The following is a 72,089-nucleotide window of genomic DNA, read 5'->3' on the forward strand; positions in this document are numbered from 1 at the left end:
AAACACTGGAGCATGAAGGCCCTCATTTGCACTAAACTGGAAGTGGTGTGGTGGCCTGGCTCCTGCTCATCATCCAGGATAATGTCGTCCTCCTTGTTCTCCTCCCCCCATCCACCGACAACAACAGGGATCCCAGAAAGGTTTAAAGTATGCTCTTCTTGCTCCTCCTCATCCTCCCCAGCACCATCCTCCTCTGACTCCTCTTCAGACTCCTGTCGTTGACTTGTCTCAGATAGAGTAGCCCCCCTGGGAATTCATCCAGCATTGCGACTTCCTCATCTTCCTGCTCCTCCACGGCTTGATCAATGACACAATGCAATGCATGCTCCATAAAGAAGGCATAAGGTACGATGTCACTGATGGCGCCATGGCTGCGACTGACCAGTTTAGTGATCTCATCAAATGGCCGCAGAAGTCTGCATGCGTCGTGCATGAGCAGCCACTGACACAGTGAAAAAAAACCAAGCTCCCAGAACCTGTTCTGCCGCAGAGTTCGTACAGGTAGTCGTTAACTGCACGTTTCTGCTGGAGCAGCCTATCAAGCATATAGAAGGTTGAGTTCCATCGCGTCGGGCAATCGTAAATAAGACGTCTGACCGGCAGATTGTGTCGCCGCTGAATGTCAGCAAGGCGAGCCATGGCCGTGTAAGATCTTCTGAAATGGGCCGAGATTTTCCTTGCCTGCCGCAAGATGTCCTGGACCCCAGGGTATTTGACAACAAATCGCTGCATGACCAAGTTTAAGACTTGTGCCATGCATGGCACATGTGTAATTTTGCCCTGTTTCAATGCGCTAAGCAGATTGGCACTGTTGTCACACACCACTTTACCAACTGTCAAATTGAGCGGTGTTAGCCACTGATCTGCCTGTGAATGCAAAGCTGAAAGGAGTGCAGGGCCAGTGTGGCTCTTGGCTTCCAGGCACAACAGATGCAGCACAGCATGGCAACGTCTCACCTGGCATGTCGAATAGGTTCTGGGGATCTTGGGCAGCGCAGCGGAAGAGACGCTAGCAGTGGAAAAGGAGGAGTCAGCCGAGGAGGAGAGGGAGGATGGAGTAGGAGGAGGAGAAGAAGAGGCAGGCCTGCATGCAATCCGTGGCGGTAAAACCAAATTTACACGGGTACCACGGGTTACATGCTTGATGGCCGTCAGAAGGTTCACCCAGTGGGCAATAAAAGTTATATACCTTCCCTGCCTGTATTTTCTAGACCACGTGTCTGTGGTCAGATGTATCTTGGCACCGACACTGTGTGCCAGAGATACATTCACTTGCCGCTGAACATGGCCATATAGCTCTAGGATGCCCTTCTGTGAGAAATACATCCTTCCTGGGACCTTCCATTGTGGTGTTCCAATAGCCACAAATTTTCGAAAGGCCTCCGAGTCCACCAGTTTATATGGTAGTAGTTGGCGGGCTATCAGTTCTGACAAGTCAGCGGCCAACCGTTGGGCAAGAGGGTTATCCAGTGTCATCATTTTTTTACGCTCAAACATTTGGCCCACGGAAGCCTGCCTTTTCCCAGAAAAACGTGAGGACGGCATGATGGAAGGTGGAGTGGAGGACAATTCTGAGGAGAGAGGAGAAGGAGAAGTAGAAGAGGCTGGACGGTGAGAGCCTGGAGTGTGACTTTGTGGGTTCCGTTGCTCCCACTGGGCTAGGTGATGGCAGCTCATGTGCCTTCTTAAGGCGGTCGTCCCTAGGTAAGTGTTGGGCTTACCTTGTCTTATGCGTTGACTGTAAAGGCTGCAGATGGCAACACTATTGTCAGCAGCGGACACATTAAAAAAAGCCCACACTGCGGAGCCATGTGCCGGCGTCCTGGGAGCGCCATATGTGACTGTACATGGTTGATGCCTCGCTCCTGATACATTAGCAGTCTGCTTTGTCCCTCCTGTGCAATCTAAGTTCTGCCTACTTCTCCTCCCTATCTGCTGGTCCATATCTCCCTCTGAACTCCCCTCCTCTTCCTCTCTTGTGGGCACCCACGTGACATCCCTAGATATGTCATCATCGACATCACCTTCCCCACCACTATAATTAGAGATCTCAGAGTAGGCAGCATGGACCAACCTCCTTGGGCTGATCTGGGTACTGTCGTCAGACTGTTGAGTGGCGGTTGTTGCTACCTCCTCTTCCTGATCCAATGCCAAGAGTGGCTGCGCATCGGAAATGTCTTGTGATGGATCGGAAAATAATTCCTGTGACTTAAGCGGAGGGTATATGGTGGTGGTGGTGTTGGTGGTAGTGACTTTGGGGTTGCACACAGCAGAGAGTGAAGAGGGTGCAGATCGAGAGGATGAGGAGGGTGCAGAATAGTAAGGCTGAGTGAGCCACTCAATCAAGTCTGGTGCATCCTTTGACGTAATCGCACACACCTTCTGCAATTTCCTACTTTGGCTCAAGCCTGTTGCTCCTGCCCTACCCCTACCACCCCTGCGGAAGGGCCTGCCTCTTCCTCTGCCTGTCATTTTCTAAAAAATGTTTCTAGAGAAGTGCAGTATATGTGGAAGAAGGTATATAACACCCTACTTCAATCTGTCGTTTTGGGGGGCCACTGGTCTTTCACACCAGTTATAATACTTTTTTCTAATTGTGTTTGTCACTCTTTGTAGTATTGTTGCAGAACCGCTCAGCAGTCCCAATGCTGCACAGTGGAAACGCACTATACTATGCCTTCTATATTTGAAAGAAAGTATATTATAAGTGTATTACTTACTGACGTTTGTGGACCTAATAGTAGCTAGCTAGTAGCTAGTGAATTACAAACTGTCCCTGCTCCAAAGAGCAAACTCTATCCCTACACTTAGAAAAGACAGCTGCAGAATCGGTCACCTCAGCACTGCAGTGCACTATAATATGCTTTCTATATTTGAAAGAAAGTATATTATAAATGGCACCAACCTCTTGGTTTGTTGGTGTTGTTTTTGGAGCGACATTCGGGTAAATACTCTGTCCCCTTTCTTATTCAACCCTCACATTTTTGTTCATGGGTAATTTCATCATTCCCCCCCTGTCTATCATGATACACACACACCACATTCTTACTTATTTTACTCACCTCAATCTATGCACTTACACTTCCATGCATACACGCATGCTATTCCCTTTAATTAGTGCATCATACAAAATGACATTTTTATCCACACAAGTATAACACAGCACTATTTGATTTATTTGCTCATCCCTTTTTGGGTTTCATTGGGGTTTATTATTTATTTTTAAAAAAAATTTCATTATTATATTACTCTAGTGAATATACCTATATTCCACACCTTGTCCCTAGATTTATTGGGTTCAACTATCATTACACCTTTTATTTTTATTTTTAGACACACTCTTTTATGCTGGTGCTTTCCTTGTTTTGTCCGAAGTCGCATCCATCTTTCAGCCGCCTCAGTTCCCAGGGAGGGAGTATGTGCCTAGCCCACGCAGCATCCACCGGCACACACAGCGCTTGCCGTCTGGACTGGTGAGTTTGCTTTGGCCAAACCATCTACGTGTATCAAATCCTCATTATTATGGTTGGTACATTATTTTTATATATTTTTTATCTTACGCCACAGGAACTCTGTAATAACATCAGCTCCTGATGAATGGGGAGACACCCACGAAACGCGTCGAGCTTTATTGATTAGATGTCCCAGTTATATTTTATATGGAATCATGTTTATTGTGTTATGAATTGATGACTTAACTATATATCAATTGTTCTTAGTGGATGCTTATTTACCATGTGGGTACACCTATCGATGCCGGGCTTGCTGTCATAGGCATCACTATGCCACTTAATTTATTTAATGTAATTACCATTGTCAAGTACTATTATGTGGATACTATATATTGTGTTTTAATGTATTGATGCCTATATATATTATGAATTTGTTCTATTATTATAATTTATGGTTTTCCACTGAACAATCAATAAACATCCAATTATCGTTAAAACTCACCTCCACTATCCAAGTGCTTCATTTAAAGTCCCAAACCTCCCTTTCTATACGTATATTATAAATGTATTACAACCCTATATACTGTACACCTATACCAGTACTTAAAAGGATGTTTGTGGACCTAATAGTAGTTAGCTAGTAGCTAGTGAATTAAAGTCTGTCCCTGCTCCAAACACCAAACTGTCCCTACACTGAGAAAAGACAGCTGCAGAATCGGTCAGCACTGCAGTGCACTATAATATGCTTTCTATATTTGAAAGAAAGTATATTATACGTGTATTACAACCCTATATACTGTACAACTATACTAGTTCTTAAAAGGACCTTTGTGGACCCAATAGTAGCTACCTAGTAGCTAGTGAATTACAGACTGCCCCTGCTCCAAACACCAAACTGTCCCTACACTGAGAAAAGACAGCTGCAGAATCGGTCAGCACTGCAGTGCACTATAATATGTTTTCTATATTTGAAAGAAAGTATATTATAAGTGTATTACAACCCTATATACTGTACACCTATACCAGTCCTTAAAAGGACTTTTGTGGTCCTAATAGTAATAGCTAGTGATTACAGACTGACTGTCCCTGCTCCACATAGCGTCCTTTCCCTACACTGACAAAAGACAGAATGTAAAATGGCCACCAGATGAGGTCTATTTAAAAGGTAGGGGGTATGTCCATGTGCTGAAATGTCTCAATTGGCTGTCCTGTACCCCATGATGGATGTGTCATGGGTCAAAGTTCTTCACAATGTAAACAAATATGTCCACCTCGATCAGCGCCAGAAGTCCGCCGGTTTGGCGAATCACAAACGAGCTAGGTCCATCTCTAGTAAAGACTTTAATCCCTTTTTAAATATAGGCACCACATTCGCCCTGCGCCAATCTAGTGGTACTATTTCCATTAATGAGTTCCTAAAAATTAGATACAATGGCTCTGAAATTACAGAGCTCAATTCTTTTAGGATCCGTGGGTGAATGCCATCAGGTCCAGGTGCTTTATCCACCTTTACTCTGTCCAAAAATTTCTGGACCATATCACTTTTGTGGATCATTTGGGGCTGTTTTATATACACAGAGCTGAAGAAAGTATTTAATAAATTAAAATTAGCCTTATCTTTGTCCCCAGTCACCCACTCTAGATTATTTTGTAAAGGACCTACATGCTCAGACCTGACCTGACCTTTTTACTATTAATATATTTGAAGATTTTTTTGGGGTTTGTCCTACTATCTTTTGCAATCTGTCGTTCATTTTGAATCATTGCATCCTTTTTGTCTATAGATTACATGAAAAATAAAAATTGTTACACTGTATTACTCAGGAGCAACAGAGTTTTGACAGCAACTGCATCCTCTTCAGAGTCCTTTTATACCTGACCACCCATAGATCTAACAAGGGTCCATCCATATCCGCTGGGCAGAAACTGAGCAGGTATGAATGTGACATCCGTCCCATTTGGCTCTGATCAGCAAGGGAGCTGCTTACAGCTCCCATGCTGGTCAGAGTGGGCTCAGCTCATATGAAAGGAGCCTTATAGTGGTTGTAAACCCTTGCATTGTATACCCAGGGAAATGACTGGCCTCAGATGATGTACAGAGCACAGCTTCACACCTGCACAGCTGTAAAAATGGCATGAGCGGCTGTGAGTCGCTGAGTCCTCATAGCCATGAATGGGTTTTCTGCACGCAGCACCTGGCAGCTAAAGCCACAAAAGGCACCCATTTATAGACCTTGGGTGTCAGCAGCTGTTTGAATGAGGTCTTTGACAGACACCTAGGAGTTCTGTGTTATGATGCCCAGTTTATAAAAATGTTTCTCTCCTTACAGGGAAGGTTTGATTTCTGCTGTCTGATCATGAATGGGTACAGCTCCTGGTGAAATGGTTCATCATTACAAGCATAGAGTCATACCCTGACATAGCTCCTCAACCATCAGGTAGTCCATCACTAGTATATCCAGAAGGAAAAGTATAGTTTATACTGGAGCTTGCTGTTCTCCTGGTTTCACAAAGGCACGCTCCCTACAGTGATAAAATATGGTTCACACACTCTCCATCAGTCAAGGGCAGTAGTAATATCTTTGGACCGACTTCCAAGTCTGCTTGAAAATTCCCCACACATTTATGCTGAGGATCCAGTAACAGCTGAGCTTGTTCCCCTGGGACCCAACTTGCCAGTGGGGCTGTAGTGACCCAGCAGAGAATATCTTGCAATAGAGGATACCTTGACACATGCCTTGCTGCATCTGCTCTCTCACTAGATAATTGTAGTGGTCTTTTTTTTTTGCCACAGCACACCAAAACTGCTGCATGAAGGACCTTTGGTGCACTTTCAGAAAGTTCACCAAAACCATAATAGAAGTCAATGGGAAAGGGCATCGATGTGCCGATTGTCATTGTTGCCGAAGTCTGGATCGCCAGTGTCATGCTGGGGTCAGAAATCCTGCTATTAGGGGAGACTGCTGGGACTTGCAGTTCTTGAAGAAACATCCTATGAACCCTACAAAATGTGGACTTTCTTCATGTACAGGTATGCTGGGGCAGCCACATTCTTGAAATTAGGGACTAGGGAAGTTAGGGAAAAGACTGCACTTTATGTTGTTCTGTTACCTGTAAATGTCATCATACAAAATTATTTAAGTAAAATGTTTGAAACTTTGCCTTTGCCTGGTCTGAAGTTACTGTCACATATACAGCTAGGGTTACTACACACATTGGGGTATGAAGATACCTGTCATGAAAATCTCACGAAGAGATTGTCCTCCAGGTCTTCTGATGTACGATCGTCGCGGGTACGCACGATCGTACGAACGCCCTTACGTTCATACACAGGTGCGCGTGCGTGCGTCCGTATTGGCGCCAAACGGCCTATTTAAACCAGCCTCTTGCCAACAGTCTTTGCTGTCTGCTCAACAGCGTTATACCTGTGAGACCTGATCTGTGTTGTTTGTTCCTGTTTGACCCGGCCTGCCTGTGACCCATCTGCTATCCGCCTGCACCCGACCTCGGCTTGTTGTGACTATTCTCCTGCCTGTTCCCTTGTACTTCGTTCCTGCCTGGTATCCGATTCGGCTTGCTCTGACCATCCGTCTGCTAGAAGGGTAACCTGCTTATATACTGAACTGTTCATCTGCTATAAGTGCCTGCTCATATTGAACTACCTATCTGCTGCAATAACCTTCTATACTGGACTGTTCATCTGCTATAAGTGCCTGCTCATATTGAACTACCTATCTGCTGCAATAACCTGCTATACTGGACTGTTCATCTGCTATAAGTGCCTGCTCATATTGAACTACCTATCTGCTGCAATAACCTTCTATACTGAACTGTTCATCTGCTATAAGTGCCTGCTCATATTGAACTACCTATCTGCTGCAAATAATCTGCTTATACGGAACTGTTCATCTGCTATAAGTACTTGCTCATATTGAACTACCTGTCTGCTGCAAGTCACCTGCTTATACTGGATTGTATTATCTGCTACAAGTGATCTGCTAGTATTACACTATCCATCTGCTTCTAGTACCTGCTTATATTGACTGTTATCTGCTGCAAGCACTTGTGTATATTACCCTATTCACCTGCTACTAGTGACCTGCTTCCCTGCACTGTTTATCTCCAAGTTACCTGCTCCATTGAACTGTGTATCTGCTATAAACTACCCGCTGGTCCCTTCACTGTGATCACCTGCTCCACTGATCCTCGCCTACCCATCCTACCCATCTGTTGATCCTGCCAGGCACCTGTACCCCTCCTTACTCCTGTGTTCCCTGTTGTATTGCCAGGAAACCGGTAGTGGGAGTCGTAAAGGAGGCCTCTCTCCGCAATCCGGGCTCGCTACTAGAAGGTACGTGACAGTAGCAGACAGCCAATGTCTGAGCCCGAGCGGGGAGCCTCCGCCATGGAAGAACTTTGTCAACACCTGGCAGGACTGTCTGAGGCAGTTAAGGGCCTTCAACAAGGCTACACTCGGCTGGAGGAACGGGTAATTGCTCTTTCCAACCCCTCCGGATCCTTGGGGGCCCCTCAACCATCAGTTTCTTCAACTGAAGCAGTTCCAACACCTACAGTTGTGATGCTACCACCAGAACCTAAAGTTCCCATACCCGAGCGATTTTCTGGGAATCGCAGTGGCTTCAGGGCCTTCCGCAACTCCTGCGAATTATATTTTGCCCTCCAACCACGGACCTTCTCTTTAGAGGCTACCAAGGTGGGTTTTGTGGTGTCTCTACTCTCTGGAGACCCCCAGACCTGGGCCCACCGCCTGTTAGAAAACCAGGACGCAGCGTTGACTAATCTTTCTACTTTTTTTGATGCTATGGCTCAATTGTATGAAGATCCTCAACTTTCAGCAACTGCAGAAACCGCTTTGCGGACCCTCCAGCAGGGACGAAGGGCGGTGGAAGATTATGTGGCCGAGTTCAGGCGATGGGGTGCGGATACGAACTGGAATGATGCTGCCCTTCGCCATCAGTTCCGCTTGGGACTCTCTGATTCTTTGAAGGATGAGCTTGCTAGAGTCGGTATCCCACAGACATTAAACGCACTAATTGACTTGGCGATACAGATCGATCGTCGTCTGAGAGAGAGGAGAGCTGAGAGGGCCACTGGTTTCTCTCGTCCTACCTGGATGCTTCCAAAGGCCCCAAGCCATTTACATCCAGCACCTGCCACCCGATCCACGTCTGACACACCTGAGCCAATGCAACTTGGAGTCTTGCGGCCATCTCTTACCCCCGAAGAACGTCAACGCCGGCGGAATAATAACTTATGCCTCTATTGCGGGGAATCTGGACATTACGTCAGGAACTGTCCAATAAAACTTCGTAAGTGTCCATCCGTGCCTCCTGATCTCCCAGACTCTCTAATAAAGTTTCCATCTCACCTTATCATTTCTGTCTCCTTTCAGTTCCCAGGAAAGACTTTACAGACACCCGCCATTATTGATTCCGGGGCATGCAGCTGTTTTATGGATTCATCCTTTGCTGCCCAACATCAGATTCCTCTCCTACCTAAGACCCGTGGACTCTCTATTCATTTGGCCGATGGCTCCGCTATTAAATCTGGTCCTGTAACTCGAGAAACTGCACCTCTATCTACTGTTATCTCTGGTTCTCATCGAGAACTTCTCCGGATGGACATTATCACCTCCCCTCTTTTTCCTGTAATCCTTGGGATGCCCTGGCTACAGGCTCACAATCCAACCATAAATTGGACTACAGGAGAAATTACCTTTTCTTCACCGTATTGCCAGAAGTTCTGTGGTTCATCCGGTTCTCTGAGACCAGCAACTTTATTATCTATTGACTCAGAGATCGATTTACGTCAAGCCATTCCCGAAGTCTACCATGAATTTTTGGACGTGTTCAGTAAACAAAAGGCAGAGGTGCTCCCGCCCCACCGGGCTTATGACTGCCCCATTGAGTTACTTCCTGGAGCCAAGATTCCGTTTGGAAGGGTTTTTCCCTTAACAGAAGTAGAGCAGGAGAAACTCAAAGAATACCTCGAAGAAAATTTAAAGAAGGGGTTCATTCGCCCTTCTACGTCCCCAGCAGGTGCAGGTATTTTCTTTGTTGAGAAAAAGGACCACACTCTCCGACCCTGCGTAGACTACCGTGAATTAAACAACATCACTATAAAGAACCGGTACCCTCTCCCTCTTTTTCCAGAGTTATTCCAAAGACTGGGAATTGCCACGGTGTTCACTAAACTCGATCTCCGTGGGGCTTACAACTTGATCCGTATCAAGGCCGGAGATGAGTGGAAGACTGCTTTCCGTACCCGATTCGGACACTACGAGTATTTGGTGATGCCCTTCGGTTTGTGTAATGCCCCCGCCACCTTCCAATATTTTATCAATGATGTGCTCCGGGACTTTCTGGACTTATTTGCTGTCGATGATATTTTGATTTTTTCTTCCTCCCTTGAAGCCCATCGCAAGCACGTCAAAAGCGTGTTGGGTCGGCTCCGCCAACATGGACTATATGCAAAAGCAGGCAAGTGTTTGTTCGAACAGGAAAGTATACCATTCCTGGGGTTGATCATCTCTAGTAAGGGTATAAAAATGGACCCCCAGAAGATTGCTGCGATTTTGGACTGGCCGACTCCTGTAGACAGGAAAGGAATCCAACGTTTTATTGGATTCGCCAACTTCTACCGCAAATTTATTAAAGGTTTCTCAGCAGAGGCGTAACTAGAAACCTCAGGGCCCCGATGCAAGAAATCAGGAAGGGCCCCCCCCCCCGAAAAGCATGATTTTGATACTATATTTTTTTCCACTGTAGAACAAAATAAAACATTTCTGTGCAGCCTGTGTCCCGAGTGAAACCTGTGTCACCAGTGCAGTGGTGGTACTGGAGGGGGGTGGCAGTGGTACTGGAGGGGGATGGTGGTCCTGGAGGTGGGTGGCGGTGGTGGTCCTGGAGAGGGGTGGCAGTGGTACTGGAGGTGGTGGCAGTGGTACTGGAGGTGGGTGGTGGTGGTGGTACTGGAGGGGGGCTGATGGTGGTACTGGAGGTGGGTGGCGGTGGTACTGGAGGTGGGTGGCGGTGGTGGTACTGAAGGTGGTAGCGGTCCTGGAGAGGGGTGGCGGTGGTACCGGAGGTGGGTGGCGGTGGTACTGGAGGCTGGGTGGTGGTACTGGAGGAGGGTGGTGATGGTACTGGAGAGGCATGATGGTCCTGGAGAGGGGTGGCGGTGGTACTGGAGGTGGGTGGCATGGTGGTGGTACTGGAGAGGGGGTGGCGGTGGTACTGGAGGTGGGTGGCGGTGGTGGTACTGAAGGGGGGTGGCGGTCCTGGAGAGGGGTGGCGGTGGTACCGGAGGGTGGGTGGTGGTACTGGAGGAGGGTGGCGATGGTACTGGAGAGGCATGGTTGTCCTGGAGGCGGGTGGCGGTGGTACTGGAGGTGGGTGGCATGGTGGTGGTACTGGAGAGGGGGTGGCGGTGGTACTGGAGTGGGTGGTGGTGGCACAGTCTGGAGGGGTGGTGGCAGTCTGGAGGGAGGGTGGTGGGCTGGTGGTACTGGAGGGGGGGTGGTGGCACTGGAGAGGGGATGGTGGCATTGGAGGGAGGGGTGGCACTGGAGGGCGGTGGTGGAACAGTCTGGAGGGGGGTGGTGGAACAGTCTGGGGGGGTGGTGGTGGTGGCACAGTCTGGAGGAGTGGTGGTGGTGGCACAGTCTGGAGGAGTGGTGGTGGTGGCACAGTCTGGAGGAGTGGTGGTGGTGGCACAGTCTGGAGGAGGGGGGGATGGTGGCATTGGAGGGAGGGGTGGCGGCAGTCTGGAGGGGTGGTGGTGGTGGCACAGTCTGGAGGGATGGTGGTGGTGGCACAGTCTGGAAGGGTGGTGGTGGTGGCACAGTCTGGAAGGGTGGTGGCACAGTCTGGAGGGGTCTGGAGGGGTGGTGGTGGCACTAGAGGGGTGGTGGTGGCACTAGAGGGGGCTAGTGGCAGTCTAGAGGGGTGGTGGAGGCACTAGAGGGGGGGTGGTGGTGGCACAGTCTGGAGGGGTGGTGTTGGCAGTCTGGAGGGGGGGTGGTGGGCTGGTGGTACTGGAGGGGGGGTGGTGGCACTGGAGGGGGGATGGTGGCATTGGAGGGAGGGGTGGCACTGGAGGGCGGTGGTGGCAGTCTGGAGGGGGGGTGGAGGAACAGTCTGGAGGGGTGGTGGTGGTGTCACAGTCTGGAGGGGGGGTGGTGGTGTCACAGTCTGGAGGGGGGGTGGTGGTGGCACAGTCTGGAGGGGGGGTGGTGGTGGCACAGTCTGGAGGGGGGGTGGAGGGCTGGTGGCACTGGAGGGCGGGTGGTGGCACTGGAGGGGTGGTGGCACAGTCTGGAGGGGTGGTGGCACTGGAAGGGGGTGGTGGGCTAGTGGCACTCGAGGGGTGGTGGTGGCACAGTCTGGAGGGGGGGTGGTGGCACTGGAGGGAGGTGGGGTAGCGGCACTGGAGGGGGGTGGTGGTGGCACTGGAGGGGGGTGGCACAGTCTGGAGGGGTGGTGGTGGCACAGGAGGGGGGGGGTGGTGGGCTGGTGGCACTATGGTAGCACTGGAGGGGTGGTGGTGGCATTGGAGGGAGGGGTGGCACAGTCTGGAGGGGCGGTGGTGGCAGTCTGGAGGGGGGTGGTGAAACAGTCTGGAGGGGTGGTGATGGCACTGGAGGGCGGGGGGCACAGTCTGGAGGGGTGGTGGTGGCACTGGAGGAGGTTGTGGGCTGTTGGCACTGGAGGGGGGTGGTGGCACTGGAGAGGGGGTGGTGGGCTGGTGGCACTGGAGGGGGGGTGGTGGTGGCACAGTCTGGAGGGGGGGTGGTGGTGGCACAGTCTGGAGGGGGGGTGGAGGGCTGGTGGCACTGGAGGGCGGGTGGTGGCACTGGAGGGGTGGTGGCACAGTCTGGAGGGGTGGTGGCACTGGAAGGGGGTGGTGGTGGCACTGGAAGGGGGTGGTGGGCTAGTGGCACTCGAGGGGTGGTGGTGGCACAGTCTGGAGGGGGGGTGGTGGCACTGGAGGGAGGTGGGGGTAGCGGCACTGGAGGGGGGTGGTGGTGGCACAGGAGGGGGGTGGTGGCAGAGGAGGGGGGGTGGTGGGCTGGTGGCACTATGGTGGCACTGGAGGGGTGGTGGTGGCATTGGAGGGAGGGGTGGCACTGCAGGGAGGTGGTGGCACAGTCTGGAGGGGCGGTGGTGGCAGTCTGGAGGGGGGTGGTGAAACAGTCTGGAGGGGTGGTGATGGCACTGGAGGGCGGGTGGCACAGTCTGGAGGGGTGGTGGTGGCACTGGAGGGGGTTGTGGGCTGGTGGCACTGGAGGGGGTGGTGGCACTGGAGAGGGGGTGGTGGGCTGGTGGCACTGGAGGGGGGGTGGTGGCACTGGAGGGAGGGGGTGGCACAGTCTGGAGGGGCGGTGGTGGCGAACAGTCTGGAGGGGGATGGGGTGGAACAGTCTGGAGGGGGGGATGGGGTGGAACAGTCTGGAGGGGGGGATGGGGTGGAACAGTCTGGAGGGGGGGATGGGGTGGGACAGTCGGGGGGGGGGGGGTGGAACAGTCTGGAGGAGGGGATGGGGTGGAACAGTCTGGAGGAGGGGATGGGGTGGAACAGTCTGGAGGGGGGGATGGGGTGGAACAGTCTGGAGGGGGGGATGGGGTGGAACAGTCTGGGGGGGGGGTGGGGTGGAACAGTCTGGGGGGGGTGGTAGAACAGTCTGGAGGGGGGGGGCTGGTGACACTGGAGGGGGGGGTAGTGGGCTGGTGGCACTGGAGGGCAGGGGGTGGCACAGTCTGGAGGGGTGGTACTGGAGGGGCGATGGTGGGCTGGTGGCAATGGAGGGCAGGTGGTGGCACTGGAGGGGGGTGGCGGGCTGGCACAATCTGGAGGGGGGGTGGTGACTTACCGCCAATCAGTCGATGATGATGATCGATTCCCCCTCGATTCCCCCTACTCAGAATCCTGCAGAGTGAATCCTGCAGAGTGACGTAAAGTTCCTCCACGAAGCGTGCCTCCGCTGCTCCTTGCTTCAGAGAGTGCCTTCACTGCATTGGCTGAAGGTTTTTTTGTGTCGCAGAGTCGCAAGTGCGACTGGGCCCTGTAATTTTCGCCCACTTCAGGGGGCCCACCGGCAGCCCGCCCGCCGCCCGAGGGGCCCACCTGACTGTCCGGCCGGGGGTGTGCGTGTGCGGTGTTATTAATGTCAGGTTCATGCCGTCCTTCACCAGCGTGAGAGAAGTGCTCGGTTGGCTCCGCCCCCGCCTATCCAGAGCGACTGTAAGGGAGGCGGGGGCGGAGCCAACCGAGCACTTCTCTCACGCTGGTGAAGGACGGCATGAACCTGACATTAATAACACCGCACACGCACACCCCCGGCCGGACAGTCAGGTGGGCCCCTCGGGCGGCGGGCGGGCTGCCGGTGGGCCCCCTGAAGTGGCCGAGAATTACAGGGCCCAGTCGCACTTGCGACTGTTGCGACCCTGATAATTCCGCCACTGTTTCTCAGCTATTGTTGCACCCATCACACAACTAACTAGACAAGGAACCCGTTTTCATTGGACCTCTGAAGCTCAAAAAGCATTCGAGACTCTCAAGGGACTTTTCACCTCCGCTCCTATTTTAAGACATCCAGATTCCTCCCTGCCATTTGTTTTAGAAGTGGATGCATCCGAAATCGCCATAGGAGCTATATTATCCCAGAGACAAGGAACTAAGGCCCTGCTTCATCCTGTGGCTTTCTTTTCACGTAAATTATCTGCAGCCGAGAAAAATTACGATGTCGGAGACCGGGAGCTGTTGGCCATTAAATCCGCATTAGAAGAGTGGCGTTATTTGTTGGAAGGAGCTTCGCATCCAATTCTAATATTTACAGATCACAAAAACCTGGAGTACTTAAGATCTGCAAAAAGACTAAAACCAAGACAAGCCAGGTGGGCACTCTTCTTCTCCCGGTTCTCTTTCCATGTGACGTATCGCCCAGGGTCTAAAAATATAAAACCAGATGCCTTGTCACGGATGTTCCACAAGTCCCAGGAGAATTCTCCTCCGGATACCATTCTCGCTCCTGGGAATTTCCTTCTGCTTCAGGAAGATCTTCTCTCTCGGCTTAGACAAGCCTCCATGGGACAAAGACCCTTCTCAGAACCAGAACTACAAACCAGAGGTGGGTTACTGTGGTATAAAGACAAGATCTACATCCCCGAAACTCTGCGGGTATCTGTTCTAGAGCTGTGTCATGACCACGCACTCGCCGGACATTTTGGTATCACTAGAACCATTGATTTGGTACAGCGTACTTTTTGGTGGCCTCAGTTACGGGAGGATTGCAGGAAATACGTGAACACCTGCACTACGTGCATTAGGAGTAAGAACTGTAAAACTAAGGCCTGGGGCCTCCTTAAACCGTTGTCTGTTCCGGACAGGCCATGGAAAATGCTGTCTCTAGACTTCATTGTTGAATTGCCTCCGGCAGACGATCATACCACTATCTTGGTGGTGGTCGATCGTCTGTCAAAGATGGCACATTTTATTCCCATGAAGGGTACCCCTTCAGCCTCTGAAACTGCACAAGTGTTTATCAAAGAAATAATTAGGCTCCATGGGGTACCAGCCAATATAGTTTCGGATCGAGGAGTACAGTTCACCTCTCGATTCTGGAAGTCCCTCTGCAAGGCCTTGAATATTGAGCTATCGTTCTCATCCGCTTATCATCCTCAGTCCAATGGGCAGACAGAGAGGACAAACCAAACTCTCGAACAATATTTACGCTGTTTTTCCTCTTTTGCACAAGATGATTGGATCTCCCTGCTTCCAGTAGCTGAATTCGCGTATAATAATTCTCTCCATTCCGCCATCAAACAGACACCCTTTTTTGCCAATTATGGCTTCCACCCTTCATTTTTACCCAACTCCCTTCCTGAATGTTCAGTACCTGCGGTCCAGGAAAAGATGAACTTTTTTTCAACCAACAACAAACTTCTACAAGAAACAATGACTAAAACTCAAGAGCACAACAAGGCAACCTTTGACAGGAAGAGACGAGGAGAGTTAGTACTGGTACCTGGTGATTTGGTGTGGCTATCCACGGTAAACTTGAAAATGGCGTGTCCTTCAAGGAAACTAGGTCCCAAGTTTTTAGGACCTTTCTCAGTCAAAAGGAAGATTAACGAGGTTGCTTTTGAACTAGAACTTCCAGACTCACTAAAGGTTCATCCGGTATTCCATGTATCCTTATTGAAACCTTTCACTCCCAATCCATTTCCTAACCGAAAAACCACTCCTCCTGATCCGATCTTGGTTGATGGTGAAGAAGAATTTGAAATTGAAGCCATCCTAAAATCCAGAAGAAGAGGAAACCAGAACCAGTTCTTAATCAAATGGAAAGGATATGGTCCTGAAGAGAACTCCTGGGAGCCTGAGGACAACATTCATGCGAAAAATTTGATTCGATCCTTTAAAAGGGCCCATCCGGAAAAGTTTGCCCAAAAGGGCATCCGGAGGCTGCCCCTTGGGAGGGGGCAATGTCATGAAAATCTCACGAAGAGATTGTCCTCCAGGTCTTCTGATGTACGATCGTCACGGGTACGCACGATCGTACGAACGCCCTTACGTTCGTACACAGGTGCGCGTGCGCGGGCACGCGCACGGTCGCGTGCGTGCGTCCGTATTGGCGCCAAACGGCCTATTTAAACCAGCCTCTTGCCAACAGTCTTTGCTGTCTGCTCAACAGCGTTATACCTGTGAGACCTGATCTGTGTTGTTTGTTCCTGTTTGACCCGGCCTGCCTGTGACCCATCTGCTATCCGCCTGCACCCGACCTCGGCTTGTTGTGACTATTCTCCTGCCTGTTCCCTTGTACTTCGTTCCTGCCTGGTATCCGATTCGGCTTGCTCTGACCATCCGTCTGCTAGAAGGGTAACCTGCTTATATACTGAACTGTTCATCTGCTATAAGTGCCTGCTCATATTGAACTACCTATCTGCTGCAATAACCTGCTATACTAGACTGTTCATCTGCTATAAGTGCCTGCTCATATTGAACTACCTATCTGCTGCAATAACCTGCTATACTGAACTGTTCATCTGCTATAAGTGCCTGCTCATATTGAACTACCTATCTGCTGCAAATAATCTGCTTATACGGAACTGTTCATCTGCCATAAGTACTTGCTCATATTGAACTACCTGTCTGTTGCAAGTCACCTGCTTATACTGGATTGTATTATCTGCTACAAGTGATCTGCTAGTATTACACTATCCATCTGCTTCTAGTACCTGCTTATATTGACTGTTATCTGCTGCAAGCACTTGTGTATATTACCCTATTCACCTGCTACTAGTGACCTGCTTCCCTGCACTGTTTATCTCCAAGTTACCTGCTCCATTGAACTGTGTATCTGCTATAAACTACCCGCTGGTCCCTTCACTGTGATCACCTGCTCCACTGATCCTCGCCTACCCATCCTACCCATCTGTTGATCCTGCCAGGCACCTGTACCCCTCCTTACTCCTGTGTTCCCTGTTGTATTGCCAGGAAACCGGTAGTGGGAGTCGTAAAGGAGGCCTCTCTCCGCAATCCGGGCTCGCTACTAGAAGGTACGTGACAATACCAGTGCAAGTGGTAAAAGAGTGTGAGGTACAAGCAAGTGGTTACCAAGGGTAATGAAGGTTTCTCTAGCAGCCTCTTGTAAGCATGTACATGTGAGAGGTGAGATAGCCTCTTGCAGTGAGTGTGATGTTGGCACTCCTCCTGCAGTGATCCATCTCCGATAGCAAAGGGAGCAGATCTGCACAGCTGGGGCCCTCAGCCTGTACAAAGGAATGGAAGAGGAAAAGCTTAGTAAAGTGCATACATGGAGTCAGCAATAGGTGCATGGTGGGACCCCATTCCATTACTGGGAGTGAGGTAGCGTTAATATGCTGGACACGTGGCGAGGGCAAGGACTCTGCATGTCCCTCCTCCTGAATACACAAGTGATCACAGTGATGTATGCCACATGGAGACAGTTTATTAGAGCTCAGTCATCTGCTCCAGTAAAGGTACCCCATGTGTAAGGCAGCAACCCTGTAAAAGGTGCCTAGCATAGCCAAGAAGAGCCTTTCATGTGACCCTTGCCTGCTGCCCAACGAGGAGGGGAACATGGGGGATGTAACGACCACCACACGACCTCTACCCCCCCGCCTACATCTGCCTGAACAATGTTCTGCATATATGTGAATGTATATATTGTGCTTCTAAATGTATTTGAATTAAGTGTTGTTTTCATTGTGCCAAAACATTGCACTCTATTTTCCTGAATAGAAAAAAAGAGAGGGCGCACCAGCCTTGTGCATTATCCTTTAGATGATATTTATTACAAAGGGTACAAAAGAAAACTACTCACAAACTAAACAGCAAAATCTTGCGAAATGAATGGTTATCAAAATAGCAGCATCTAGTCACAGGTGAAGTTCTCAAGAGGTCCAGAGGAACTCACAAAAGGTCACTGCCAGTTGACGCGTTTCAAAGGGACATCCCTTCTTCCTCAGAGCTTAACAGTGGACACCTCCTCAGCAATCCCAAAATGTATACACTCACAGACCCATGTGTATGCACATAGATTCCCATAATCAACCAATCAAACTCTCGGCACATAAACTCCTCCCACTTTCCCTGGTGGGAGAACACAGCAATGGACCTCCCACTACAGGGACATCACTTGGCTTTCACTACCTCAAATGTCATGGAAAATAAATAAATAATATATCTCTATATCTACAGAATAACATGACTCATAACAACCTTGCACCTTAGCCCATCAGCAGCCTTCCCATGTGGATGTCCCCCCACAAACCTGTCACAAACCTGTCATCACAGATCAGAGGACCTCTGGAGAACTTTATTTGTGACTAGATGCTGCTATTTTGATGACTATTCCTTTAGCAAGATTTTGCTGTTCGGTTTGTGAGTACCGTATTTATCGGCGTATAACACGCGCCGGCATATAACACGCACCCAAAGTTTAGGAGGGAATTTTGTGGAAAAATCTTTTAGGAGGGAAATTTAAGGAAAAAAAACTTACATTTAAATGCCCATCAATGCAGCCTTATCAGTGTCCATCTGAAGCCTCGTCAGCGTCATTTGCAGCCTTGTCATGCAGCCTGTCCTCATTGCAGCCTTGTCATGCAGCCTGTCCTCATTGCAGCCTTGTCATGCAGCCTGTCCTCATTGCAGCCTTGTCATGCAGCCTGTCCTCATTGCAGCCTTGTCATGCAGCCTGTCCTCATTGCAGCCTTGTCATGCAGCCTTTCCTCAATGCAGCCTCTCGTCATTGCAGCCTCGTCATTGCAGCCTTGACATGCAGCTTGTCCGTCTTAGTGCATTGTCTGCTAATGTTTTTAAAAATGGCGCCGCCGAGATGTCCCGTGTATCTTGGCGGCACCCGGAAGTTCTTGGCGGCTTGCGGCCTCTCTCGGACCTTCTCGGCGGCTTTCGACCGCTCTCGGACCTCGGCAGCTTTCGGCCACTCTCGGAAGGTCCAAGAGCGGCCGAAAGCCGCTGAGAAGGTCCGAGAGCAGCCGAAAGCCGCCGAGAAGGTCCAAGAGCGGCCGAAAGCCGCGAGAAGGGCTCTGGGCGGCTGAAAGCCGCCCAGAGCCCAAAAAATTGTGCGGAAATCGCGGAGTATAACACGCACGGTTTTCCCCTGATTTTAAGGGGGGAAAAGTGCGTGTTATACGCCGATAAATACGGTAGTTTTCTTTTGTACCCTTTTTAATAAATATTATCCAAAGGATAATGCACAAGGCTGGTGCGCCCTCTCTTTTTTTCTATTCCTGATCTTTAGGGTTCCCCACTCTTGAGGGCAGCAAGGCCTGGGTCATTATATAACCGACTGGTGGTTCGCTCATGCGCAGGAGGGTGTCTTTTTTGTATATATATATATATATATATATATATATATACACTATTTTCCTGTCTTGTTTGAGGCTATCATGCATTTCTTGGCCTGTGTAGCCATGTTCCCATAATAGAAGTTGCTGAATATTGTGGTTCGCCCATCACCCTGCCCAGCCCGGCATCCATCTCTCAGGCACTCAGAGACATAGAACAGTCCATAAGCTTTGTTTTTTTGTTTTTTTATTGAGGGGATTGAACTTGGATGGGAATGGGAAATTATGGGATGCTCAGTAAGATTCAGTATAACTTGCTTGGGACTTCTATATCCACTACAGTCTTCTCTCCAGCATAACTCTTGCTTAAGACCACTTTCACTCCTCCAGCACGTCACTTGCTGCAGATTCCCAGACCAGCTAGCACCACACGGTTAGGCCTGACACTCTTAGCCAGGCCTCAATGAATTGCCTTTTGTGGGCAGGAGCTCTGGCCCCCTATGATGCAGAAATAATTCTGGTGCTAACTGTCTTCAACTCGGCTACTGATCCCAGTAAACCCTCTTCAGGCCCTGCCAGCCCTCTTGGCTGCAGCTGCCTCTTTCCACAGCCCCTTTTACCACAGTCCCCTCTTCCAGTTCTGCACCCATCTCAAACTGCAAACTCTCAGTTCTCTCAGGTGTGCTTCCCCAGTACCTCACTCCCCAGCCCTCCTGGCTGTGACCAGTTGTCCTCCCTGGAGTCTCTCAACAGTGTGCTCTCTCCCGCTGTCCTCTCCTTGCTTTCTCATGTGCCTCTATTCCAGGATTTCTTCTCTCCTCCTGGTTGCACCCAAACCCCAGGCCCAAGGCCACCCCCCCCCCCCCCAGACTGGGGATCTCCCTGTATTCCCCAACAGCCACAGCACTCTCTTACTCCATCTTTTCCACACAGCAACTCCTCCTGACTGAGCTGATCCTGGGTATTTAATGTGGCCTGCCCCCTGACAAATCCAAGTTGGGGATTGGTCAAAGCTCCTTCGAATACTCCAGGCAGCGCCACCTCTCTTCTTCGCCTCTCTTTCTAGCACCTTCTAGAAAGAAGCGTGGATAAGATATAGTTTCCTACAGTCATGCTCATAAGTTTACATACCCTGGCAGAATTTATGATTTCTTGGCCGTTTTTCAGAGAATATGAATGATAGCACAACAACATTTCTTTCACTCATGGTTAGTGTTTGGCTGAAGCAAAGAAGTTTGAATGGCTATTAATGGTAACCATCCTAACATGTGATCTGTTTGCTTGTAATTAGTGTGTGTGTATAAAAGGTCAGTGAGTTTCTGGACTCCTGACAGACCCTTGCATCTTTCATCCAGAGCTGCACTGACATTTCTGGATTCTGAGTCATGGGGAAAGCAAAAAAAAAAAAATTGTAAAAAGATCTGCAGGAAAAGGTCATTGAAATATATAAAACAGGAGTATAAAAAGATATCCAAGGAATTGAGAATGCCAATCAGCAGTGTTAAAACTCTAATCAAGAAGTGGAAAATGAGGAGTTCTGTTGAAACCAAACCCCTGAATCTTTCTCAACAGTGAGACATCAGGGGTCTGTTTAGACCCATGATATCTTACCATAGACCCCTCAACAGTGTTGTAAAAAATGTTTTAAAAAATTTTATAAATTTAAATTAATTAAAAAAAAAATCTAAAAGTGAAAAAAATATTTTTTTGAAAAAAAAAAATGACTAAAATATGACTAAAATTTCTAATCAGACTAAAAAGTCAGGCCCAATATGTAGCATAACTTAGCCACACCCATCGTTTGCCTCTAACATCTCTCTGCATTACTTTGCCTAGGGGCCCGTGATGTTGGTGGCACTACCTGCCTACGTAATATAGCACTATTGGTTGTTAGATAGTATATATTTTTAGTTATTTATTAGAAGTCTATACATCAGAGCAAAAGAAGCGACAAATAAAGAAAAGAAGGATTTTAGTATAAAAAGGTAACAGTCCACACAAAAAAATGAAAATTTTGGGAGGTATGGATAAGAAAACTTTTACAAACCTACTTACACTAAAGTTCTTAGAAAACAAACCACATTCATAAATTAGTATCCCTAATGATTTTTTGTTTTGTTTTTAACCACCAGTCACCTTTTCTAGTTCAAGACATACAACAAGCAAGCTATACAAAAACGGCAACCCCCTCAACCTAAGCCTGGTGGTTGATTAATCCCCCTACTCTTTTTCTGGAAGCTTCTTCCAAAGGCAAGCATGACCAATCACTGGCTCATGAACATTTATCTGACCACAACCAATCCCTGGAAGGGGGCATCCAGTAGGTGGCTGGGTAAAAGATAAATGTTTGGGAAGGTCTGTTCAGAGCTCTATCTCTCCTGGTGTCTCTAGCCTGGGAGGCAGCCTGTGTTACTGAGCAACTGTTGCTGCTAGGCCTTGGCATGTGCTTGGCTGAGGACCTGGAGGAACCTGAATTTAAAACATTTGCTGGAAATCAGTACCTTAGGTAACTGAGCTGGAGAAGGACCCCTTTTCATTGGAGAGTGCCACATGGAAGCTAGTTGTATACAGCTGTCCTTGAACATTGTGACTAGGACCTTTTTGTATAGGACTCCAGGGGTGCCTGTGCTGTGGGGGTTGGATGCCAGAAGTTACTGGAAGGACTGTTACTGCTTTTACAGAGTCTTGGATGAACTAGCCATCCCCTCTACCTTTAACAATATTTAGGGCTGCTGCTAAAGGATTTTGCTTAAGAATCTGCTGGTGTTTTTGGAGTATCCTGCACCCTGCATCGCTTCCTGTTCAATTACTGCAATATATCTACAAAAAAAATCCCCTGGACTGAGCCCATGTTTGTCGGTGTGCTTTGGAACGGGCACCTGGCAGCATCTGAACAGGTAAGGGAGAAATGGGTTATTTCCAGCTGCCCCTTTAGGGGTGAGCGCTACACTAGCGTTTGAAATAAGGTGCACACTGTGCCCAAACCCCCCCCCCCAGTTGTGTAACAATAGCAAATGAATATTCGCAATTGTAACACTGACTCTCCTCCTGGCCAATCAGGAAGTGGGTCACGAGACCCGTCACCCGATTGGCCAAAAGGAGATCTGAACAGATTGTTCAGCAGGAGGAGGAGGCGCACGGAGGAGAGGAGGAAGAAGACGCAGGGGAACCAAGCCAACAAGCAACCGGCATCCTGGAGAGAAGGCACTATGCTGTCCACGAGATGGGGTAAGTGCGGGGTCCGACTGACTGACCACCCCCCCCCCCCGCCCAAAAATAACACCAGCTGACATTTTTGTATATCAAGCTTGCTGCAATTGGTGCAGTGTGGGGCTACATTAGATACCTTCAGCTGCCATTTTTATACTCTTGTTGGGCTTCTAATATGCCCCTGCACCTTTAGGGAGGAATGGGCTGTCTTCAGGCATATCTGTACTTAATTTGTCTATTGCTATATATACAATATAGTACTCCAATATGCAGACTTTCGAATATAAGAGTTAGGACTGCACTTTACAGAGGAGTCTTAATGAGACAGTGTGGCTTCCACATTTATTTGCAAATGTGTGTAATTAAAACATTTGTTTTTAACCCCCCCTGGCGGTATTCCTGAGTCTGGCTCGGGGTGGAAATGTTATACCAAAAGCGGTAACCCCGAGCCAGACTCGGGACCGCATCGCTGAATGCAGGGAGAGGTTTACTTACCTTGTCCCCTGGATCCAGCAATGTCCCCCCGCTGTATGAGCGAGCCGTCCTCCACTCGATGTATCAGATCGCCAATCTCCGTTCCCTGCGAGCGTCGCGACGCACGGGGAAGGATAACGGCGCCAAATTCAAAAAGTGAAACACACACACATTACATACAGTATAATGTAATCTTACAGATTACATTGCTGTATGTAATAATTTCACATATCCTTTGTCCCTAGTGGTCTGTCCAGTGTCCTGCATGCAGTTTTATCTTATAAAAACTGTTCTTTATGCCTGGAAACTGGAGATTGTCCATAGCAACCAAAACTGTCCCTTTACATCAAAAATGGTTTTAGACCAGCTAAAAAACAGCGATAATAAATTGGAATCACTCGCAGAATTGAGCGATAGCGATTTGTGGGGAGATCCGTCATCAAATACTGAAAAGTAATGACAGTGACAATTCTGCAACTGAGCAAATTTCAGTGTTTTTGATTTGATTACATTATTGAATAATTTTTATTATTGTTATATTATTATTTGGTATAATTATTTTTATTTATTTATTATATTATAATTTATGATTTCATTTTTCAAACTTTATCATACCGGGGATGTCTGCTAAACTCTGGTTTGGACAGATTTAAGCGAGTTATTCCTAAGAATTACAGGACTACAATATAAAACACCAAATTTTCATGCAAAATTATTATACTGCTTTCAGCACCTAGAATCTGAAATAATTATACCGCCAGGGAGGTTAATGTAAATTGTGATAAAAAAAAATTTGCAGACTAGCCGTTAAGTGCGCTGGGAAATGTTTGGCTGTTTGCTCTAGACATACAACCTTTGACATTTTCTTAACAAAATATGTCACAACACAGCACAGCTGATCCACACCCACCTTTTCTATTTCCTTGTACACGATTCCACACAGCTGTTATAATGCTGTCAAGAACAATGGCGAAGAAAAAATAACATTTAAACAGCAGGAAAAAGTCTCTTAATCAACAAAAACGTAAGGTTTATTTTTTACTTTACTCCTTTTTTATAGTGCATTCATAAACAAGATTTCTTATTTGTTATTTAACATGATTTTGTGGAAGTTGCACAACTGGCCGCTTGTTCTGCATTTACAAGGCATATGTGTGTATATGAAAAATCTGTAAAGCAGATATATACAGTACTGTAAGCTAATCTAAAATCTCATATGCAATGTATTGGAAACACTGCTCTAAAATAATGTATGTAATAAATGTACCTGTGCTGAAATAAATAGGGTATAGCAAGAAAACTGATGCCTGAACAATGATTCTCCCATTTGGCAAGGACAACGGGAAAGAGCTGGCTGGGAGGAAACTGGGGGGTCCGCTCTTCCCCAGCATATGTTGTTTGCAGGCTGATTTGAAATGTGTTAATATAATGGATCAGTTTTTTATTATTTTTTCACTCTAGTAGCTCACAGTCATACTTACAATAAAAGTCTACTCTGAAGACAACTTAAGCATAACTTTGTATTAATTTGGATAGAGTGGGTAAGAGTTTGTCAAGTCAGGTTTGTATTGCATTTATTTACTATGTTGTAGGAAGACAAAATATTCCCAGCAGGATAATTTATACCTCACATTTTTTTTTTTTTGTAATAGACACACTGAACAAAATGCAGGACTCTACACTGCAGAGTTTTAGTGGACGTCACAATCCACACTGAAAGGCATTCCTTCCTAAAGTGTATTCAACTATCTTGGTTAAAAGGTGGGTTATAAACACATTCCAGACCTGTATTCCAAGCTATGTATTTCTATCTTACCTGCTTATACATACACGCTATAGTGAATCAATATAAGAAGGTAAAAAGAATTTAATTTGTTATTGCATTTTAGCGTAGTCAGTAAATATAGATACAAAAAAAGAATATACAGTATATGTATCATATTATATATCTGTAAAGGTACACATTCTGTTGGACCTGGTTATCACTTTGCTCTTTGATCTTTGACGTTAGTACTTGAACTTACCTATACCTGCTGCTCTAGCTGAGTTGCCAGTGCCATGGCAGGTATGGTGAACTTGGTAAAATAATAAAACTTGGTGAGTAATAAAACAAGTGAAAAAAGAGCAGATAAAAGCCAAGCAAGGTTTGCCATAATACATTTGCTTTTTTATGGGCTACAGCTGCCCCTTCTACTTACTGTTTATATCACCTCACAGCATTAATTGTTTCATAGCTAATCTAAAGGCAAATATCCTAAAAAAAACTTTCATGGGCATATTGAAAATAAATATGCCAAAACACCATAATGGCAAACAATATAAAAGTAAAAACATGCATCAAATAAAACCATTAATATACAGTTCTACAATCTGACCTTTGGGTGTCATAGTAGCTAACAAAAAAACATTGGTTTAATCCCTGAAAACATCTATTTTTTATTTTGCCAATTCAATGATACCCAGTGACCCAGAAGACTTAGAAAATCATGAGAAGGAAGAAAGGTACTGTGGGAAAGGAGTGATTAATTGTTGAGACTTACCACCCTCACCAGCGATCTTCTCGAACATTGTATTGAGTTAGGCCATAAACAATAATGAATATTTTATTGTAGAGTTTAAAGAGATTATGTATATGGCTGCCTGAAATTTGTATGATCCAGGTGTCATCATTACATTAGACAAGCCTCAGTTTTGACATGTCCAAAAACGAATATATGTACAAATATTTTTTAAAAATTAAAATTTCTTCTTTTTCTATTTTCAAAGATTCAAGGAAAAATGGACAAGCCAGTTACTTTGCCCTCAGATATCAATGACTGGACTAAAGAAGATGTGAGGTATTGGGTTATAGAATGTCTAAAGATTAGCCAAGATGAAGGAGATATTTTGTACAGAGAAAATGTGACTGGAAGAGTACTAAAACTGTTTTCAAAAGAAGACTTTTCAAATATTAAAATTACTTATGGTTCAGCTAAGTTAATAATGCACCAATTGACCCAGATGACCAAGGATAGAAAACAAGGACCAGCAGATCTTGCTAAAAATGTTATAACTGTACAGAAGGATCCAACAATGAAACTGCCAAAGAAAAAAAATGAGAAGCAAAAAAGAGCAGATGAAGCAACTGTGAATGAAGGTGAAGATCAACCAAGAGAAACATTAAGTGCTACTGAAGTGACACTGAAGTGTTCAAAAGTTGATCTCAGTTGTCGAAAAGTGACTTGTACACCCTTCCCTTTTGATAGCAATCATGGCAGCAAACGGTACACTCAACATCATTTTCTAATGCCTGAAGCTGGCACCTCTAATTATACTGACCCAGTGCATGAGTACAAGGAATATACCAACACAGAAACAGCGACAGATGAGAATAAAAAGATGAAGTTTTGCAATGAAGTTTTCAGGTTTGCAGCTGCATGCATGAATGTCCGCACCAATGGAACCATCCATTTCGGAGTACGAGACAAACCTCATGGGGAAATTATTGGTGTTCATATTGATGACAGAGAACTGTATGGCAAGTATTTTTACCAAATGATAAACAAATATTTTGAGGAAAAACACATTTTTAAAGCCAAGCAGTGCATTCGTCCACCTCGTTTTGTTGATGTGCTACATGAAGAAAACACACAGTCGAATCTAGTTGTTATAGAAGTAGATGTAGTTCCTGAACACACCTATTGTAGTTCAGAAATATTTCATACTTACCAATACAGTTACACTGACCAGAAATGGACAAAAAATAAGGAGATCTGTTGCTTTGTAAGAGACGGAGAGAGCTCTAAAGACATTTTAGCAAATGTAAAACAAAGGGATGCAGACTTCAAAATGTTTTACTCCAAGATTATAGAGAGGGACGAGGCCAGGAAAGAAGCAGAAGACAACCAAAAAAGAATACAAGACTTAAAGTTGGAACAGGGCCACAAACTTGTAAGTTTAATAACAGGAAATCGAGACACACTGGACAATTCTTATTTCAAGTGGTACATTTTGGTAGCAAATAAATGTCATGAAAGTCATACAAAACATCTGGAGTTTCTGCATGAAATTCCATGGTTTGCCACTCTGGATTTTGATCCTGACTCCTGCACAAATGGTTTATGCAAAGTTTACAGAGAAAAAAGGGGAGCAAATTTGCATTTTCCACATCAATTTCAAAATATGGATAGTGTCACAGTTGAAAAGCTTGATGAGCACAAACTCTCCCAACAAACCAGTTGGATCTTCTGTAATGGGAGGCTAGATCTTAACAGTCAAGAATATAAACCCTTAAATAATAAATTATGGCATAAAGAGAAAGCGGCAGAAGTTAGACGCATGGTTTCTTTTCTCTGCCGAAGAGATCTGATGCAACCTGGAAAATTTCTTGTTGTGTTTTTGTTGCTTTCCACAGTTGAAGACCAAGTGGATCCCATGAATGAAGTTTTTAGTGCATTTTATCAGGAACTCAATGGTATGACTGACATCCTGTGTATTTGCGAAAATGAACAAATCTTTCACGGATGGAGAGATCTACAATCTAAAATAATAAATAAGGAAGAAATGGAAGACAGGTGTATTTATACCATGGGCATTGAGAATGTAAATGGAACTCTCCTGAAATTGAAATCAAATACTCGGTCTTCTAGCCGATTCCTGCCATCTCATGGTGGATCATCAATTATCCTACAGAGGAAAGATGAAGATCTTATGACTTTTCTAGACATCCTTTGTACTAATGAATGCCATGATACAGAAATAGAGAAAAATGAGTCTAAATTTATGGAGTTCATAAAGCTTCAAGAAGAGAATTTCTATAGAGGAGGCAAGGCCACTTGCTGGAATTTTTACTTCTCATCAGAAAAATACACTGGACCCTTCGTTAAAAGAGACAACTATGAAAAGTTAAAACAATTGATAGAATCCTCAAACAGTGAGAAAAGCAGTGTAAAAACAATTACTCTCTATCATCATCCTGGCTGTGGAGGAACTACCACAGCAATGCATGTACTTTGGGAACTGAGAGACACATTCCGATGTGCAATTTTAAAGAGAAAGACAGATAGCTTTACAGATATTGCAAAAGAAGTAATCATGTTAGCAACGTATGGATCACCTAACTCTGCAGACCATTATCCAGTTCTTCTCCTAGTTGATGATTTTGAAGAAGAAGAAAATGTATTTAATTTGGAGAGTTGCCTCAGGGCAACACTTGCAGGAAAAGCCATAAGATATAAGAAACCAGTGGTGATTATTTTACATTGTATGAGGTCACAGAACCCAGAAGAAAGCTCCAAGATTTACTGCACCAAAAGTGTTGCTCTGATTCATAAACTTTCTGAACAAGAGAAGAGAGCCTTTAATACGAAGTTAAAGGAAATTGAACAACGTCATGAGAAGCCTGAAGACTTTTATTCCTTTATGATTATGAAAAGAGATTTTGATGTTAAATATATAGAAAATGTGGTAAGGAACGTATTAAAAGGTTTAAACAATGCAAGCAAAGAATCTCAGCTGATCTCAATTCTGGCCCTCCTAAACAAATATGTGAATGACTCCACAATTTCTGTTTCTATGTGTGAGGAGTTCCTTGGAATAACCGCAAGACAGACCTTCTGGGGCCCTGAAAGCATAGAAGAAAAATTAGGTGGATATTTTGCTCTGTTACTTCGAACTGAAGTTGAAGAATATGGAGGCTACCAAGGACTACGCATAATTCACCCACTTATAGCAAAGCAATGCATAGAGGAATTAAAGAACACATATAACATGCAGCAGAGTAGCATCATGTTAAACATGTTAAAAACCAATTTATTCTATGAAACTATGATTGGAAAAGATATATTTGCAAAGAATATGCAAAGCTTGCTGGTGACAAGACAACGAAAAGAACACGGAGATGAAACAGACACACTATTTTCCCCTTTAATTGAAGAAATACAGAAAGACGAGGGTCACAAAAGTGTGGAAACTGTTCTTAAAGAAGGAACCGAACGATTCAACCAGAATCCATACATATTACAAGCACTGGCAAGATATTTTTACATTAAAGAGAAAGACATTGATACTGCCTTCCAATGGGCAAAGAAAGCAAAACAAATGTCTCCAACAAATTCTTACATTTTAGATACTCTGGGTCAGATATACAAGACTCAGTTAAAAACAATGATGTCTAAGAAAAGCAAAATGTGCTTAAGTGCAACAGATTTGAGAGCACTTCTGGAAATAGCAGAAAATGCATCAAAAGCCTTCAAAGCATGCCAAGAACAAACAGAAAAGATAGAGTCTGATAGATATGAGTATGCGCCAACAAAAAGTTATCATGTCTACAACACTGTAGGATACTTGGGACAGATAGAAGTTTGTCTTTGTACAGTGGATATACTCTTGGTGCTACCATGGTTCAACACAAAAGATGGCATATCACGAAATCACTTGAGGCAGTACCTATCTGGAAAATGGGACATATCAGTCGACAATGCAAGTAAAAGCCATGAGGAAATCTGTGGCGTGTTACAAGACTTCAGACACTTTCTAACCAAGTTAAAATCATGCTTAAAGGAAACTTTTGACTTTTTTGATGACTATTTTACATTTTTTAAACAAAAGAGCATCACAAAGGAATCCTCTGAATTTAAAATACGAGAAAACATTAACGATTACTACAAAAAATACAGGCGATTATTCTGTAAAATGGAACCGTTAGCAGATGGCACCGCTGTCCAAAAAAAGAGTATGCCATTGCTTGTACAGAATTACAGATTATGTCTGGAGTCTTACAAGGCTGATAGGTTTTCTGGAATTTTGCAGTATCTTAATAGTCTTAAAGATGTGGGAAAAATGGAATCTATTGTAAATGCATACAGGTACCTTTTGGAGAAAAGCCCAGACACTTGCAGTCACAAAGACAAACAAAACTTCATATTGGCAAATATTGTACTTCATTGCATTTCTCCGAAATCTGACAAAATTGCACCAATTGAAAAACTGAAAGAGTATCTCAGAGAGGTTCTGCAGACCATCGGCTTTGATCACAAGTCTTCAGATCCTTATTTTTTAGCCTCGTTACTTTTCTGGCCTCAAGAGAAGTATCATCTGGATAATGATTCTAAACTCATTGCCAAGTGTATCAACTCAATGAGAAAATCATCTAAGGGTCAGTATCGACATATGCACCACACCAAGTACCCAATTGCCCATTTCTACTTGGCCAATAACAAGGGCTTAAAAAGACTTGTTCATAAAGGAAGGATTGACAAAAGTTTTTCAGATGTGCCACCATCACATTTAAATTCCCTCTGGCAAGGAGGAGAAATATGGAAAGAATCTGAAACAAATGACTTGCTTTCCCGCGTCCAAGGTAGAATTGAGGATGACTCTGTCATTGTGGAGTATGGTAGTGATGATGAAAGAATTACAATCCCAGTAAGAGCTGCTCACCTTGGAGAACTCAGAAGTGGTAAAAGTATTGAACTAGTCTCTTTCTATTTGGGATTTTCGATTGGTGGCCCAATAGCCTATGACATTGAAAGGATCTCAAAATAGTCATGAATGAAATTTGGAGTGTTTACTTTGCACACATTTTGGCAATAATCTGCACAGGGTAGGGAGCTTAATATTTGTCATTTCTCTAGGAAGGAATAATTATGGTGGCATTTTAATAAAAAATAATAATTATGGTTTACGGATATCTATGGGTTTTAAATGGAGGATTAGGGAAGAGCCTTTCAGTTATTCTGGATGGTAAGGTTTACCCCAATGGTAACCCTCACCCTAGAGTTAATTCTATTTCAATCATTTTTAGTAAAAATTTTAACAAAAAAAGTAAAGGATAAACAGGTCACAAATAGTAATCTGAAGGCAAAAGCTTTGACAGTTAAACCGGTAGTAAACCCGCTATTTTTTATTTTTTATTTTTTACACCTGCAAAGCAAAAGGCATAATGAGCTATTATGCACCGCATACTAGCTCATTATGAAATACTTACCTTAGAACGAGGCCCCGACATCTGGCCCGATCCACGCCGAGGGAGCCGACATGCTCCCTTGGCGTTTCTTCCGGGTATCGCGGCTCCGGTGCTGTGAGTGGCCGGAGCCGCGATATCGTCACTCCCGCGCATGCGCACGGGAGATTTAATTCTGGCCGGCCGGAAAACTGCCGGATTTTCAGGCCGAGAATCCCCTTGTGCGCATGCGCCGCTGCAGTCAGCGGCGCATACCGAGAGGAATATCTCCTAAACCGTACAGGTTTAGGAGATATTTTTTTTACCTACAGGTAAGCCTTATTATAGGCTTTCCTGTAGGTAAAAGTACCAAAAATGAGTATACAACCACTTTAAGCATATTCTTCATTGTACAAAGTATATGTATAAGAAAAACACGAGGGATAACATAAATCATATAGAAGAGTAACTAGGTACTATTAATTCGAAAAGTGAGAGGAGTGTACCATTAATCAGATTAGACAAGGAATTTTATGCTCAATATCATTGGTCTCACTCCAGTAAACAGAGGCACATTTCCATATTTTTTTGTAATATATTGCAGTCTGCTCCCAGACTGAAGGCAATCAGCCCCAAAATGTTATGCCAAAGCATGCTACCTGTACCTTATGTAATTGTAGTAAGAAATGTGTTCTCTGCGTCAAACCTAGAGTTCACTTGTCATATGCTCAATTGCTGTCAACCTCCCTCATGGGGAGATGACCGCATTATTTGAACCATTAGAACAAGCCTGTTCCCCGAGTGGTCAAAAGGAAGAAGTGTAGTTACAAATGGAGAAGAGAGGCCAGGAAAACAACAAAGTATAGGGGGAGAAGGGGTGGGGGGGTAGGGAACTCCACGCTCCAACCTGTCTAAGTAACAATCTAAGCGGACAAGGTCCTGGGATGAGTAATCAGATATTTGATCCACAGGTCCCATACCTTCTCAAACATCTGCATTTTGTCATTTGACTTAATCCTAAATCATGTACTTCTTCCTTGTCAGCAGTATCATGATGATCGCATGACTGTTTATCAACAAACCCATTTCACACAACACCAGCCTTCCACACTTAGGTGAAGTACATGCGCCTATCTTTGGAAGTCAACTTTTTGTAAGCTAATTTTGTTTAGCATAGGCTTATTAGTGGCCAAGTTTGATGACTTTTAAGTAATGAAATCATATTTTTTTGGTGACAAAATCAGGATCTGTGATATTCCTCCATTCATCTTCATCTACTGTATGACCAGCTAAAGATGACATATTGTAAGGGGACTTAGAAGGTGGTTATTTAATGAGACCTACACCAAATGAATATAAATAAAGTCATAGTAACTAAGCTTAGGAGCTGTTGAAGAGCCCCACTGCTAAAAAAAACACCCAATCTTGCATTGATCTGGTTTTACACAGTTTCTAAGCACCTTACTCTCTAAGGTTCTAGAGTAATCTTGGGGTGCTCCTTGATGTACCCCCTATTTTTCATATCACACTATATCAGAAAATTCCTACATGTCTGTGAAGGTTCTTATTTACCCACCCCATTGTATATCTTTGTAGTAGTTAACAAAATGTAACTGGATTTGTGCTCTAATGCTGAGGATTGTCTTCATCAGTTCAAGCCTTAGTCAGGTGAACTATTCTGAACTGGAGAATTCATTTGGATGAGTTGTGAAATGCTGTGAACATTACATAACAAATCCAGCTGCATTTTTTCTTTGCTTTTACTGGCCAGTTTTCCAACACAACTTTTTACATATGTACATATATTGTATGCGCACGAATAACATAAAGATGTATAATCATTAACTAATAATCCATAATTTATCTCAATACTAAGTACCTTGTGAATTGTGAACTCCTGATCCACTGTCCTACACATATTTGATACTTACTGCAAATATGGTAGCATATAATTTCTAACTGTATGCAAAATTATGTTTAAATAGATTTGACATTGAGATGGTTTGAACACTGGGGTGCAATTTCACAAAGATATTCAAAACAACACACCCTAAAGTGACCTTGTTAGTGGGTTAAAAAGTATTCACAAAGTAGGACCTGCAAATAAGAGGGTTTATATTCACCTGCCCTGATGTTTGTACTTCCAACCTATGCTCTGTTCTATGGTCACCTGAAGAATCTTCACATCCAATATTTCCAGTTGTGTTGGATGCCTGCATTCCCCAACATGTGCCGTGGTTCCTTCTGCTAACCACTATGTCACTACCATAGGCGTGTGCGCAGGGTGTGCCAGGTGTGCCAGGGCACACCCTAATCCCCCTATGTGGCGCAGATTCCCCCTGTTTATACCCCTGATATTTCACCAAAGCCCCCTAATTAGGCTCCTAAAAATATTGTAAAAAAAAATAATTCAAAAAATAAAATTGTAAAAAAATAATAAACAATAAAATAATATTAAAAAAACTACAGACACCGTCCACTGCCCTAATGACATCAATCTCCGCCCTACTGACACTGTCCACTGCTCTGTGGACACATATGTGTTTTGGCTTATGGTCACTACTGTGTCATGCAGCTATGCAGAGCCAGCAGAAGAAACTACAGCATGCAGCAGGGGACCATGGTGTGTTACATGTTTAGAGGACATTGCTCTGTAATAAGGTGAATATAAAGCCTAGTACTGTTTTATGATATTTTTTCACCCAGCGACACTTTAGGTATGTACCAGAATTGTGCAACCAAAACTGATTTTGAATGTTAAACTTGACCTTCAAACTGATTTCATTTTCTAAAATCATAGCCAATAACCCAACTGTAAATTGCAATCAAATAGCTAAAAGTATAACTTTATCATTTTTATTATTACAGTGAAATTGCAATTATTAAATGGTATGCATAGTGTAAACTTTCTCTTTTAGTTTTTACTTTACTTGTATTTTTGCTGTCTGTCATGTTGGGGAGATTTCTAGTCTTGCAACAGGAGGTGACAGAATATCTTTACAACATTAAGTGAATTCTCCTATTGGATCATTGTCACTGGAACAGTTGTGCCCATTGGAAAATTTACTGTAAAACTAGTGATTAAGGTCATTAGAACAAACAGTTAAAAATGAATGTAAAATGGGAATAAACTGACTGTTTCATTATAAATGTATTTTTTCTAAATGTGTTGTAATTTATGTAAATTATTTTAATTAATTTGAATTCAAAATAAATACTTTATATCAAGTTATAAACTAGTTTTCTGTTTTGTTTTTTAATTTCTTTCAATAAAAAGCATATATAATTTACACACACAGACACACACACTGACTCCAGGGCCGTCTTTAATAATGATTGGACCCTGGAAAAACATTTTCTTGCCCCCCCCCCCATACAATTTCGCTCTCCACCTGCTCTGAGACATACAATAAATAGCAGCTAGACTTAAAATCAGTTTACTGTATAACATCAGGCATTGATTGCGATTGGGTGCCAGAGGTTACAGTGTATCATTACAGCTTCCTGACTGATAGCTAGAGGTTGCAGCACACATTAAGGCTCACTGATAAGTTGCTAGATGTTACAGCACATGATTTCTGCTTGTTGATTGGTTGCTAGAGATTACTGTACAGTAATAGTGCTCACTAATTGGTTGCTAGAGGTTACAGCACATCATCTCCTCACTGCAGGGGGCATGATATAGATATGAATGCTGCCTTTATTTACATATCCATGCCACCGGATGCAGCTATTTACAAATGAATGTCGTCTCTATTTACATATGATTGCTGGTTATTTACATGTAAACACAGGGTCTGCAGGTGAGTCATCTGTACACAACAATAGGGCAGAGCTGGGCAGCATTAGTAGCAGCACTTCACACTGAGATACCAGGACACAGCACGGGACTAAAATCCAAGGGACAAGGGAATTTACACTGGGATAGTTGGTAAGTATGAGGCAGCTGCTTTGGGCCCCACAACAATGACAGGGCCCAGGGCAGCTGCCCCTTTTGCCCTGCCTTATAGACGGCCATAACTGACACACACCGATCAAGCACACTTTATGACCACTAACAGGCAAAGTGAATAACATTGATTATCTTGTGACAATGACGCATCAAAGTAGATGGGATATATTAGGCAGCAAGTGCACATTTTGTCCCTGAAGTTGCTATGTTGTAAATAGAAAATAATTGGCAAGTGTAAGGATTTGAGCAACTTTGACAAGGATCAAATTATAATGGCTACATGACTGGGTCAGAGCAACTCTAAAACTGCAGCTCTTGTGGGATGTTCCCAGTCTGCAGTGATCAGGATCAACCAAAAGGGGTGCAAAGAAGGAAGACTGGCAAATCGAAGACAGGGTCATGGGCAGCCAAGGATCATTGATGCGTATTTGGATTGAAGACTGGCCCATGTAGTCCAATCCAATAGAAGAGCCACTGTAGCTCAAATTGCTGAAAAAGTTAATGCTGGTTCCGAAAGAAAGGTGTCAGAACACACAGTCCATCATAGTTTGTTGTGTATGGGGCCACATAGCCACAGCCCGGTCAAGGTACCCATGAGAGAGCAAGCATAAATCACACTAAGTGCTATTGGATTGAGGTAAGTACACACTGTAGAGGGATATGCTGACATTTATTTTTTTGTCATAATTATTTTATTTTGAAAAATTATAGAAGATACAAAGAAATATGCCACAAGAAACATTGCATCAATGACAATACGAGCAGAATAATAAGCCAGCCATGCTGTGGGTTAGTAACTTCTCCAAGAATGGCCAGAGCTCCTAGACAAAAAACAGGAGTGCAAAATAATAAATAATACAATACATACAGGGCTTGAGTCACAATGTCATAATACATCATTGTTTCCATCTAGTTCTTGTTATCATTTAAATATATTATTCAAAAACCACAGAGTATATAAACTCTCATTATGTCCACCAAACAACACCTCTGCAAACACAGATTTTACTATCTAAAAATAGCAGTGACAACATCATTGTGCAGAGAGCGGAGTCATGGGAGGAACTCAGCGGACCTACCCACTACAGGCTCCTGCCGAAAACTCCAGAAGGGACAGAGGTGCAGTGTTTCTAATTTCAAAGGGTAAGGCTGCGTTTGTTGTGTGTTGTGTTTTTTTTACATTCAAAATACTTTTATTTTTGTGAATAAATAACCAGGAGTACTATGTACACCTTACTTATTTACATGGGGTGGGCAGATATCTGGGATCCCCTTATTTTTTGGGGGCTTGCAGATTCTGATAAGAACCCCACCTGCAGACTCTCACATCCACTTGGCCAGGGATGTGAGGAAGAGGCCCTTGTCCTCACCAACATGGTGGAAAAGTGCTCTGCCAGGGCTTCCCTGGACAAGGTACCATCCCTATTTTAAGGACATGTGGCCTGCCTGCTATGATTTAGGAGGATGGCGGGGGCACATGCTAACTGCCCCTCCATCCTTTCCAGCTAAGCTGCATTCTCAGATAAGGAACTAGTAAGGATTTTGGGGGGGAGGGGGTCATACCTTATTTTTTGGGGGTATTTTTGCATGGGTTTTCAATCTAGATCCTCAAAGAAACTTGTCTGGTGTAGATTTTGGGGAGGGGCATGCTGTGCTTTTTTTAGCGGCCCTCCCTGACAAAGAGCCCTGTCCCCTATCAGGGCTGGCTTAGCCCTTCCTCTTCTGGGCTGGCAGCTCAGCTGTCAGCTAATTGCCAGCTCTCTTCTCTTTCCACAGTTACCAGCTGTTCCCAATGATGCTCGTCTGACCTGCCTATTTAAAGTCTCCCAGCTCACTCTTTCCTTTGCCTTCGCGTTGGTCACATCACAAGGAACCATCTCCTGCTGTTTGTTTCAAGACTGGCTTGCTGACATCCCTCCTGGCTTCTATCCTGCTTGCAGTTACTCTCCTTGGATCCCTGACTTCAGGCCTGGCTGATTACCCGATCTGGTTAATGAACTTTGGACTGGCTGACTACCCGATCTGGCTACTGGACTCTGGCTATGCTTGACTACGCTTTTTCCTATTTACCTTTTTATTTTTATTAATAAACAAGTGTGATTTGATTGTACTTCTGTCTCAGTCTGTTTCATGGTTTATGACATCCCCATACTGATGGGGGCAAGAATTATAGAGAGGAAACCATGATGGAGAGTAAAGAAGCTCCATTTGTTGTTGCCACCATCCCAAATATATTATATATTTAAAGAAGATAAGTGGACATAATCTGAAAGTGCTACAGTTTTTAATTTGCTTTAGTTCTTGGAGATAATTTGTAAGTGCTTTGCCTCCAAATACACCATTAATGGTTGATTTTTATTTTCCCCTTTAGTGAATGTATATGCCATATTGCTATCTTAGTGATGCCAAATTCTTGTCTTTGTTTTTCACTTTGTAGACATCCTATCAGTAGCATCCACTCCTAATCAGTGGCGGCTGGTCCATAAGGGAAGCATGGGTGACACCCCCCCATCCAATGCGTTTGGTCCCCTACTCTACATGCAGGGTGCCGGACACATGGATTTCAATTTTTTTTTTTTTAGCACATGATTAGAGCCAGAAGCTCTAATTGGCTTCAAAAAAGGGTGGGCTCGGGGCTCAGAGCACTGTGCCTTGAGCCCACCCATTTGTGTGGCAATAGCGAATGAATATTCACTATTATCTTCCTGATTCTCCTCCCGGACAATCAGGAAGCAGTTCCTGAGACCCGATTGGCCAGTGAGTCTTAGGAATACCCGCCAATCAGGTCTCAGTCAGGACCCACTTCCTGTTTGGCCAGGAGGAGAAGCGATGGCTGGGAGCATCCATGTCTGCCTGATCTGCCTCCCTCCTAAGACAAGGAGTCCTCTGATCGGCGCCACATTCCTGTCCATCTCCCGTGGGGTGGGATCACCGCATTCCTGTCTGTCTCCTGAAGGGGGGGGTTGGCGTTAGTTTGCCGCCCCCTCCTCCCAAAATATTGAGCACCAGCCACCACTGCTCCTAATAGAGTGAATGAATATTCAGGAAGCACGATTTGGGATGTGTTCTGTTTCTTTGTATTTTTTTGTATTTTTGTGAAGCTTTGACATGCGGCAGCATATAGTAGGTGGGGCCTGCTAGGCCCCTCCTACAGCTCTCCTCTTTGCACAGACTATGAACAGCACAGCAGTGGCGGTTGGTGCTCAAAGTGTTTGGGGGGGGGAGGGGCACAAACATTTTTGGAAAAAAATTATCAATTGCAGCCACAGTGCCATCAAGCGCTGCCACTGTGCCCATCAAACGCTGCCACTGTGCCCATCAAACACTGCCACTGTACCATCAAACGCAGCCACTCTTCCCTCAAACGCTGCCGCTGTGCCATCAATTGCAGCCACTGTGCCAAATGCTGCCACTGTGCCCATTAAATTCTGTCACTGTGCCCATCAAACGCAGCCACTGTGCCATCAAACACTGCCAGAGTGCCCAACAAATGCTGCCAGAGTACCCATCAAATGCTGCCAGTGTGCCCATTAAATGCTGCCAGTGTGCCCTTGAATGGCCCCAGTGTGACTCCCGCCCGCTCACCCGTGCACTTACCCTGTCTTGGTGGGGCAGCGGGTTACAGCGACAGCGACGAGTGGGGTCCTTCGTGCATCTCATGCCATCCTCATCTCCCGTCCTCTCCCCTTGATGGGCGTCCAATAGCGGCACCTGTTGTTTCAGTCGTATCAGGTGACAGGTAACAGACCCGAGCACCTGACTGGCGGAGAGGCGGTTTAGTGTTAGGAAAGCGAATATTCATTCACTTTTCTAACACAGCTGAGTGACCTGCGAGCCTATGGCTCTAATCAGGTGCTTCAAAAACACAACCCCCCCGCGACTGAAAAGGGGCCAGGCGCCTGAATAGGGGGTGGCAGCGACGGCCATAGATAGATTCATGCAATGCATGACTCTAAGGCCGCGTACACACGGGCGGACTGTTCGCCCAACCTTGTCCGCTGAACAGTGTTTGGGCGGACAGTCCGCTCGTGTGTGGGCTTTCAGCGGACAGTTGGACGGACAAAGTCTTTCGGAAATTCCGAAAAACTGTCCGCTGAAACTGTGCTTGAGCGAACAGTCCGCCCGTGTGTGGGCCTGTCCGCTGTACTTTCGAAATGAGCGGACTGTTCCCGCTCGGAAAGTCCGCCCATTTCGAGCGCGTGTACAGGTAGGCGGGGCCCGCGAGGGAGACGTCGCGGGCTCCGCCGCCTGGAATGGGCTTAAAGGGGAACCCCAACGCCGAAAAAAATCGGCGTGGGGGTTCCCCCCAAGTCCACACCAGACCCTTGTTCGAGCACGCTACCCGGCCGGCCAGGAAAGGGGGGCGAGCGAGCGCGCCCCTCCTCCTGAGCCGTACCAGGCCGCGTGCCCTCAACATGGGGGGTGCCTTGGGGAAGGGGGGCCGCGCGGCCCCCCCACCCCAAAGCACCTTGTCCCCATGTTGATGAGGACAAGGGCCTCTTCCCGACAACCCTGGCCGTTGGTTGTCGGGGTCTGCGGGCGGGGGGCTTATCGGAATCCGGGAGCCCCCTTTAAGAAGGGGGCCCCCGGATACCGGCCCCCCACCCTATGTGAATGAGTATGGGGTACAATGTACCTCTACCCATTCACCTGTGGAATAAAGTACAAAAAAAAACACAACACATGGAAAAAGTATTTTATTGCACAGCTCCGGGGGTCTTCCGTCTTCGGGGGTCTTCTCGCCGGACTCCTCCGCTATCTGTGTGTAGCTCTTTTACTAGCGGAGGAGTCCGGCTTTCTTCCTCCCCGCCGCCGGCCTCTTCTCCCGACTTCGGGGGTCTTGTCCCCCTCTTCGGTTCTTCTGCCGGGCCACCGCGCCTTCTTGTAGCTCTTTTACAGGCGGTGGCCCGGTCTTCTGTCGCCGCTGTCGTCGCCGCCGCCGCCGCCTTCCGTTCTTGTTCTTCTTGTTCTTCTTCTTGTTCTTCTCCTGGAGATGTTGACTCGACGATCTCTCCGGCCGGAATGCCAGAGCCGCGCTGTGCGGTCACTTATATAGTGACAATGGGGCGGTGTCACATGGTATATGTCACATGGGTTGGTCACATGGTGACCCCGCCCCCTTACGATGTCATAGTCCCCATGTGACATCAACCCATGTGACCAACCCATGTGACATATACCATGTGACACCGCCCCATTGTCACTATATAAGTGGCAGCGGAGCGTGTCCCTGGCATTCCGGCCGGAGAGATCGTCGAGTCAACATCTCCAGGAGAAGAAGAAGAAGAACAAGAAGAAGAACAAGAACGGAAGGCGACGGCGGCGACGGCGACAGAAGACCGGGCCACCGCCTGTAAAAGAGCTACAAGAAGGCGCGGTGGCCCGGCAGAAGAACCGAAGGCGGCGACAGAAGAACGGAAGGCAGCGGCGACAGAAGACCGGGCCACCGCCTGTAAAAGAGCTAGAAGAAGGCGCGGTGGCCCGGCAGAAGAACCGAAGAGGGGGACAAGACCCCCGAAGTCGGGAGAAGAGGCCGGCGGCGGGGAGGAAGAAAGCCGGACTCCTCCGCTAGTAAAAGAGCTACACACACATAGCGGAGGAGTCCGGCGAGAAGACCCCCGAAGACGGAAGACCCCCGGAGCTGTGCAATAAAATACTTTTTCCATGTGTTGTGTTTTTTTTTGTACTTTATTCCACAGGTGAATGGGTAGGGGTACATTGTACCCCATACTCATTCACATAGGGTGGGGGGCCGGTATCCGGGGGCCCCCTTCTTAAAGGGGGCTCCCGGACTCCGATAAGCCCCCCGCCCGCAGACCCCGACAACCAACGGCCAGGGTTGTCGGGAAGAGGCCCTTGTCCTCATCAACATGGGGACAAGGTGCTTTGGGGTGGGGGGGCCGCGCGGCCCCCCCTTCCCCAAGGCACCCCCCATGTTGAGGGCACGCGGCCTGGTACGGCTCAGGAGGGGGGGCGCGCTCGCTCGCCCCCCTTTCCTGGCCGGCCGGGTAGCGTGCTCGGACAAGGGTCTGGTGTGGACTTGGGGGGAACCCCCACGCCGATTTTTTTCGGCGTTGGGGTTCTCCTTTAAGCCCATTTCAGGCGGCGGAGCCCGCGACGTCTCCCTCGCGGGCCCCGCCTACCTGTACACGCGCTCGAAATGGGCGGATTTGCCTCCTCCTTACGTGGGCGAGTCCGTTCATTTCAAAAGTTGAGCGAACTGTTTGCCCAACCTTGTTCGTCAAACAGTCCGCTCGTGTGTGGGCAAGTCCGCTCATGCAAATTTTGAGCGGACTGTTTGCCCAAACTGTTTGACGAACAAGGTTGGGCAAACAGTCCGCACGTGTGTACGCGGCCTAACTATTGGTGATAGAGGGGGTGGCGGGAGAGAGGGGGCGGCGCCCATGTGCCCTTAATGCACGGGCCACCACTGCAGCACATTGATGATATCACCCTTACCTACCTCCCAACTTTTTGAGATGGGTATGAGGGACATACCCCCTGCCAAGCCCCTTAAAGAAGAATTATACAAAAAAAGATTAGTTAAACCCACAAGTGCTTTTTTAACCACTACTATTCCTTTATATTGGCTTTTGAAATTTCCAAATGCAGCAATTTAGAAATTGGAGGAAAGGTTTAGCACTGGGAAATACTTTTTGAAAGATAAAAAGTACATTCTATATACAACTATAGAGATCAGAGCAAAATGAGGGACAGATGGGGAGGAAAGAGGAACAGAGGGACATTGCTCCAAATCAGGGACAGTTGGGAGGTGGGAGCTACGCTGCTACTGTACCTTTACAAGGTAATATCTGGGTTTATCATTTTCCTTCCACCTCACAATTATGTGCCACTTTGTGTTGGTCTATCACATAAAATACATTTACATTTTTGGTTGTAACATGACAAAATGTGTGTGTGAATGTGTGTTCAGCTTTAAAGTTGCTAGGAGCTGTGCAATATATATTGTATATACTGCATACAGCTGCCCAAGTGGAGCCTTGCTGTTTTTCTTTCTCGACAACATTCAAAGTTTCGTTTTTGAAGGTATTTCCTAGTCGAGTCATGTGCAAACTATTTGTCCCTCTGCCAAAGAACTCGGGAAACGAAACTTAACTTTGAGCTCTGAGTAGTTAAAGTGACGGTGCAACAATACAGTTCCAGAATGTTTACTCCTCCATGTAGACATGAACAACACACCCACTGTGATCCATGTTATCCAGGTTGATAAATACCAGTCTAGTCACTAGTGATATTGAGCATTGATATACTGTATATACAGTATGTATACAGTATATGTGTGTTTTGTTATTATTATTTTTTTTATGGATAGCTTGAGAAAGGATTAAATCCTCTGTCTAGTTTTTATTGCGGTTCCCACAGGGGAGGTGCAACCTCTTTCTTTGTACTGGTAATCATTGTCATTTAGAAAAAAAGATGATGGGAAATCCCAAATTTTTGAGTTGTCCCCAGACTAAGAGGTGAGGGGAAATTGTCCATTATCCAATAAGAACACCTTTTTCCAGAGACCACTGTCTAAGAGAGAAATTCTTCTCCCATTGGGAGATTTTCTCTAACTTCCTGTTGCATCTCGGGGACAGGAAGTAAAGTAAAATTCCCCAATGGGACACAGACAGTAAAAAATAAGCTGGCAGGAGTTTTAACCATCCCCTTACTCCAGCCCTTAAAATTTCCCCTCGCCTGCTCGCATTTGGCGAGTGGAAAAAGCTTGCGGGCGAGTGTTGGGCTGCCTCGGAGAGGGGAGTTAAATGGGAGCCGTTCTCCCTGGAACTTCGGGAAGAGAGAGAAGAGGAAGAGGAGAGCCGATCGGATCAGCACACAGAGCGAGGATCTGTGGCTGTGACAGCTTTGATTTGAATTGCCTGGCAGCTGCACTCACAAATTCCTACCTCCTGAACTGGCTCCTTTGATAACCAGTGCACTGGTCCAATGCCACAATGTGTGGCGTCTATCATAGGAGCCGATCCAGAAGGCGGGACTTCGTGTGACTGCGGGCGCCAGACGAGTCAAATCAAAGCTGTCACAGAGGGCGATCCCCGCTCTGTGTGATGATCCGACCAGCTCTGCGCTGATGGACACCAGACGATTCAAATCAAAGCTGTCACAGAGGGCGATCACAGAGGGCGATCCCCGCTCTGTGTGATGATCCGACCAGCTCTGCGCTGATGGACACCGATGAAACTCAGGCTGCGCTGATGGGCACTGGTAATGGCTCCATTGATGGGCACTGGTGAAGCTGCATTGATGGGCACTGATCAGGCTGCATTGATAGGCACTGACCAGGCTCCATTGTTGGGCACCAGTGGCGGCCCTTCCATAGGGGGCGCCTGGGCGCAGCACATCAGCCCCCCCACAGGCAATCAAAAAATAAATTATTTTTTTATTTAAACATGTCCATTTAAGAAAAAAATTTTTTTTTAAAAGGTACACATACATACACACAATTAGATTTTCTGCAGATATTTGTCTTCAGATTTACCAAAACCATATAATATGAGGTCAAACCTTAAGGCCGCGTACACACGGGCGGACTGTTCGCCCAACTTAGTTCGTCAAACAGACAGTCCGTTCAAAATTAGCATGAACGGACTTGACCACACACGATGAACGAACAGTCCGCTGAAAACGTGCGTGATGACGTGTACAGCACGAACGACGGGACTAGAAAAACGACATCCTATACACTGCAATGCAACCTTCGGCCGTGTAAACCCTTTCTGAGCATGCGCGATACTTAGTCCGTCCAACTTGCCTACAGTCCAACTTGGACTGTCCGCTGAAACCAAGTTTGGACGGACAAAACCAAGTTTGAACGGACTGTCTTACGGAAATTCCGTAAGACTTTGTTCGTCAAACTGTCCGCTGAAACAGTCCGCTGAAGCCCACACACGAGCGGACTGTCCGCTGAAACACTGTTCAGCGGACTAAGTTGGGCGAACAGTCCGCCCGTGTGTACGCGGCCTAAGAGTTTCAATTTGTATGCAAACAGGCAGGTCCTTGAACTATATGGTTTTAGTAAATCTGAAGACAAAAATCTGCAGAAAATCTAATAGTGTGTATGGGGTCTTAGAGTGATCGTTACTAGAGCAGGTTGACTGAGCAGTTACTCCTTTATACATGGTAGTCACCACCACATGTTTTAAAGGAAACATGCGCCATTCACAGCCTCTGCTGTTACGCTTCAGACCTTTAAAAATTTCTTTATCACTTTCTGCCACATCCAGACAGAAATGTAACAGTTTTACACCACATGTTAGGAACTTCATGCCAGCTGTGTTCATGCACATGTGCAGAGACCTGCATATACTCTAGATCAGGGATATGCAATTAGAGGACCTCCAGCTGTTGCAAAACTACAAGTCCCATCGTGCCTCTGCCTCTGGGTGTCATGCTTGTGGCTGTCGAAGTCTTGCTATGCCTCATGGGACTTGTAATTCTGCAACAGCTGGAGGTCCGCTAATTGCATATCCCTGCTCTAGAGCATAGGTATTTAACGGGACATGCAAGGATAAAAATGCACGCATGTACGCATGGGCCATAGTACACATGTGAACATATGGGCACATCCACAGGTTCTGGTGCTCGGCAGCCTATTTAAACCTGAGACCTGTATAGTGCCATCAGCAGATAGTCTTCAGCTCTAATCCTTGTGACCTGTGTTGTTAAAAACCTGCACCATACTCAAAAAGACTTGAGGCTGTAATTGGTGCCAAAGGTTCTTCAACAAAGTATTGAGCAAAGGCTGTGAATACTTTATGTACATGTGATTTTTTTTTTTTTTATATATAAATTTGCAAAAATTTCAAACAAACTACTTTAATGTTGTCATCATGGGGTATTGTTTGTAGAATTTTGAAGAAAATAATACGTTTAACCCATTTTTGAATAAGGCTGTAACATAACAAAATGTGGAGAAAGTGAAGCGCTGTGAATACTTTCTGGATGCACTGTACCTATTGCAGGACTTGGCTCATAACCTTACTCCATGCTTTTACTCATTGAACCCCAGCACCTCCAACTCAGCATAACTAACCCAACTTCCTGGCACCTGCGCCCTTTCGCTGCCCTAGCAGTCCCTGTCTCCTCTACCAGAGGTGCTTGGATGGAAATTGTGCAAGAGGTCACCCTCATCATCTCACGCTCCACATTCAGGTGCGTGACACTATGGTAGCTATCCGTAGAGGCAAAAGTAAAAATGACGCAAGAAACATTTACAGAAAAGATAACTATCAATATAGTTAGATATAACTATAGAACTATAATGATCACTAAACAGACATATGCAACAGTACAATAAAATCGTAAAAAAAAAGTAAAAAATACTTAAAGCGGAGTTTGTTTGTTTTTTAAAGTCAGCAGCTACAAATACTGCAGCAGCCGAGTTTTAAAAATAAAGACACTTACCTGTCCAGGGCGACCCAGCAATGTCGGCACCCAAAGCCGATCTCTCCCTCGCCTCTCGGGTGCTGCCGCCACCATCTTCGGTAAGGAAATCAGGAAGTGAAGTATCGCAGCTTCACTTCCTGGTTCTCTACTGCACATGTGTGACTCACGCTGCACTATCCCACTGGTCCCTGCTGTCTTCTGGGACCTTTGTGTGTGAAGACAGCGGGGGGGGGGGGGGGGGCGGAGAAGGCGCCGAAAGTGGCTAGATACCCACGGGCAGCTCAGGTATCTATGCCCAGAAGTGGGAGCAAAATACCTGTATTAGGCAGGTATCTTCTCCCCCCTCCCCCCCGAAAGGTGCCAAATGTGGCACCGGAGGGGGGGAGGATTCCGAAAAGCAGAAGTTCCATTTCTTTGTGGAACTCCACTTTAAGCAGTATCTGCTGTGTCTTTAATTCAGTATAGAATTAACCGGTTCCCAACCGGCGCATGCCGATGTACGTCAGCAGAATGGCATGGACAGGCAAATGACCATACCTATATGTAAATTTGCCACCGTGCCATCACCAGTCGGGACCTCCGTGAGTCGGGTCGCGGGTCCCGCAGATTCGATCGACTCGGGGATACCCGCGATCACCTCACTGGGAGGAAGAACGGGGAGATGCTAATGTAAACAAGCATCTCCCCGTTCTGCCTAGTGACAGTGTCACTGATCTCTGCTCCTTGTCATCGGGAGCAGAGATCAGTGACGTGTCACATGTAGCCACGCTCCCCCACAGTTAGAAACACGCCCCAGGACACACTTAACCCCTACACTGCCAACTCGTGGTTAACTCCTTCACTGCCAGTGTCATTTACACAGGAATCAGTGCATTTGTATAGCAATGGTCCCAAATGTGTCAAAAATGTCTGATGTGTCCGCCATAATGTTGCAGTCATGATAAAAATCGCTGATCGCCACCAGTATAAAAAAATTATTAATAAAAGTGCCATAAAACTATCCCCTTTTTGTAAACGCTATAACTTTTGTGCAAACCAATTAATAAACGCATATTGCAATTTGTTTTAACCAAAAATATGTAAAAGAATACATATCGGCCTAAATTGAGGAAAAATATATATTTTTATATATTTTTAGGGGTTATTTATTATAGCAAAATGTAAAAAATAATGATTTTTTTTCTAAATTGTCGCTCTTTTTTTAGCGCAAAAAAAAAAACCGCAGGGGTGATCAAATACCACCAAAAGAAAGCTCTGTTTTATGAGGAAAAAAAGGATGTCAATTTTGTTTTGGAGCCACATCGCATGACCACGCAATTGTCAGTTAAAGCAACTCCGCCGAATCGCATAAAGTGCTCTGGTCTTTGGCCAGCAAAATGGTCCGGGGCTTAAGTGGTTAAGGTCACTTGCAGACTGATATAGTGGAGTCTCTGGCCCTCAGAAATGTGACTTTACAGTATCCTTGGTAGTTTCAGTATCAAATGAGGGCTCTAACTGCCAAATGCAGCCATCTTTTCTTGTCCATTGAGAGGGTGGTCAACTCCACCTAATAAAACGGCCTGATGGGTGTGCTGTAGGGGAGGCGAAGAATATTTGAATATGCTCAGCAGACATACCCTTTTACAAACTATTGTGGACACATCTATATTTTTGAAAAGCAAGATTTCCCAATCCGACAACAAACAGCACATTATTTAAAGCTGTGTTCCAGCCGAAATTATTATTATTTTTTTTAAAGTCAGCAGCTGCAAACACTGTAGCTGCTGATTTTTAATAAGGGCACTTACCTGTCTAGGGAGCACGCGATGTCGGCCCCCCAAGGCCGATCCCGCCATCTGATCCGGTTGCAGGCGCTGCCATTTGAACTAAGGGAAACTGGCAGTGGAGCCTTGTGGCTTCACTGTTAGTTTCCGACTGCGTATGCACGAGTCACGCAGCGATTTGTGAATGGCCAGCTTATCTTCTGGGACACACACATTTCCCAGGAGACAATGGGGGGGCTCGCCGCAGAAGAGGATGTGATGTCTTTGGCCGCAAAACTGGCTGGATCGGAAGTACTCTTAGTACTTCTATAAAGGTACTAGAGAAAGAAAAAAACATTTTTAAATATCCAAAAACTAGGGGTGGAGAGGTAGTCTTTCGTTTAAGACCACCTCTCAAAATTCGGTGGAACTTCGCTTTAACATAATAAAATTACAATTATATAGCAAACATGTAAGCAGGGCTTTAATAACTCATTTTAGGTTGCCTACAGTATGCTAGGTAGGTAGTGGCTGGCCCAGGCATGGGAAAGGATTAATGCTGTACATTGCTGTTCCCAGCCTTTTTGGAGCCAGTCTCTCTGCCCTGTAATATATAAAGGGGGGAGGCCAGGTTCTGGATCTTCAGCTTTGGCCCAATGAAAAAATAATGCTGTGACAGCTGCATTGTTGAACTGCTGCACCTTGCACTGGGAGCCCAGAGATCTGACAGTCCTGGAGAACACCAAGAACACTACTACATTGTTAAGGTATACCTGGGCAGCCTAGTAGCGATAATATGGGGATACTCCATTGTATTTGTTCACGTTGGACCGTATTGCCAAAGTGTTTAGGTAGAAGTTGCAATAACTGCCCTAAGCCTGGTTTGGAGTTATTTTAAGGTTGTGCATGATGGGTTCTAGCTTATGAAAGAACATGGGTCAGTAAAGCACATATGAGGTATGAAGCAAAGCCATTATTACGGCAGGACAAGTCAGAAGAGGAATGCAGTTTCTATGGGGATACCTTTTCTGGTCTTTTGGCAGGAATGGCTGGCTGTATAGTGTCCCTGCTGGTATGATGGGGGCTCTGAAGCCTAGTACCGACTGGAACAGAAGCCAGGGCTCCCACTGAATGTGGGGCACAGAAATAATTCCCCAGGGAAGACTGAAGGGGCTCAGTGCCTTCTAATTTGAATGGATCTACCTGGTCTGGTCATGGACTGGGAAGGCAGAGAATCTGTAGTGTCAGTGCCCCCAGGGAGTTGGTCGCCCCAGGGGTGCTCTTAGTATAACTTGGGAGTGGGCACTCCACATTAAGAATGAGCACATGGCCATGACACTAAATCTTTTTGTTGCACTGTGCCTCATTGCACTTTTGTCTGTGTTTCTGTTTCTCACTAGGATGGAGGGTGTGGGTTCTTGGCCCTACGCTGAAATCTAGGGGGAGGATGCATGCCCATTAGGTTCCTTCCTCCTCTGAACCAGGGAATTTCAAAATCAATGTTTTATCAATCGGTATTCACATTTAGGGCCATATGCATTCAGGGATATATGCCTAGATCAAGGAATTCTCCATAAAGTCCTTGAACAGTTACGGCCCAAAACATAAGTACCGTTTAGTACAGTGTCCAGCTATGCCCAACATAGCCTATGTCCTATGTATTGCAGCCTGTCATCAATTTTTACAGTCATCAGGACTGGATGCTGCACCTTTGCCTCCTGGGCTCCTGAAACCATTGGGATTTGATGCACATGGACCAAACTCCCAAACCACCAAATGCATGTAGCCTTATTGGTATATTTAACAAAGCAAATAATAAGTTCATTGTTAGTGTTATCATTAGTCTGAGAGCCAGCAAGACAGGCACTTCGTTTCTGATTTGCACATATGATGAATAAACTCTACAGTGCCGTAGAGGTGGATGAAATCATTGTGCTTTTATGAGGATTAGCTGCAATGTAAAAGAGGAAACTAAGGGGGATATAACTCACAGGAAGTCCCCACCAGAAACAAGTAACTAAATTCTCCTGTCCATTTACTGTGCAACATTTGTAGAATGAAAAGTCAGCAACCGTTCGGCTTCTTGGCTCATTTTTGTTGACCAAAAAAAATAAATCTAATATATTTTTAAAGATAAAGAAAAACATCTCATGCGAAATATCTATACAGGGCACATTGGGCTACTCCTACAGGCAGAGCCCTGAGGATTTCCACACCCTCCAGATTTCCTCCTTCTCTAAAGAACTTGTAGCTGCTCGTTCTAGCAGTTCTCTTGCAAGGAGACGAAGCTCTGTGCAGACAATGTGATGGAAAACCAGTTCCAGATAACGGGGAAACACAACGTAAGTTATACTTCCTTATTTCCTTATACTTTGCTTCTCTTTCTAACCGTCTAATAGGAAACAAAGCTTGTTCTTTGATGTTGTAGTATCTACAGGATTTCAGTGTAGAAGAATGGAATTCTTTGAGGGCTGACAATGAAAACTGACTTCCTGTCCTAAAATTGAAAACATCTATTTTTTTTAACCCTTTCCTTTTCAAGCCTGGTGTCCCTTTAATAGGATTTTTATACCAAGGGGATGCTGTTCTCCTGATCATTACTAGAGACTGGGAGCTGTCTCAGTCACTGTGATGTGCTAACTAGTTTTAACCATCAGATTAATGAGCCAATAGTAAAGCGGAGGTTGATAGCGAAAATGCTACTGCCAGTGACCAGATAGTTCAGTTGGTATTGTAATAAATGGTTTAAAGCATATTTTTGATGGAAATAAGTATAAAGTAGGGCTGTGGAAATTAAAGATTAATTCCTCGATTCATTTTTTTGATCGATCAAAATGATTTTGATCGGTAATCACCTCTCCACCGGCTTCCGGGTCTTCAGGGAGTTCCGTCGGAGATCCGGTGACGTCATGGACATTGACGTCACTGGACTCCGGTAACGTCGAAGTTCTTATTGAACGTAACGCATATGGGGGAGGAACGGCGCATTACATCACCCGCTGCTGCCTTACGAAACTAACAGGATTGCCGGCTTTACGTGCTGTATTTTAATCATCTGTATGTGAGTAGTTTGTATTTGAAAACAAAAATGAAATCTTATACTTAAGCGGTGAGTACTTAGATCTTTTCTTTCTACCCATGACCTGTCGTCCTTGCTGAGATCTAAGGAGACGTGAGACAGTTTATGGTCTGTGTTAACCCTTTTGATATCCGCTTGCATGACCCCCTGTTTGCACAGGGGTCCATGCCATAAGATGAGAGTGATTAGTTAGACCGGAGGTGGAGGGATTGTCACGCTACTGTGGAAAAAAAAAATGACTTACGTCAGTGCTACAGTTTGAATTTAAAACGTATTTGTGTGAACTGTGAAGTTAAGTCATGGATTTTGGAAACTAACTAGTGTCGGTGATTGTATATAGTGTATACCACATTTACCACTGACTAATGCAGAGTTGCAATGCAAGGAGATCGGCTAAAAGTAGTTGGATCTGTATGTGCATTATAATTAATCGAAATTAGTTGGTTAATTGATAAAAAAACGATTAATAGAACACAAAAATTTTAATCAGTAACAGCCCTAGTATAAAGTTCTGAACATCAATTAGATCCTAGTTAGTTTCCTAACACTACCTCTGCTCTCTTCTAGGGCCCCAGGGACCCCTCCAGGGTAGCACAAATGCTAACTAGCTGTCTGGTTGCTGGGCAACACAATCTGTGAACCTTACTATTGGTTGTTTCAGCTGTCCATCACAGTGATAGGCCAATGGAAATGAGTGTGAGACTGAAGTGGTGGACTACAACCAATGTGTAATTGGGGAAATGTTCCTTCATTTCCTCTCCCAGAGACGCAACAGAAAGTTAGACTAAATCTCCCAAAGTGATAACAAGTAACAGGTGCCCCATTGGAAGATTTTCCCTCGCCACTTGTTCTGGAGACAACTGTACAATTATAGATTTCTCCACACTTTTTTTGTGAAATTGTCACAGTAGAAATAGAGAGTTAGCTCCTCAGTGAAGACACACATTAAGCTAGAAAACCTGAGCTGAAAGTGGAACTTTAGTCAGAAAATTAAGTCCCTCTAGTTCACTTCAAGCTGGCCCCTTTTGCATGTATAGCTATGTCAAACAATAAAAATAAGTGTCCTATACTGTTTAAAATCCAGGAATACACTGACTCTATTCTGCACATGCTCAGTTGGTCTCTAGTTTTAAGCAACATGTCCAATTTGTAGAGGCCGATCTGCTGACAGCCTATAGATTTGCTGCTGTTTAGTGGCTCTGGGCTTCAGCAAAATGGCAGCCTCCAGCAAGAAGAAACAGAAGCAATGCTGGAGGCAATTTACGGCACACACTAATTTCGGTAGCATAATTATTAATGTGGAAGGTATGATGCGAGTTGTTATGGGTAATGTTCTGCTTTAAATAAAAAAAATATGTTGTCATTCGTAAAATACAAAATTTCATTCTGTTATATTCGTTATGTTGCGTTAATACATTTTCGGATAATTCGTTATTATTCGTAGAGTGTCGAATTCATTAGTTCGTATTCGTTGAAATTCGCTCTTTATGTATGTATGGACAATCGTGATAACGATTCGTAGTTTGGAAAGTCGCTTGTTTATTGAATCTTTTAACACACACAATGACAACGTCTCTTCTCCTCGGCTCAAATACAATACAACACCCTTCTAACTCAGTACTCAGGAATGCACTTTGCCAGTAATCCATCCTTCGGCACAAAATTAATTAGCTGATTGGACTAAAAGGTTTAATTTGAGCTGACCTTTTGTTTCATTAGATCTTTAAAGAATTACCGAATCATGTCGAATTCATTCTTTATATTTCTTTCGTATTCGTTGTAATTCGTTATTTTAATTTTTTTATTCGGACATTCGGATGCATCCGAATGTCCGAAAGATGCAAAATTCGGCCGAATTTCGATTTGTTACGAAACGAATTGCACAAGCCTACTACAGATACACTTCCAGTATCTTGACTGTAGGCAAGACACACTTGTCTTTGTACTCCTCACCTGGTTTCCATCACACATGCTTGACACCATCTGAACCAAACAAGTTTATCTTGGTCTCATCAGACCAGAGAAGATGGTTCCAGTAATCCATGTCCTTATCTGCTTGTCTTCAGTAAACTGCCGGCTTTCTTGTGCATCATCTTTAGAAGAGATTTCTTTTGTGGGACGACAGCCATGCAGACCAATTTGATGCAGTGTGCGGCATATGGTCTGAGCACTGACAGGCTGACCCCCCACCCCTTGAACCTCTACAGCAATGCTGGCAACACTCATACATCTATTGCTCAAAGATAACCTCTGGATATGACGCTGAGCATGTGCACTCGATCCTTTTTTTCAGATCCTCAGAGAGTTCTTTGCCATGAGGTGCCATATTGAACTTCCAGTGACCATTCACACCTGAGACCTTGTAACACTAACGAGTCATATGACACTGGGGAGGGAAAATGGCTAATTGGGCCCAATTTGGACATTTTTACTTAGGGGTGTACTCACTTTTGCTAGCAGTTTAGAGTTTTTGTACAAAATTCTGTACTAACACAAGTGATGTTAGTGTGGCAATCTCCCCCACTGAGCTATTGTATTCTGACAAGGGGACTGCCCCCCCCCCCAAAACACACTGATCGGATGTTAATTTTCCAGCGTGATCCTATTACAGAAGCCATCGGACAGGGAGCTGTACATACGGGCTGAAAGTCAGCTGATTTCTGCTGAATCTATTGTTTTCCACCAATTTTCGGCCCGTGTGTATCCAGCCTAATCTAGTTAATTTCCATCATGTAATTACAGGTTAACAGCCTATACTCCTTTAGTAAATCAACATTAAAGTTACTGATCTCTGTCCAGGCTCAGACAGTCATCATGGCAGATAACACAGGTTTCACTTCTATCACACACCCAGAGAAGTGAGCAGTCTGCATTCCATTTGTACAGGGATAGTCTGAAGAGAAGGTGGAGATCTACCTGAACAACATGCAAAATATCAGACAAAAGATCACCAGGGTGCAGCATGTTTATTTTTTGTTGCTTATGTTGTTCTTTAAGAAGATAACTTAGTAAGGCTCTAAATGTAGAAAAGGTTAAAATAAATTTTAGGAAAAAATAATATAAATGTCACAGTGAAAATATATAGAAGAAATAATGTGCTCAGTAATTTTACCAAAACTGGTACCCGCGTCCACAAAAGTTATACTGAAAGAAAAAATTGTTGAGGCAAATGGACTTTCCTGACACAAACATTACAACATATTGAAGTTTAGAAACCGATGTTCTTTATTACAAAGTGTATCATTAAAAATGATTACAGAATATTGTAAAAGAATTCCCTCACAGCTAGGCTATTATTTTCAAAGAAGTACGTTCCAGCACCATATTGCAATTAGCATATCATAAGAAAGGATTTAAAGCCAGCTCTTCTCAACAAGTTTTGAGGATCATCTGCTTCTTCAGGAGTATTGGAGGGAGTGCACTTTCCCAAAGGGACCAGGCGGGCAAGGGGGAGCCAGAACTTGAAAGCCCACAGCTAATTTCTACCCGGCGGGTATGGGAGCAAAGTAAAAATAGAGGAGATATCAGCCAAAAAGCTTCTTGGACTTAAAATAGGCAAGTACTTGTGAAGTACTTGTGGCCACAGAACTCAATATGATGAAACAGGTCAAGGAAGGGTTCATTAATGTCTACTGGGGTGAGGCGCATCATATACCTGGAGGACACAAAAAGTCAATGACAAAATGTAGCTGTATTTGTGTCCTTTTCATATATGCTGCATAACCTCTGTCCACTGCCAGTGCCCATTATCTTTTTGTGTCCTTCTGGTATAAGATGTGCGTCAGCCCATAAGACATGGCGCAACCCTTCCTTGGCCTGTTTCATCATATTGAGTTCTATGGTCACAAGTACTTTGCCTATTTTAAGTTTGTTTACAGATCAGTTTAGGATCTCTCTTTGAAACGGATGTTATCTGTTATTATCTATTATCTGTAATTGTGCAGACTTTTGTATCTCACTTTTGCCTTAAGCCCTCGTTCACATTGAACGCAGCTTTGAAATTGCACAGTTTCAAAGCCGCATTTCCGTGCGACTTGGAAGACATCTGTGCGGCTTCAAGCACAGATGTCTATTGAAGATGCACCTGACATACCCCGAAAAGTAGCTTTTGGATTACCCTTCATATCTTTATTTTTTGGGGTTATTATGTCATTACGATTGTGACCTGAATAAGGTTATTGTCTATGCTCCTCCCTGTTTTGTTTTGTTTTACTTTTGTTTTGCTTTCTGACCTTATGTCTGTCCATCACAATTTGTAACCATCTCAATGTTGTCCGTATATGTCGGATTGTTTATTAATAAGAAGACGCACCCGACATTGCCAAAAGTAGTGCAGGAACTACTTTTGCAAATACTTTTGGAACGGTGCCATTGCTGGCAATAGGCTGTGACTCATCATGCGATTTGACCTGGGTCAAATCGCATTACAAATTGCTCCAATGTAAACAAGAGCTTAGAGGAGTTTGTAAACAAAGAAACACTGCTTTAGACATGCAGCGGGATGATACACCTGGCAGGTGCATCTGCACTGGGTCACATGCATACTGTAGCTACTGAAGCAGGAAATTCTCTAAATATCTCCAAATGCAACACTAAAAACATGTGCAAGCACTTTTAACATACAACAAACGTACCTAGATTACATGGTCCAGTTACAGGTGTGAACAATTCCAAACAGCAAGTGAAATCAGTCAGTAAGCTAATAAGCTAATACTTCTTCTAAATCTTCCAGATGCTCTATGATAAACTCACATACCTCATTGTAGGTTCTCAGTAATAAATAGTATCCATAAGTACAGTGTGGCTCCTGAATGTGCCACTAAGAGGACTGTAGGAATGTACATCCTGAAGTAGTGCCTACCTCTTTTCTCTCTATCTTTAAAGGCAAGTCTAAATATGATTGTCGGATGTGCGAAAATTCAAACTGCTACCTTTTTTCACCATCAGGCTTTCTGTAAGTGGGAGATAGCAGAGTCTACAGTGGGTGTCCAGCATCACAAGCAGTTGTGTTCCAGGATCATCACATTAACCGCAAAAGAGAAGGACCAGGACCAGTTCAGAACAGCAACGTCTGAATAAAACACTGAAGTACTGTGTAGGTAGGATATGCTCTCTGTATGCATTGCAATTTTTAAGTAGAGGTACCTTTGAAACAGGTAACCTATTCATTTAGTCTGATCTGTCAGTGTAAACACCCTTGTTGTCCAGGTCCCTGATATGCACTCACATCATCTATGAGTCAGAAGCCTGGCACCCCTCTAACACGGAGCTAAGCCCCCTCCAATCAGCAGGAGATCAGCAGGAGGTCTGTGAGCAGATCCTATGCTGATCAGAGCCGAGCAGAAGGGATTAGGGATGGCCGAACTGTTCCCCCGGCGGTCGGTTTGCGGCGAATTTTGCGTGTTTGCGGTTCGCCCAATCGGTGGACTATTGCCACTGTTCGCCCGGCGGACATATGTATTTACAGTGTGAAAGAACTTTGACCCATGATGACACATCCATCATGGGGTACAGGACAGCCAATTGAGACATTTTAGCACATGGACAATTAGACATACCCCCTACCTTATAAATAGACCTGATCTGGCGGCCATTTTACATTCTGTCTTATGTCCGTGTAGGGAGAGGTTGCCGTGTGGAGCAGGGACAGACTGTAGTGACACAAATCGCTAGCTATTAGGTCCACAAAAGTCCTTTTAAGGACTGGTATAGGTGTAGTACAGTATATAGGGTTCAGTGCACTGCTGTGCTGGTGATTGCAGAAGCCTGTCTTTTGTCAGTGTAGGGACAGGACGCTGTGTGCAGCAGGGAGAGACTGTAGTGACACAAATCACTAGCTATTCGGTCCACAAAAGTCCTTTTAAAGACTGGTATAGGTGTAGTACAGTATATAGGGTTCAGTGCACTGCTGTGCTGGTGATTGCAGCTGTCTTTTGTCAGTGTAGGGACAGGACGCTGTGTGCAGCAGGGACAGTCAGTTTAATCACTAGCTAGCTATTACTATTAGGTCCACAAAGGTCCTTTTAAGGACTGGTATAGGTGTACAATATATAGGGTGCTGGTGTAGGGCTGTGCTGCAGATTACTGCTGGTTTCTGCAGCAGTCTTTTATCAGTGTAGGGACTGAGGTACAGTCTGCAAATCACTAGCTACTAGGTCCACAAAGGTCCTTGTAAGGACTGGTATAGGTGTACAATATATAGGGTGCTGGTGCAGGGCTGTGCTGCAGATAACTGCTGGTTTCTGTAGTAGTCTTTTATCAGTGTAGGGACTGAGGTACAGTCTGCAAATCACTAGCTACTAGGTCCACAAAGGTCCTTGTAAGGACTGGTATAGGTGTACAATATATAGGGTTGTGGTGCACTGCTGCTGACTGCTGCCCTATTCTGCAGCAGTCTTTTATCAGTGTAGGGACTGAGGGACAGTCTGCAAATGACTAGCTACTGGGTCCACAAAGGTCCTTTTAAGGACTGGTATAGGTGTACTATATGGTGTGCAGTATATAGGTGTGTAATACACAGATAGGTGTGTAATACACGTATAAAATACAGTATAGAAAGCATAGTATCGTGCATTTCCACTGTGCAGCATTGTGACTGCTGAGCGGTTCTGCAGCGATACTACAAAGAGTGACAAACGCAATAAAAAAAAAGTATTGTAACTGGTGTGATAGACCAGTGGCCCCCAAAAACGACAGATTGAAGCGGGGTGTTATATACCTTCTTCCACATACATACTGCACTTCTCTAGAGACTTTTGTCACAGGGTCATTTAAAAAATGAGAGGCAGAGGAAGAGGCAGGCCCTTCCGCAGGGGTGGTAGGGGTAGGGCAGGAGCAACAGGCTTGAGCCAAAGTGGCAAATTGCAGAAGGTGCGTGTGATTAAGTCAAAGGACGCACCAGACTTGGTTGAGTGGCTCACTCAGCCTTACTCTTCTGCCCCCTCCTCATCCTCTCAATCTGCACCCTCTTCTTCACTCTCTGCTGTGTGCACCCCCAAAGACACTACCACCAACACCACCACCATATACCTTCCGCTTGAGTCACGGGAATTATTTTCCGTTCCATATCAAGACATTTCTGATGCGCAGCCACTCTTGGCATTGGATCAGGAAGAGGAGGTAGCAACAACCACCACTCAGCAGTCTGACGACAGTACCCAGATCAGCCCAAGGAGGAGGTTGGTCCCCGGTGTTGCTGCCTACTCCGAGATCTCTAATTATAGCGGTGGGGAAGGTGACGTCGATGATGGCATGTTTAGTAATGTCACGTGGGTGCCCACAAGAGAGGAAGAGGAGGGGAGGGAGATATGGACCAGCAGATAGGGAGGAGAAGCAGGAAGAACTTACATTGCACAGGAGGGACAAAGCAGACTGCTAATGTATCAGGAGCGAGGCATCAACCATGTACAGTCACATCTGGGGCTCCCAGGATGCCGGCACATGGCTCCGCAGTGTTGGCTTTTTTTAATGTCTCTGCTGCTGACAATAGTGTTGCCATCTGCAATCTTTGCAGTCAACGCATAAGTCACGGTAAGCCCAACACTCACCTTGGGACGACCGCCTTAAGAAGGCACATGAGCTGCCATCACCGAGCCCAGTGGGAGCAACGGAACATACAAAGCCACACTCCAGGCTCTCACCATCCAGCCTCGTCTTCTACTTCTCCTTCTCCTCTCTCCTCGCAATTGTCCTCAATCCACAATTTTCTGCAAAAAGGCAGGCTTCCGTGGGCCAAATGTTCGAGCGTAAAAAAATGATGACGCCGAATAACCCTCTTGCCCAACGGTTGACGGCTGGCTTGTTAGAACTGATAGCCCGCCAACTACTGCCATATAAACTGGTGGACTCAGAGGCCTTTCAAAAATTTGAGGCCATTGGAACACCACAATGGAAGGTCCCAGGAAGGAAGTATTTCTCACAGAAGGGCATCTCAGAGCTATATGGCCATGTTCAGCGGCAAGTGAATGTATCTCTGGCACACAGTGTCGGTGCCAAGATACATCTGACCACAGACACGTGGTCTAGCAAACACGGGCAGGGAAGGTATATCACTTTTACTGCCCACTGGGTGAACCTTCTGACGGCCGTCAAGTATGTAACCCGTGGCACCCATGTAGATTTGGTTTTACCGCCACTGATTGCATGCAGGCCTTGCTCTTCTTCTCCTCCTCCTGCTCCATCCTCCTCCCTCTCCTCCTCGGCTGATTCCTCCTTTTCCGCTGCTAGTGTCTCTTCTGCTGCGTCGCCCAAGCTCCCCAGAACCCCAGAACCTATTTGACATGCCAGGTGAAACGTTGCCATGCTGTGCTGCATCTGTTGTGCCTGGAAGCCAAGAGCCACACTGGCCCTGCACTCCTTTCAGCTTTGCATTCACAGGCAGATCAGTGGCTAACACCACTCAATTTGACAGTTGGTAAAGTGGTGTGTGACAACAGTGCCAATCTGCTTAGCGCATTGAAACAGGGCAAAATTACGCATGTGCAATGCATGGCACACATCTTAAACTTGGTCGTGCATCAATTCGTTGTCAAATACTCTGGGGTCCAGGACATCTTGCAGCAGGCAAGGAAAATCTCGGTTCATTTTAGAAGATCTTACACGGCCATGACTCGTCTTGCTGACATTCAGGGGCGACATAATCTGCCGGTCAGACGTCTTATTTGCGATTGCACGACGCGATGGAACTCAACCTTCTATATGCTTGATAGGCTGCTCCAGCAGAAATGTGCAGTTAACGTCTACCTGTACGAACTCTGCGGCAGAACCGGTTCTGGGGAGCTTGGTTTTTTTTCTCCGCGCCAGTAGCTGCTCATGCGCAACGCATGCAGACTTCTGCGGCCATTTGATGAGATCACCAAACTGGTCAGTCGCAGCCATGGTGCCATCAGTGACATGGTACCTTATGCCTTCTTTATGGAGCATGCATTGCATCGTGTCATTGATCAAGCCGTGGAGGAGCAGGAGCAGGAAGATGCGGAAGTCGCAATGCTGGATGAATTTCCAGGGGGGGCTACTCTATCTGAGACAAGTCAACAACAGGAGACTGAAGAGGAGTCAGAGGAGGATGGTGCCAGGGTGGGTGAAGAGGAGCAAGAAGAGCATGCTTTAAACTGGGATCCCTGTTGTTGTGCGTGGATGGGGAGAGGAGAACGAGGAGGACGACATTATCCTGGATGATGAGCAGGAGCCAGGCCACCACACTGCTTCCAGTTTAGTGCAAATGAGGGCCTTCATGCTCCAGTGTTTTAACAGGGACCCCTGTATAAAAAGCATAAGGGTCAAGGACCAGTACTGGGTGGCAACGTTCTTAGACCCCCGGTACAAACACAAAATGGCGGAAATGTTACCACCGTCACAGAGGGCTGTCAGAATGGAGCACTTCCAGGCCTTGCTTTGAGAAATGCTGCATTCTGCTTTTGTGTGCGCTGGCAGAGGAGGAATTCCCACTCCCAGAGAAAGAGTTGCCGGTACCAATCCAACAGCGCCTGCAAGAAGAGGCCAGTTTGAAGATGTGTTGGTGACTTCGGATATGAAGTCATTCTTTCAGCTGACCCATCGACAGGTCTCATCCGGATCCAACATCAGGGAACGCCTAGACCGACAGGTGTCCGACTACATCGGGTTAACGGCCAATGTGGACACTCTGAGGAGTGATGAACCCCTGGGCTACTGGATGGGCAGGCTTGACCTCTGGCCAGAGCTTGCCCAATTTGCAATGGAACTGTTGGCTTGCCCCTCGTCCAGTGTCCTGTCCGAAAGGACGTTCAGCGCAGCAGGGGGGATCGTGACCGATAAGAGCACTCGCCTAGCTCACGACAGTGTTGACTACCTCACATTTATAAAAATGAATGAGGCATGGATCTCGGAGGAATTCAACACATGTGACCAGTAGACCATGTATTTCTCTATAAACGATTTATTTAATCAAGCACACAGACCTTTTTTCTACATTTGGCTCACTTCCTTACACACCGTACTATATGGCCGTACCCTCCTGTTTGAAGAGGTTGAGCGGTGTCATATTTTTGGAGCCCAGCAGCGAGTTGCTGGTATCAGTGCTGCTGTCAGTGCTCTCTATCTCGGTGCTGGTGTCAGTGCTCTCTCTCTATTTCGGTGCTGGTGTGGTGTCAGTGCTCTCGATCTCGGTGCTGGTGTGGTCTCAGTGCTCTCTATCTCGGTGCTGGTGTCAGTGCTCTATAGCTTGGTGCTGGTGTCAGTGCTCTATATCACGGTGCTGGTGTCAGTGCTCTATATCACGTTGCTGGTGTTAGTGCTCTATATCACGGTGCTGGTGTCAGTGCTCTATATCACGGTGCTGGTGTCAGTGCTCTATATCTCGGTGCTGGTGTCAGTGCTCTATATCACTGTGCTGGTGTCAGTGCTCTATATCACGGTGCTGGTGTCAGTGCTCTCTATCTCAGTGCTGGTGTCAGTGCTCTCTATCACTATGCTGGTGTCAGTGCTCTATATCACGGTGCTGGTGTCAGTGCTCTATATCTCGGTGCTGGTGTCAGTGCTCTATATCACGGTGTTGGTGTCAGTGCACTCTATCATGGTGCTGGTGTCAGTGCACTCTATCATGGTGCTGGTGTTAGTGCTCTATATCACGGTGCTGGTGTCAGTGCTCTATATCACAGTGCTGGTGTCAGTTCATTCTATCACGGTGCTGGTGTCAGTGCTCTATATCACGGTGCTGGTGTCAGTGCTCTATATCTCGGTGCTGGTGTCAGTGCTCTATATCACTGTGCTGGTGTCAGTGCTCTATATCACGGTGCTGGTGTCAGTGCTCTCTATCTCAGTGCTGGTGTCAGTGTTCTCTATCACTATGCTGGTGTCAGTGCTCTATATCACGGTGCTGGTGTCAGTGCTCTATATCTCGGTGCTGGTGTCAGTGCTCTTTATCACGGTGTTGGTGTCAGTGCACTCTATCACGGTGCTGGTGTCAGTGCACTCTATCATGGTGCTGGTGTTAGTGCTCTATATCACGGTGCTGGTGTCAGTGCTCTATATCACAGTGCTGGTGTCAGTTCACTCTATCACGGTGCTGGTGTCAGTGCTCTATATCACGGTGCTGGTGTCAGTGCTCTATATCACGGTGCTGGTGTCAGTGCTCTATATCTTGGTGCTGGTGTCAGTGCTCTATATCTTGGTGCTGGTGTTAGTGTTCTATATCACAGTGCTGGTGTCAGTGCTCTATATCACGGTGCTGGTGTCAGTGCTCTATATCACGGTGCTGGTGTCATTGCTCTATATCTCGGTGCTGGTGTCAGTGCTCTATATCACGGTGCTGGTGTCAGTGCTCTATATCACGGTGCTGGTGTCAGTGCTCTATATCACGGTGCTGGTGTCAGTGCTCTATATCATGGTGCTGGTGTCAGTTCACTCTATCACGGTGCTGGTGTCAGTGCTCTATATCACGGTGCTGGTGTCAGTGCTCTATATCACGGTGCTGGTGTCAGTGCTCTATATCTCGGTGCTGGTGTCAGTGCTCTATATCACGGTGTTGGTGTCAGTGCACTCTATCACGGTGCTGGTGATCATCTCCTGCACCCTCTTCATAGCCTACCCTGACCTTTCCTCTCCTCAATTGCCTTCATGCGCTCCTGTATTGTCAAAATTTCACAGATAAAAAAAGAATGCTTGTAGTTGTTGATCCCAGATTCACTTCATACATGTGTTATGTCAGTGGCCATGTGGTGAGACTATGTGTGCACAGCTAGTAAGTATTTTGTGGCTGGAAATATGACCTGTGGGTTTTTAAAGTTCGCCTGCCATTGAAGTCAATGGGGCCCGCCCCAAACTTTGAGGTTCACGAACTTTTGGCCGCGAAACGTCCCGCCGGAAGTTCGTCCATTTCTAGAAGGGAAGTGACATTCATGTCCACTCAGTTTATGCAGAGCAGACACAGGCTACATGGGCGGCCGGGTGTAAACAGATGCCGCTGTTCGTTTACAAGCTACCTCCAACCCGCTTCATCAAAAAAGGAAAACTGACAAAAGTCCATTCACACCTGACTGTCCATAGGGCTGCATGGAATTAAGGGAAAATTCCCGAGAGAGGTCATAGAAATTTTTCTTAACCACTTACAGAGCAGAAGATTTTACTGCTTAATGACCAGGCCATTTTTTGAGCTATGACACTGCGTCGCTTTAACTGACAATTGCGCGGTCGTAGGACGTTGCACCCGAACAAAATTGACATCCTTTTTTTCCCACAACTAGAGCTTTGTTTTGGTGGCATTTGATCACCTCTGCGGTTTTTATTTTTTACGATATAAACAAAAAAAGAGCGACAATTAAAAATAAATATATATATATATATATATATATAAATATATGTATATATATATATATATATATATATATATATATATATATATATGTATATATATATATATATATGTATATATATATATATATATATATATATGTGTGTATATATATATATATATATATATATATATATATATATATATTTTTTTTTTTACTTTTTGCTATAATATATATCCCCAAAAATGGTTTTAAAACAAAATTTCTTCATCAGTCTAGCCCAATATATATTCTTCTACATATTTTTGTTTAAAAAAAAAATCGCAATAAGTATATACAGATTGGTTTGCGCAAAAGTTATATCGTCTACAAACTATGGGAAAGATTTATGAAATTTTTATGGAATTTTTTTTTTTTACTAGTAATGGTGGTGATTTGCGATTTTTAGCGCTACTGCGACATTGCGGCGGACAGATAAGACAGTTTTGACACATTTTTGGGACCACTGACATTTATACAGCGATCAGTGCTATAAAAATACACTGATTACTGTGTAAATGTTACTGGTGGGGAAAGGGTTAACACTAGGGGTGATCAAGGGGTTAAATGTGACGTGAGTGTTTCTTACTGTAGGGAATGCGACTGACTGGGGGAGGGGATATATCACTGTTCCTGCTTACTAGGAACAATCTGTCTCCTCTCCCCTGACAAAACAGGGATTTGTGTGTTTACACACACAAATCCCTTCTGGCTCTTGTGGCCACAATAGTGGGTGGCCATCGGCGATCGCGCTCGCTGGCCACACGCATTGGGTCCCCCGCCGTACAGCGAGCGCAAGCCTTTGGCGGCTCTTAAAGGGGACTACGTACCCATAGGTCATTTTGCGGGACTGTGCCACTTAGCCAACATATATCGGCGTGACCTGGTTGGCAAGTGCTTAAAAAAAAGGCAAAACTAAACATACATTTTGTGAGGTTGCATGTGATTAACACAGGGCCAGTCGGCACTGTCCAGACAGAGGGTCAGGGGTCCTGCATCCTGATAGAACAGTCAGTGCAGAATGAAAACTCCTCCTACAAGCTTTAACCAGACACCGATAGAAGTCACAAGACTGCTATATACTGCTGATGAGAAAAGGTATTTAGCAGTTTATATTTACTAAAATAATTGCATTTCCATGTTCTGTGTACTGTGTAACACTTTAACAATAAACACGAATAACCCTTTGATGTCTTCTTTTGCCTTTTAAAATTTGCTTGGAGTTAGGGTTTAATCCAACTAAGATCTTGTTGCCTATAACAATATATAGATTTATTTTATTAGTTTGGTCAACAGTACAAATACAATGCAATTTGGTATTTTACTTTTTATTTAAGTGGATGTATATATAAAAGCTTTTGGGTCACAAAAAAAAAACAAAAAAAACAAAAAGAAAAACAAATTAGATTTCAATCAAAAAGAGTAGTACAATTTTATCTCCACCACAATTCTTGTACATTTTTTATTTATAAAATTTAACAAGATCACCAAAATATATAAGAGATAGATACAAATTATTAGCCGTGGATGGAATATTCTACAATGTCTCATTATATAGACATAGCCTAGGTACTAATACAGTTAAAATATTGTTTTAAACCATCTCTAATACACATGAGAATATCAATCCACTGGATTTAACCATTTTGTAGAATCCAAATTTTAATCTGAGCAATATAAACAAATGAAAAATGTCCAAGGCCCCCCTATCTGAACCTAAAGATGAATAAAATACTTCCATGAGATGTAACCTTCGGTTCTACCCCCCCCCCCCCCCCTCCCCTCCCTTTCTTCTCTTCCCCTCCCCTCCCCTTTTTTTTTTAAAAAAGGATGAGGAATGTAGGTTATTTTTAAAAAGGATGAGGAATGTAGGTTATTGTATTGCTGTATTATTGTAATAGTGTAATAATACAATTGTATTATCGTATTAATGTATTGTATTTTTGGAATAAGGTCAATACACAATATGGTTCTTGGAGGAGGGGAGAGAGAAACAGAGAGGAGACATGGAAAATGGGAATGAGGGGAGTGGGATTAATATAAATATAGAGGAGGCTTAAGTTTTGGACAAATATGGGTACATGTATGCATTTGCTTATTACGTGCATGTGTATGTGCATGCATGTGTATATATGTATATATATAGACGGATATGGACGGACATATTTAATTTGGTCTCTCTTTTTTTTTTTTTTGCGATCACTCCTTTCTTTTGCAAGAGCCATGTTGGAGTAGACACAATGTGTAGTGGAGTAACAGGTGACATTAGAAAACATGTTATTATAAAAGACTGGCGGAGGGCACGGGGAAAGCTCGCCCTGGAGCAGCCATACACAACCACAAAACCCCATTAGGTAAACACTCACAATCCGGAGGGTCCGGAAATTGAGTGGTTAAAAGCAGTAGAGCTTTGAGATTCGTGGGGGGACCGTTGGTAAACGGCCAACCCAGGGATTGGTAGAGAGGGAGGGAGGGAGTAGTAAATCGGACGGGAGGGGGTAGACTTAAAGGGGTTTTTCTTCCCTTTTTTTTTTGTTGTTTTGTTTCTGCCTCTCTTTCCGAGGAGATATGGAAACTTTAAAAATAATGTCCTTAAACGTAAAGGGATTGAATGTCCCTGAAAAAAGACGAATGTTATTCCATGATTTAAAGAGACTGAAGATAGATGTAGCGTTCATTCAAGAAACACATCTCAGAGAAAACAATCTCCCTTTGTTGAGGACTACGGGTTATCCAATGGTTTACCACGCATTTAATCCGGATTCCAAAACCAAGGGAGTAGCCATTATGATATCAATAATAGTAGCATGGGATCATAGAGATTCCTTGATAGATGCAAAGGGAAGGTATTTGTTTGTAAAGGGGACTATAGGAGGGGTAGGAGTAACATTAGCAACATATTATGCCCCCAATATACAACAAGACTCTTTTGTTAAAGAGACATTTGATAAACCTATGGAATTCGTAGAAGGACAGTTGATTATGGGGGGAGACCTTAATATCCCATTAATCCCTAGTGAAGACACCTCATCGGGGACATCGTCAGTGACACCTAAAATAAGAAAGAGGATATCTCAGGCAATAATAGAAACAAAACTGGTAGATATATGGCGATTATTACACCCCAAGGAAAGAGACTACTCTTTTTTTTCTAATCCGCATAGAGTGTACTCACGGATAGATATATTCTTTATTCCGCATAAACAACTATCCTCAGTTAAGGAAGCCACTATTGGTCTAATTACCTGGTCAGATCATGCCCCAATCTTTTTAAAATATAATCTAATGGAAAAAAAACATTTAACCCCTAGGATGTGGAAACTCAATGAGAGCCTCCTTCAAGACCCCTTAGTGCTGGAGGACGTCCGAAAGGAGATAAAACTCTTTTTTCAGGAGAATGAAGGCCCAGAAAGTTCCTCGGGAACAATCTGGGAAACGCACAAGGCAGTAATCAGAGGAGTACTGATTAAGCATGGAGCAAGGATTAAGAAGGAAAGAGAAACTAAGTTAACAGAACTTTTAGCAAAAATGCAACACCTAGAAGCCCAACATAAACATGCTCAGAATTTAGAAGTTGAACAAGATTTAATAAGTACACGTAGGCAAGTGACAGATCTGTTACAGTACAGAGCTAAAATGGCAATTCAGATAGGACGTAAATGTAGTTATGAATCCGGCAATAAATGCGGAAAACAACTGGCGAGAGCATTACGGGAAATACAATCAAAGACATACATACCTATAATTAGGAAAAAAGATGGGGAGGAAGAGCGGGTGCCAGAACAGATTGCTGGTGTGTTTGGCGATTTTTACTCCTCACTGTATAATTTGAACCTGAGGGCATCAGATCAAGCTAAGATAAACGAATATATAAGCTCAAGTGAAATGCCGACTCTGACAAGTACTGCACGGGAGGAGATGGAATCGCCAATCACACTAGATGAGGTACAAAACACGATAAAACAGATAAAAAGTGGGAAAGCACCTGGTCCAGATGGATTCTCAGCCCAGTATTATAAGATGCTTATGCCGGAATTATGCCCATATATGGTTAAATTGTTTAATGAAATAGGAGACATATCGACTTTCCACTCAGATACAGCCAAAGCTACAATTACAGTGATACAGAAAGAAGGTAAAGACCCGAAACAATGTGGAAGTTATAGGCCAATATCTTTGTTGAACGCGGATCTGAAAATATTCAGTAAATTACTAGCCTTGAGGATACAACAGTATTTGCCCTCTCTGATTCATCAAGACCAAGTGGGATTTGTCCCAACAAGAGAATCAAGAGACAATACTATCAAGGCCTTAAACTTAATGCATACAGCCAACTCCGCCGAGACCCCCTGCATATTTTTAGGAACAGATGCAGAAAAGGCTTTTGATCGGGTAGGGTGGGGGTTCATGTTCTCGGTACTCCGATATATAAAGCTAGGGGGGAAAATGATAGGCTGGATAGCAAGTTTGTATGAAAAACCTACAGCTCAAGCAAGAGTAAATGGAGTGGTATCTTCATCTTTCCCGATAACAAATGGGACCAGACAGGGATGTCCACTGTCCCCTTTGTTATTTGCGCTGACCCTTGAACCACTGCTATGCAGAGTAAGGCTTAACAGGGATATCCAAGGAATAACCATAGGAGGAACTCATAATAAAGTGGCAGCATATGCAGATGATATGCTTTTTACAGTGACGAATCCGACAATTTCGCTCCCAAATCTATTTAAGGAAATTGAGACATACAGTATACTATCCCACTTTAAAATAAACTGTTCCAAGTCAGAAGCCTTAATGATAGCAGTCCCAGAGAAAATGATGAGACTAATAAAATTAAATTACAAATTTAATTGGACGGACCATGGCCTGAAATACTTGGGAATAATGATTGCAACAGACCTCAATAAAATATATGAATTAAATTTTGCGCCGGTATTGAGGATGGTACGCGGATGCCTGGAGAGATGGCACAGGGGAATACATTCTTGGTTTGGAAGAAATAATATAATCAAGATGAATATTCTGCCAAAACTCCTGTACCTCCTCCAGGCAATTCCAATTCTAATACCAAGGAAATTTTTTAGAACTATACAAACATTATTTATGAAATTTATCTGGGCAGATAAACAACCAAGGATACGGATGACATTATTAACACTACCGAAACAATACGGGGGACTGGCAACACCGAATATATATAAATACTATCAGGCAATACATCTAGGCAGACTGTTGGACTGGTGTCGACATGGAGACCAGAAAATATGGGTAAATCTAGAGCAAGCACAATGTAGGGAGCTACTACATAGAGCACCTTGGTGCTATAGAAATCTGACTCCGGATACGAAGCTACACCCTACAATAGGACCCACACTACAGATATGTTACAATCTCTTAGTTAAGAATAAGATATCGACACAGAACTCCCCTCTAGTCCCTATATTAGGTAATCCCCGATTTATACCAGGCATACAGAAAGGACCTTTTGACAAGCTGATTAAAAAAGGAATATATCAAGCCTCGCATTTCATAAAAATAGGCAAATGGCCAACAATGCAGGAGATGATGGATAGAAAAGGCCCCTTTCAATTAGATTTCTGGCAGGCGGCACAACTAGGACATTTTTTAAGAACAGAGATAGCGCCAGAGTTATTAGACCGAGGCTATATGCCATTTGAGAAACTCTGTATGGAAAAGGAGCCAATTACGCATGTAATTTCGAAAATGTACGCGTTATTGATTAAACCTGTAGAAATTTTTCAGCTACCCTTCTTTCAGAAGTGGGAAATAGATCTAGGAAGGACTTTCTCCGAGGAGCAGAAGAAAAGTATGATACAATCTATTTTTAAAACAGCAACATGTACAAAACTACAAGAAACTAATTATAAAATTATTTCACAATGGTACAGAACACCAGAAAAACTTCAAAAATATTTTCCTCATGTATCAAATAAGTGTTGGAGGTGTCAGAAAGAAGTGGGAAATTTTCTACATATATTTTGGTCATGCCCAAAAATTAAGAAATACTGGAAGGACGTACGAGAGATTATTCAAAAATTTAGTGAAGTAGAAATACGGGAGGATCCAGCAGTATTTCTCTTGCATCTGTCAGGGACCCCGGGAAATATATATAGGAATTCCATCCTGTGCCACTTGGTAAACACAGCCAAGTCATGTATAACACTTAGGTGGAAACAAACACAACCCCCTAGTGTGAGCATGTGGCTGAAGAAAGTTGAGGAGGTGAACAGGATGGAAGACCTAATATGGACAGCTAGGAAAAGAAGAAAACCTACTTGGAAATATGGACACCATGGAATCTTTATGTCTCCTCGGAGGAGGGAAAGAGACAGATTGATACGATCTGGGGGGGGGGGAGATATAGGGGAAGGAGATGAGAACTTCCCCTCTCCCTCTCCTCCTCCCCTTCTTGGTCTGTGGGGGAGCTGGGGGGGGGGGGGTGGTTTGGGGGGACTCCTTTTTTTTTTTTTTTGGGGGGGGGGGGGGAGAAAAACAAGGATGGAAATAAAGGGGGGGGGGACGAGAAATAAGAGGATAACAATAAAACTCTGGCCTGGCTGTTAATAGTACCAACCCAGGACCAGACATAGGGCATGTGGGACCGAGAGAGGAGTTTCTCCGACGCCGTCCCCATATATTACCATTAACTTAGCTTTCTTTTCCTTGGATTTATATATTATACTATAAGGGAAGTGAGAGGTTAAGGTAATAGAACGAACTGTTATGTTCTTTTTTTCTTACTATGTATAAATATGGAAATTCGATGTATGATATTCAGATTGTTTATGTATAATTCCATTCTTGCTTATATGAAGGAAAAAAAAGGGGGAAAAAATAAAGAAATTGAAAGAAAAATGTCCAAGGATAAGCAGGAACAAATTGAGGGAATTAGAATCTAGGCATAAAATATAGGTCAAAAGGGGAAATGGATTCTCTTCCGCCACAGTTTTATCTAATTTAATTGGGGTGTGCTGTGCAGATCTTGACTACATAGTAGATAATATACATGAAAGTTTAAATACATTTAAATAAAATATCCTGTGTTATGAAAAAAATTCTGACAACAAATATTTTAATTTCCAGGAAAATGTCAGATCTGAAAATGGACAAACCAATAAATCTGCCTTCAAACGTGGAAGACTGGACAAAGGATCATGTAAAATTCTGGGTCACCAAACAACTTAAACAGGACTCATCTGTTGGAGACATTCTGTACAATCAAGAAGTAACAGGGGAGATCCTAAAAGTATTAACAAAAAAAGACTTAGTGGAAATGGGAATCAAGCATGGCCCGGCTACATTTATAGTTCATAACTTAAAAAAACTCAATGAAACTTGCAAAGATGCCCAGCAGATCAATCTAGTGGTTAAAGAAAAAGGTTCAGAGGCAAAACCAAAGAAATCTCAAGCCAAAAAGAGCACACATGTCACACCAGAAGAAAGAAAAAATAGCACAGAAGGCGAGTCAGAGACTATATCCAAAGAATTGGGAAATCCAAACACAGTCCCTGCTGAATGCTCTCATAGTCCCTCAAAGACAACTCCGTGCTCTTTTGACTGCACTCCTGTAAATAAATGTTATACGCAGCTTCATTTTCTTCCACCTGAATCCGGGACATCTAATTACATTGACCCGGTACATGAGTACAAGGAGTTCACCAACACAGCAAATGCTACACAAGACGATAAAAAAATGAAATTTTGCAATGAAGTCTTTAGGTTTGCTGCTGCATGCATGAATGCCCGCACCAATGGCACTATCCATTTCGGAGTGCGGGACAAGCCCCATGGAGAAATTATTGGTGTTCACATTGAGAATAGTGAAACATATGTGAATTACATAGCTCACATGATGAACAAATACTTTGAGGAAAAGCATTTGGACTTGGCAAAACAATGTATTCGTCCACCTCGTTTTGTCCCTGTACTGTGTCAGGACAACACAAAGTCTGATTTGTTTGTTATAGAAGTTGATGTCGTTCCTGCATATGTGTATTGTCACTCACAAACATTCCATACTTATGAACAGGTTTTCAAAGACAATAACTGGAAAAAGAGTAAAGAAAAATGTTGTTTTCTAAGAGATGGAGCGAGCTCTAAAGATATGCTGGCAAATGTGCAACACAATGTGGCTGAACTGAAATCATTTTACACTCAAACAAAAGACAGGGACAATGCCCGAAAAACAGCTGAAGACAACCAAAGAAAAAATCAAAGGAAAAGCAAAGAACATGGTTCCAAACTTGTGAGTTTACTAACAGGAAACAGAGACACCCTGGACAACTCATACTATAAATGGTATATTCTGGTTGTGAACAAATCTCAGGAAAGCCAAACAAAGAACTTAGACTTCATGCATGAAGTACCTTGGTTTGCAGTTTTGGATTTCGATCCAGAGTCGATTACCAGCGGTTTATGCAAAGCTTTCCAAGAAAAAAGGAAACCTAGTTTACATGATCCAAGCCAATACAAAAATATGGACAATGTCACAAATGAAAAGCTGGAAGAACTCAAACTATATCAGAAGACCGCTTGGATCTTCTGTAATGGGAGAATGGACTTTGAGGAGAGTCAAGACTACAAACCCTTAAGTTATAAGTTATGGCAAAAAGAAAAAGCAGCAGATGTGAGACAATTGGTATCCTTTCTTATCAGGAAAGATGTATTGGAAAGAGGAAAATTCCTTGTTGTGTTTCTTTTGCTTTCAACTGTCGAAGACCCAGTTGACCCCATGAATGAAGTCTTCAGTGCCTTTTACCAGGGGCTTAATGGTATGACAGACATCCTGTGCATTTGTGAAAGCGAAGAATCTTTTCAAAGCTGGAGAGGTTTGCAAACTAGACTAGTAAGTGAGGAGGAAATGGAAGAACGGTGCATCTACAGCTTGGACATTGAAAATGTAAATGGGACAGTTTTAAAACTAAAGTCTGATACCCGATCATCAAGCAGATTCTTGCCATCACATAATGGATCTTCAACCATACTACACAGGAAAGATGAAGATCTGATGGCTTCTTTAAATATTCTTTGTGCCAATGAGTGTCATGACACGGAGATGGAGAGTAATGAGTCAAAATTTAAAGATTTTATAAAGGCTCAGGAAGAGCATTTTTACAAAGGAGGTAAAGCCACATGGTGGAACTTCTACTTTTCACTGAAAAAGTACACAGGTCCATTCATTGAAAGAGATATCCATAAAAAACTGAGGGAACAGATTGAATGGTGGTCTAAATGTGACAAGCAAATAAGTGTAAAAATCATTACACTGTTTCACTACCCTGGCTGTGGAGGTACCACTACTGCAATGCATGTCCTCTGGGAACTACGGGACACTTTTCGATGTGCAACATTAAAGCGAAAAACAGATAGCTTTACAGACATTGCAGGGGAAGTTATTAATTTAGCGGTCTCTGGTTCACCCAATCGCACAGATTATCACCCTGTGTTGCTTCTTGTGGATGATTATGAAGATGAAGAAAATGTTTTTATTTTACAAAACTGTATCCGGTCTGTAATTGCAGAGCGGTACATGAAATTTGAGAAGCCAGTTGTGATCATTTTGAATTGCATGAGATCCCAGAACCCAGAGCAAAGCTCAAAATTGAATTGTTCAGACAGTGTTCCCCTAGGGTATAAGCTTTCTGAGCAGGAGCGAAGAGCCTTTGAAAA

At 44.6% G+C, this 72,089-nt stretch overlaps 2 protein-coding genes across 5 annotated transcripts in view; both read left to right on the forward strand.

The window, feature by feature from the left end:
• Window positions 1-23,881: 23,881 nt before the first annotated feature.
• LOC143996005 (sterile alpha motif domain-containing protein 9-like) lies at window positions 23,882-34,147 on the forward strand. 2 transcript variants are annotated; one of them, XM_077490793.1, is made up of 3 exons: window positions 23,882-24,014; window positions 24,643-24,751; window positions 25,757-34,147. In XM_077490793.1, the coding sequence occupies exon 3, from the start codon at window positions 25,769-25,771 to the stop codon at window positions 30,512-30,514; it is 4,746 nt and encodes a 1,581-aa protein (XP_077346919.1). In that variant the 5' UTR covers window positions 23,882-24,014; window positions 24,643-24,751; window positions 25,757-25,768; the 3' UTR covers window positions 30,515-34,147. The 2 variants fall into 2 exon arrangements, with proteins under 2 accessions (XP_077346919.1, XP_077346920.1); XM_077490794.1 differs by lacking the exon at window positions 24,643-24,751 and having other exon boundaries at window positions 23,900-24,014.
• Window positions 34,148-49,064: 14,917 nt separating this feature from the next.
• The window catches only part of LOC143996007 (sterile alpha motif domain-containing protein 9-like), a 25,488-nt gene continuing 2,463 nt past the window's right edge, over window positions 49,065-72,089 (forward strand). Inside the window, exons 1-3 of one of the 3 annotated variants that reach the window (XM_077490795.1) lie at window positions 49,065-49,354; window positions 55,039-55,190; window positions 69,504-72,089. The exon at window positions 69,504-72,089 is cut by the window's right edge and continues 2,463 nt beyond it. In XM_077490795.1, coding sequence (XP_077346921.1) covers window positions 69,508-72,089 — 2,582 coding nt within the window. In that variant the 5' untranslated portion in view covers window positions 49,065-49,354; window positions 55,039-55,190; window positions 69,504-69,507. The remainder of the gene's footprint in view (window positions 49,355-55,038; window positions 55,191-69,503) is intronic. The other 2 variants (XM_077490796.1, XM_077490797.1) reach the window with 2 other exon arrangements.

The sequence above is a fragment of the Lithobates pipiens genome, unplaced genomic scaffold, assembly GCF_037356315.1.
Source record: "Lithobates pipiens isolate NorthernLeopardFrog02 unplaced genomic scaffold, aLitPip1_a1.2 Scaffold_19, whole genome shotgun sequence".
In the NCBI taxonomy this organism is placed as follows: domain Eukaryota; kingdom Metazoa; phylum Chordata; class Amphibia; order Anura; family Ranidae; genus Lithobates; species Lithobates pipiens.

What these genes read in the sequence shown, in the direction of transcription:
- LOC143996005 (XM_077490793.1), top strand. Translation starts at nt 25,769, where the DNA reads ATGGACAAGCCAGTTACTTTGCCCTCAGATATCAATGACTGGACTAAA.